The sequence below is a fragment of the Ursus americanus genome, chromosome 21 (genome assembly GCF_024610735.1).
Source record: "Ursus americanus isolate L20-20 chromosome 21, mUrsAme1.1.p, whole genome shotgun sequence".
Classification (NCBI taxonomy): Eukaryota; Metazoa; Chordata; class Mammalia; order Carnivora; family Ursidae; genus Ursus; species Ursus americanus.
Window position 1 is genome coordinate 57,516,925 of NC_142147.1, and position 68,772 is coordinate 57,585,696.

A 68,772-nucleotide genomic window follows, 5' to 3' on the forward strand; every position below is an offset into this window, starting at 1 on the left:
TAAGGACAGCATGCACAAGAATTCGGCACTGGCTTCTTACTCTTCTGTTTTCTCTTTCATCTCTGGCATCTGAACCCAGCATTCCCCCCAAACTACCCTCAAATAGACCATCTTGAAGATTTTTTTTTTCCAGTTCATTCCACTTACACCGTGTAATCCTCCATGTTTCAGACACCCAAATCCTGATGCCTGCTCCCATTCTCTCACACACTCCAGTATCAGGCTGCTATTACTCTGGTCCCAGCCCAATTTTCCCCTTGTGTGATCAGTCACTTGTGATAGTATCAGGAGTTGGGCCTTGAGTCTGACCCTTCCTCTGTCTCTTCTCCAGACACCCCAATATCCTACGCCTATACAACTATTTCCATGATGCCCGCCGCGTGTACCTGATTCTGGAATATGCTCCAAGGGGTGAGCTCTACAAGAAGCTGCAGAAGAGCCACACATTGGATGAACAGCACACAGCCACGGTGAGCTGGGGGCCTGGTGGTTCTCGGGCCCATGAGTTTAGTGTGGACTGGTGGGGGGCAGGGTCACTGCTTGTGGCTGTCATTATTGTCCAGGTTCTTTTTTTTTTTTTATTTCTGAATTCTGTACCTTTTACATAATGACACATACAGCCCATAACTTCACAGTTTGATACCCTAGTTACCCCACAATATTAATAATTAGTGTGTATGAATTTTGATTCTTTAGTTATAAACAAGACAGTCTAATTCCACTACCTTATGCAGAGAAGCATGTTAAAAGCCTATGAAGTTCACTGAACAAGTGAGTAGACTGGCTTATAAGAAGCAAGAGATTTCTAGAGGGCTTCGGATGGGAAATCAGAGCAACAATTATCCCAGGGTCAGCTTGCTGTCAGAATGAGTGACCTTGCAATTTTCCTCCTGCTTTTGTGTCCTTTCTTCAAGCCTCAAGTCTTGTGGGAGATCATCTGTTTAGCTCAGCATAGGTCCTGTGTCGAGCTACTTGCTGTTCTAGGGCAAAAGGGCAGTTCTGTTTACTTCAGCATCCATCCTTCCTATAAGACCACATAAAATGGGGAGAGGAATCCCTCCCCCACCAAGAATTGTGGTGGCATTAAGGAAATAACAGGGTCGGTAAGCAAGAAATAAAAGATTCCACTACAACTATAAAATGCACGAGGAGTATTTTATCTCATATGAAATTGTGGCAGGCTTCATTTCCAGATGGCTTTTTCTTTGCTCACTCAGATAATGGAGGAATTGGCAGATGCTCTGACCTACTGCCACGAGAAAAAGGTGATTCACAGGGATATTAAGCCGGAGAACCTACTGCTGGGGTTCAGGGGTGAGGTGAAGATTGCAGACTTTGGCTGGTCTGTGCACACCCCATCTCTGAGGTAGGTCAGGTGGTGGTGGCGGCATGGGCCCTGAGTGCCACTTAGGAATGATCCAATTTAATTCATTCCACGTGTAAGACCCAGATACAAACTTGGTTTTGTATTTGAGTACTGACTTTTTCATATGCATATATTTAATGTGCATTTGTAGATTGAAAGAATGTGGCTCAATCTTACCTTTCATCTCTTGATCTCTGTTAACACGTAACTTTCCCAGTAAGTTTCCATGTAAGTAAGAATCATTGCTCCATAATTCCAGGTATTTTACTTGGTCCCTCTTGATGCACCATCAGTTTGTTCAAAATCTCTACTGATGCCCAAAATATTCTGAAAACATCCTGGATCATCAGCTACATAACTGTATGAATAATTCCAAAATACGGAATTGGTGGGTCCCAATATTTGCCTTCCCTAAACCTTGATCCTTATTAAAACTTAGTGTTTCCAAATTCCCATACTCAGGAGGGGACTGCTCAGGCTTTTTAGGGTCTCCCATCTCACTGGAATCTAGAAAAGGAGGGTTGCCCTTCTTCTGGGCCTCTGCACAGTGCTCCCTTCCCTGCTGTCATCTAGGAGAAAGACAATGTGCGGGACTCTGGACTACTTGCCCCCAGAAATGATTGAAAGGAGAATATACGATGAGAAGGTTGATCTGTGGTGCATTGGAGTGCTGTGCTATGAGCTGCTGGTGGGAAATCCACCCTTTGAGAGCCCTTCCCATAATGAGACCTACAGACGCATCCTCAAGGTAGGATGGTTACACTCCGGGCATTCGCTAGGGAGCCAGGGCTGCAGAGCCTGGGGTGCACACAAAGATTGTCTAGTAAGATCCAGAACAGTGCTTTGAAGGGTCTTAAGGAATGGAGAAAACAGAACAGAAATTAACCACATTCTCTTTTTTCTTCTCTGGACTCATCAGGTAGATGTAAGGTTTCCCTCATCATTACCTTTGGGGGCCCAGGACTTGATCTCCAGGCTTCTCAGATACCAGCCTTCCGAGCGGCTGCCCTTGGCCCAGATCCTAGAGCACCCCTGGGTCCGGGCCCACTCTCAGAGGGTGTTCCCTCCATCTGTTCAGATGGCTTCTTGAGCCCTGACTGCACCTGTTTTATTGTGTTTGTCTTGGGAGCTCTCCTGGCTCTACTATCTTATCTGTCTTTTGTTTCTTCTAAGATGCAAGATGCTAATTAATAAAAGTGGAATCATTTTGATGTGTGACTGGGTGGAATCTTTATTTCTTGTAGACACTCTTTCCCAAGAGAGTGTCTCAAGATGATGTCCCTCCTGGCCCTCAGGGATAGTGACTCAACTACCCTGAAAACTAGTTACTACTTTGTGCAGGTAACCACCCTGGTGGTATACAACCTACCACCTACCACATTTGCTTCTAGACTCCATGTACTGTTCCCCATGTTTTCAGGAGTATGCCATTTGTAAACCAGGACTCTGATCAACCCAGAGGTCCACCCTCTTTATACTGATACCCAGCATGCTACCATCTGTGTGACAAAATGTTTCACTGTTCATCAGTGCTACTCTCTCTGACTTATTTTGCTTAGGATAATACACTCTAGCTCCATCTATGTTGTTACAAATGGCAAAATTTCATTCTCGTGGCTCAGTAATGTTCCGTAAAATTAAATCTCTTGGCATTTCTGCATAGTTTCCATTTGCATAACCATATGTATTCTCAATTCATTAGAAGTGAGATTTTATTCTCTCACTTTCATAGTCATGAGAAGAAAAAAGAAGTCACTGATGGTGACTTATAAGATTTTGCCTAATATAATTCTGAAAGGATTATTAGAATTCCTGACATGATTTTGTTGGTTTCTTGTTTGCAACTTCTTAACGGCGGGTTGGTTCAGGGTTCGCCCCTGTCTATTCCATTCTCCACCTAGTCTCACTCTTGTGGACACTTGAGATAGAGGCATCTGCTAACAACTCCCGAATTTCTGTGTCCACGCACGACCCCTCTGCCGGCCCTCAGACACAGATCGATGTGCCCACGGGAAACAGGCACTTGAAACTGCCCTTGCTCCGGACTGGAGTCCCGACCTCCCCCCAGCCTCGCTCACGTGCGGCCTCCCCGCCTCGGGGGCTCGCACACCGCTCCTCAGGCTCCTGGGGCCCACTCCGCGCGTCAAGGCCCGGCAGCCCATGGCGCTGGCGCTGGCCCAGAGGAGGCCCAGGAGGGACGGGGCGGGGCGCGTTCGCCACGTGGGAGGGGGCTTCCGACATCCTGGTCTCCGCGGTCACTTTACCGCTAGAGCAGCTGTCTTCCCTCCAGTAGGATCTCCAGGAGGTGAGGCGCACGGGGCAAGTCACCAGCCGAGCCAAAGGCCTGGTTACGAGAACTGGCACGTGTCCTGACCCCGGGCGGAGGTCCCCGCCTCCTGAGCCTCGACTTCCCCGGGCATGAGAGGGACGGCCTCGACCTTTCTCTTCGATTCTCCCCCCGCCCCCCTCCCGCGTTGTGTTCGCTGTGAAGAGGCGGGACTCACAGCGAGCTCTGGGCCTGATAAGTCTTTTAGGACGAGGAAAACCACTCCAGAACACGATCTCCCGCGGCTCGTTTGTAGAGCAAAAACTACATTGCCCAGAAGGATGTGCACCGGGCGTCCGCCCAGGTGGGGGCGGGGCTTCCGGTCTCCTGGAGGCGTACGTCATTCGTGTGCGACGGTTCCGTCCACGCCAGCTATGGGGAGGGGATCGCTGTTCCGTGGCCGCCTCCGGTGAAGCTCTGAAAAAGAGCAGAAAGAAGGCTACCACTCACCTCCGCGCCTTTGAAAGAGCCGTGAGCCTCCCGGTGACCGGCGAGTGCGACAGTCATCCGAGGTCACCCCTCCCGGGGCAGGGGAGGGGTGGCGGTCGGCCGAGCCTGCGGGACCCGCCTGTGTCGCCGCCTCTCCGGGCCCCGCTCTGTGCATAGGGTCCCATGATGGCGGCGGCGTGGATGGACCCTGCGCGGGTGAGTGGACGATGTTTTGGGCGTTGCTGCCTCTCTGCTGCGGAGAGGGCTCCTGGGCAGGCTGGAAGTCGAGAGACGTACTTGATTTCTCTCCGAGTTGCGTTTGTGTAAGACGAGTGGAGAAGGCTTGTCACTTTCTTGATCTTCAGTCGTAGAACAAAATATACAGAGAGAGACTGAATATGCAGATGATCTGACAATTGGCAGACCGTATATAAAAGTAGAACTCTGACCCAAAACTTGAAGCTACCTGCCCAGGAAACTAATCCTTTATCTACCGTTAGCAACCCAGGAAACCAGTCCGCTCTGTCATACTTGGCTGGAAGCCAGATTACTAGCTCTAGTGACAGTCCAGGAAGCTAAACAATGACTTCTGTAAGAGTCGGCCCCAAATAGCCAGGATTTGATTAATAATTGATTCTCCTAATTTTTCCCCCATTTTCAACTTAGGACGTATCAGAAAAACCCATATCTGCACCCCTAACTAATCATATACGATGCTTGGTGAGTGCATGTCAGGGAGTTTTCATAATTTAGACATTCTGGTAGTCCATGTGGACGCCCTAGATGACTTTTCTTTGTTTATATCTATCTGCCAAAAATGGGCTCGGTGGTGTGAGTTTATCCAGCGCCAGAACTGAGTAATATTGCAGGGTTCCTATGTATGAACCAGTTAGTTTATTAGGAATTTCCAGGTGTTTAGTTGAATATTAATTCAAGAGCACTGATAGGACGAAGCTAGAAAGGACAGAGATGTGGGCACTGAAAGTGCACATGAAAAACCACGAGCCGGTGGCTTGGAGCATTTAAATGACAGATCTACAGTAGTGGGGCTGTCCATCTGAGAGTGGACTACCTGAGTTACTTATATTTAACTTGTGGGTCTGGTCACATGCAGGATGTGGTCCTGCATGTGTTAGACATTCCACATTGAGGAAACTGTAGAAAATGGTGAAGGGAGTAACATTAACAAGGCAAACTCCATATGAAGTGTTTTTAAGTCAAAAGACAACACTAGTGGAAACTCAAGATGCCTTAAGAACTGGGGACTTGTAGTCCCTTTAACGAGGACGTGAAGCCCTCAGCATGGGGCAGGCAGCTAGCAGGACCAGTGAGGCTCAGGTACTGCTGTTGTTACTGATACTGTTATTATCACATTCACTCATTCCTCTGACGTCCTAGAGCCCTTGCTGTCTGCATCTCCCGGTCCTCGCGTCATTTCCATTGTCTTGTGTGACCTTCCAGTTGCTCCCACAGAGGAGGCTTCTTTCTCCCTTACGCTGCCGTAGTACATCCAAAGCATTGCCCAAGCCCAGCACAGAGCTTGGCCCTCGGGAGGTACGAGGTGATTCGAGCCTTGATCACTCTGCATCTTTACCAGGGATGTAGGGATGAGCTCTGATCCCATCCAGCAGCCCCAAGGCCAACGCTACTACCTCTGTTTGACTTTCCAGATATCTGTGACCTTCGATGATGTGGCCGTGACTTTTACCCAGGAGGAATGGGGGCAGCTGGACCCGGCCCAGAGGACCCTGTACCAGGAGGTGATGCTGGAAAACTGTGGACTTCTGGTGTCTCTGGGTAAGTCCTCCCCACTCCACCATGGGGAGACCTGCCACCTCCTTGTCAGAGCACCCTGTGGCTCCGGCCTGGCTGGTCAAGAAGGCCTCTGGAGCCCTCCTCCTCTCCCTCATCCCTGCAGCTTCAGTCATTTTCTACATGAATCTCTTTGGGCCTGCTCTCCTGTGTCTGGGCAAGCAGCAGTTCCTCTTTGGCTCCTAGAAAGTAATGGAAGGAAAGGGGGGTGTTCTGCAGAACCGAAAGGGAGGATTTCCAGCTGGGTCCTGTGAGGGACTGATAGAGGTACTGGGAATGACCACGATTATGCCCTGGCTTCTGGTCTGTCGTCCTGGCTTCTCTTTCTGGCTCTCTCTGCTCATGTCACTGTATGCAGAAAGGTTTTTTTTCTGTCTCATCAAAGTGTGACATGACTAGCCACCCAGTCTCTGCCCTCTCTGGCCCCCAGATTCCTCGTCTCTGCGTCTTTGCGTGTTTATATTGTTCCTCTTTCTCTGTCTGCTGCTGGGCTGTGTGGGTTGTCCTTGAGGCAGGAATGGCCACCCGAGCCGGTACTTCTCTGGACCTCTCACCCCAGTGCCCAGCACAGACTGGCCTCCATCCGAGGTTCTTATTTCACATTCCAGAGAGGGAGCTGACTGCATGAGCCTGATTGGCTCAGGTGTCCTTAGCAGGGTTGTGAGTGATGGGATGATCTCCAAGAAGAGGGTGAGTCAGGCAGGCCCCCGGGAGGCCTTTGCCTTCCGTGCCAACAGGTATTGTTCCAAACGACGTGATCTCGGTTATGGGGCTTCTTTGTGTTCGTGTGCCTTCGTGATTGTCACTTGTTTCAAGGGCCGACATCCTCTGCCAGTACAAGAGAGAGAAGTTAGAGTAAACTTCTCAGCGGTTGTGCCCCCAGGAGACATTTGGCAATGTTTGCAGCCACTTTGGGTTGTCCCGCCTTGGGTGAGGGTGGTACTGGCATCTAGTGGTTAGAGTCCAAAGGTGCTGTGAACGTCCTTCGCTGGACAAGACGGCCCTCCTCAGTGAAGAATCATCAATTATCCCACCTGCAGCATCCAGAGTGGCACGGTTGAGAAATACCAGCTTAGATGTTTCTGTGTTTGAGGCGAGTCACCTCAAGGCCATTCAATTTGAGGGAAAGGAGGGCTATAAATCAGAGCTTAGGATGAGACATGCCTATTCTTGGAGAACTGGAATTGTCTGTCAGTGAGAAGAGAAAAAGCAAAATTAGAAAAGTTGGATAGATTAAATATTTCACAACAAAATGTTTCCAAATAAAAAGTCCACTCTCTTTTCCTGCTGACCTCCTCCCTCACCTTCAGTGCTTTCCCTGAGCTCACTGTGCTCGGCTGTGCTGGGCGTCTAGTGATTTCCCCACGGCCAGACCTGCCTCGGGCCTCTGCTTGCTGTTGTGTCTGCCTGGTGAGTGTTCTTGGGCATTTCAGCCTCTCACACGGTCACCCCTTCTGTGCATAATCACCACCTCGCCGCTGTGTCCTGACCAGTGGATCTCCTGGAGGCCCCTCCCCCATCCCTCTCACTTCTCTCATCCTCCTGGTTATAACCTCTATGCCAGTGGTTCTCATCGAGGGATGATATCATCTCCCCGGGGACACTGGGCAGTGTCTGGAGACATTTTTGGTTGTCACAGGTAGGATAGGGGTGGCACAGGGACCTAGTGGGTGGAGACCTGGAATGCTGCCAGACATTCTTAAGCATAGGACAGTTTCCTCCCTGCCTTCCCAACAAAGAATTAGCTTGACCTAAATGTCAGTTGTATGGAGGTTGAGAAACCCTGTTTCAGGGCGCGCATGGACACTTCATCAGCTGGCATGAAGGGATACCCTGACATCATCATTGCATTATTTGTGCGCTTTCTTGTCTCCTGATTGTTGCTGAGGAAAAATCTGGGTTTAGTGCTGAATCTTAACACCTCACCCCTTAACTGTTGCTAATATCCCCTTTGAACAGAGTGAGCATGCAGCCCTGAGTAGGCAGCATGAGCTCACTGGGAATTAAGAAGATTGTTTTGATTTTATTGCTCTGTCTTCAGGGTGACCTGCCATCAAGGCCAGTGACTCCAGTTTCCCACTTACTAGAGTGATACAGATTCCCTTGCTGAAGGAATCTAGGAAAAATAAAAAGTGGGTCAGTTTTAGGAAAAGTGACTAATAATAGTCAAAGCCTGCTCAGGTCCTTGGAGTTCTGTCCCAGGCCCTCTTCCTGCTCCACCCGTATAATCTCGTGGCGTCCCATTGCTCAGGAAATCAGGAAGTTTCGGCCACTGTAGTGAGTCCCCCGTACAGCTTAATTTACTCAGTATGGAACGTACTTCATTTTATGAAGCTGTCCTCTTTTTTTTTTCTTGTAGTAAAAATCTGTTTTATGTTTAATGTTGTTGACTATGTACAATATTTGATGTGTCTGTAAATGTCCGTATGTGACCATATCACTGTGTAGGATTCTCAGTTTTATTATTTCTTAGTAGTTATGAAATTCTGTAGTCTAGAGTCCCCAAGTCTGTCCCTCCCCGGCCCCTGTTCTCTGAGGGTGAATCTTCATGCTCATGTCCCTACCTCACCACCACCTTCCACTTGGTTTGAGGCTGCTCGCCACACACAAGGGTGTTCGCTGTCTCCTCCTTAGTGTCGTGTTTAGAAGACGAAGGTCCAGAGCCAGACCCCCGATGTTCAGTCCTAGCTCTGCTCCTTAAAAACTGTGGCTACAGGCAAGTTACCGAACCTGTCTATGCCTGGGTGTGCTCATTGGTAAATTGGGATAATACATACTTTAGTATATACTTCCTGGGACTGTACCAAGAGTAAATGGGTAACTTATGAACAGGATTCAGAACAGTGCATGGTGTGACCAGGACATGTGCGGGTTAGCAGTTGACAGTCTTGCTGCCCCATTGTTGTTTCTCTCATCATGGTCTTCATCATCCTTCTTGCCTGGACTCAGCACCTCTGGAACGGGGATGTGCGGCTTTGTGGTAAAACCGCACAGACAGCAGATATGGCTAGACCTGGCTTTCCGTTTTGGCTCAGTCATTCACCAGTTCTGTGCTCTTTGGCAAATCACACGACCTGCCTAAGCCTTGGTATCTTCATGTACAAAGTGGTGCTGATTGTAGTATGCACTTGCTGAGGATGCTGTGAGGAAATCCTAAGATAGAATCCTCATTTTGTCCATGGCCTGTAGGAAGAACAATACAAAACTATGCTTAGGATCTAGAAAAAGAGCTAGATCGATGAAGACAAATACCTTGTTTTGAATGAATAAGCCAATATTTTAAATATGTAAGTTGTTTAAATTACTCCATAAATTTATTTCATTTTCGAAATGATATAATGAATTTAAGTTGCTTGACACAGTTCCTTGAATTATGTTTATTTTTTATTACAGTTTGTATTTATATTATGATATTTATGACTATACTCTATATATTGGTTTTTGACTTACTGTGAGGAAAAAAACTCCCTGGCAGTGTGGCATGCCTTTCGTTCCCCGGTTTGTATGTAAGCATTTTGTATGGAGGGGAACAGTTTTTATTCCAAGGTCTTTTTCACGGACTAGATTGAGGGATTTTATTTCTTTATACAAAATCCCTACTGTCTTCTTTCTTTTTCTGTGAACAGGGTGTCCTGTTCCTAGACCTGAGCTGATCTACCAGCTGGAGCACGGGCGGGAGCTGTGGACGGTGAAGAGAGACCTGTCTCAAAGCGCCTATCCAGGTAGGAGCCAAGATGTGGGCACGTGGGAGACCCTGCAGGCTTGAGACCAGGGGGAGGCCACTGGTCCTGGTTCCCTGGGGAAGCTTCTTGTTCTGGCCTCTCTGGTAGTTTGGAAGCCCCGGAGCCCTTTGACCCGAAGTCAGCGTGCCTGGCAGGGGACCCAGAATGTTGCTCACTCCTTCCACCTGCCAAGCTTCAGTGAATGGTCCTGCCACCCAAGCAGGTTGGAGACGGGATACAGCCTCAGAGGATTCCTCACACCTCCACCTCCCCCACATCCAGCTGTCCCCCAGTCCTGTCCATTTCACATCTTGTACGTCTCCTGAATCCATCACTTGCCTCACCTCCCTCAGACCCGTCCCCACACTCAGTACACGCTACCATCATCTTTTCTCTGGGGGATGCTGCTCGTCTCCTAACCGGCCTCTGCATCTGCTGGGGCCTCTAGTCAGCTCTGCGTCCTGCGTGAGCTACCCCGGTGCTCAGACTTTGTTCCGGATGGTTACCACTTCCCCAGCCGCAGATGTCTGAGCATATGACCCCTGAGGGGTCTTTGCGTTGAAAGTCAAGTGCGCCTCCTCCATTGCTTGATCCTGGATCCTCCCGCACTCATTTGGGCTCCGGTGTCTGCACCTTCCCCTTCCATCTGGCGGGCGAGGTCTTGGCCCGGCCCTGGCCGGTTCCTGACCCAGAGTCTAGAGCACACCTTTTCAGGAAATTGTTTTCTTCATTCATATTCTGTTTGTTGTATAATGTAACTTCATCCTTTCTCTACTCAACATAAAAATAGGCTCAAATTCCTTACAGTCGAAGAGAATCAGTAAAAAAGTTCCTGTCTCACATCGTCTTCATCCACTCTCTGCGCGTTCAGTTACTCACGTGTTTTGACTCTCATACACGGTGCTGCCAGGAGCCATCCCGTATCGGTCGTCTTGCACATGATTACGGTGTCTCTGCTGTTTCTTGGAGTGAAATTGTTGGATTATAGGCTATGCAAGCTTCCAAGTTTACTGGATAATTGCCATTGTGTTCTAAAGGACGTGTACCAATTTACACTTTCCCCAGTAAAGCGTGGAGGTTCCTTCGACCCTGTACTTTGTCCACTACTTGATACTCCGAGGCTCCTCAATCGTTGACAAAATTCTGCCCTATACTTGATATTCTCAATTCAGTGTCGATACATGTTGACAAAACTGTATCTCATGTGGTCTTGGTTTGCTTTGCCTTCATTGCTGAGGAGCTTTAGCACCTGATCATATGATTGGTGGTCAGTCTGTATTTTCTCGCTTAAAATGTCATTTCATGATAAATACCTATTTTTCTATTAACTTGTTTGCATTTTCTTTTTGATTTGTAGGGATTCTTTGTATATTCCTTCTGGGTTTTTTTGCATGTGTTAAAATATTCATAGCATAAAACTTAACATTTTATCCATTTTTAAGTATACAGTTGAGTGATACTGAGTACGATCATAATCCCGTGCAGCTATCACCACCATCCATCTCCAGAGCTCTTCATTGTGTAAAACTGAGATTCTATACCCATTATGCAGTAACCCCCCAATCTCTCTGCCCCAGGCCCTGGCAACCACAATTTTACTTTCCATGTCTATGATTTTGACTACTCTAAGTACTTCATATTAGTGGAATGATGCAGTATTTGTGTGTGTGTCTTTATGACTGGCTCATTTCACTTAGCATAATGTCCACAAGTTTCATCCATGTTGTAGCATGTGCCAAAATTTCCTTTCTTTTTAAGGCTCGATAATATTCCATATACCACACTTTGCTGTCCATTCATCCCTCAATGGACACTTCGGTTGCTTCCATGTTTTTTACCTATTGTGAATGATACTGCTTGAACATGGGTGTACAAACATCTTTGAGAACCCGATTTCAATTTTTCTGGGTGTATGACAAGAAATTAAATTGCTGGATCATCTCGCAATTCCATTTTTAACTTTTTGAGGAGCTGCCATACTGTTTCAACAGAGACTATATCATTTTGCATTCCCACTGACAGTGTGCGAGAGTTCCCACTGCTCTTGATCCTCCAGTATTTGTTACTTTCTGATTTTTTGATAGCCATCCTAATGGATGTGAAAGGGTATTCATTGTAGTTTTGATTTGCATTTCCCTAATGATAAGTGATGTTGAACACCTTGTGCTTATTGCCGATTTGTATGTCATCTTTGGTGAAATGTCTGTTGAAGTCTTTTGCCCATTTCTGTATTGTGATTTTTTTGTTGTTGAGTTTTAGTTCTCTATATATTCTGGATATTAATCCCTTATCAGATAAATGATTTGCAAATATGTTCTCCCATTCTTTGGGTTATTCCCTTGCTCTGTTGATAGTATCTTGATGCACAGTTTTTTAATTTTTATGACTCCGGTTTATTTTTTCTTTTGTTGCTTATGGCTTTGTTGTCATATCTAAGAAAGTCATTGCCAAATCCAGTGCCATAGAGGTTTTGCTCCATGTTTTCTAAGAATTTTGTATGTTAAGTCTTACATTTGAGTCTTTGATCCATTTTGAGTTCTTTTTGGCATATGATGTTAGATAAGGGTTAAATTTCATTCTTTGGCATGTAGATACCTAGTTTTCCCAGCACCATTTGTTGTACACACTGTCTTTTTCTCCGTTGAATGGTCTTGGCACCCTTGTCAAAAATGATATGATGATATATGTTAGAGGTCATTGCTGGGTTCTCCATTATATACCCTTGGTCTGTATGACTTATCTTTATGCTAGTACCACATATTTTGATTTCTGTAGTTTTGTTTTGTTTTGGTTTTTGAGTACTGTAGTTTTGTAGTAAGTTTTGAAATCAGGAATTTTGAGTCCTCCAGGTTTGTTCTTTTTCAAGATTTTTTTTTTTTTTTTTTTTTTTTTTTGGTTATTTATGGTCCGTTCTGATACCATATGGATGTTACCATGGTTTTTTATATTTCTGCAAAAAAGTCTTTGGGATTTTCATAGGGATTGCATTGAATCTGTAGATCACTTTAGGTAGTATCAATATCTTAACAATATTAAGACTTTCAATACAAGATCATGGGATGTGTTTCCATTTATTTACATCTTTATTTTAGCAACGTTTTATAGTTTTCATTGTCTAAGTGTTTTACCTTGTTGTTTAGGTTTAACTCCTTTATTCTTTTTGATGCTGTTGTGAGTGGACCTGTTTTTGTAATTTCATTTTCAGGTTGTTTATTATTAGTGTATTAAAATGCAACTGAGTTGTCTGTGTTGACTTTGTATCCTGCTACTTTGTTGAACTCAGTTATTCTAACAGTTACTTTGTGTGGCATCTTTACATTTTTCTACATAAAAGATGATATTATCTGCAAATAAAGATAATTTTACCCTTTCCTTTCCAATTTCAGTGCCTTTTATTTCTCTTTCTAGGCTAATTCCTCTGCCTAGAACTTCCAGTGTTATGTTGCATAGAAGTGGCGATAGTGTACATCCTTGCCTTGTTCTCTATCTTAGAGGAAAAGCTTTCAGTCTTTCACCATTGAATATCATGTTTGCTGTGAGTTTTCTATATACGGCTTTTATTGTATTGAGAAAGTTTCCTTCTATTCCTAGTTTTTTGAGTGTTTTTGTCATGAAAGGATGTTGACTTTCAAAGGCTTTTTCAGTGTCAATTGAGATAATTATGTGGGCTTTTCCCTTCATTCTAGTAACGTGGTGTATTACATTTATCAGTTTTTGTATGTCAAACCACTCTTGAATTACAGCAGTAAACCCCACTTGGTCACAGTGTATGATCCTTTTAACATGCTGCAGAATTTGCTGATATTTTGTTGAGGATTTTTTACATCAATGTTTGGTAAGGTGCATTAGTCTATAATTTTCTTGTAGTGTCTTTGGCTTTGGTATCAGGGTAGTAATGGCCTTAATGATTTAAGAAGTGTTTCCTCCTCTTCAATATTTTGGAAAAGTTTAGGATTGGTATTCTTTTAAAACCTTTGGTAGAATTCATAAATGTAGCTATCAGGGCCAGGGTTTTTCTTTGTTAGGAGGTATCTTTACTACTAATTCAGTCTCCTTACTAGGCAGAGGTCTATTCAGATTTTATATTTCTTACTGATTTAGTCTTCATGGCTTTTGTGTTTCTAGGAAGTTGTCCATTTTATCTCGGTTACCCAATTTGTTGGTGTACAGTTGTTCATAGTACTCTCTTATAATCTTATTTTTATTCCTACAGAATTGGTAGTAATGTCCCCACTTCCATTTCTGATTTCGTTATTTGAATCTCTTTTTTTCTTAGTTCATCTAGCTAAAGGTTTGCCAATTTTTTTTATCTTTTCAAAGAACCACTTTTTGTTTCATTGATTTTTTTCTATTTTCGTATTCTCTATATCATTTCTTTTTAATCTTTACTATTTCCCTCCTTCCCGTCACTGTGGTTTTAGTGTGTTCTTTTCCTACGTCCTTAAGTTGTTGTAAAGTTTGTTGATTTAAGATCTCTTTTGTTATTTGACATAAGCATTTATAGCTATAAATGTCCCTGTTAATACTGCTTTCATTGCATCCTTTAAGTTTTAATATCTTAAGTTTTCATTTTCATTAGAAGTGAGTCATATTTTATATGATATCTTTTTAAATGTGTTGAGACTTAATTTGTGGCCCAACGTGATCTATCCTGGAAAATGTTCCATGTACACTTAAGAAGAACGTATTTACTGTTGTTGGGTAGAATACTCTGTATATGTGTGTTGTGAGAAGTTGGTTTTTTATGTTAAGTCCTCTGTTTCCTTACTTATATTTCGTCCGGTTGTGCTATCCATTATTGAGAATGGGGTATTGGAGTATCCATCTATTACCATAGGATTGCTCTGTCTTCCTTCATTGTGATACTTTTTGCTTCATATATTTTGATGGTCTGTCATTAAGTACATGTTTATAATTGTTATAGTTTCTTGCTGTATTATATGTTTTATTAAAATATAGTGTTTTTCATTGTCTTTTGTAATCTTTTCTGATTTAAAGTCTGTTTTTTCTGATATTAATATGGCCACCCCTGCTCTCTTTTGGTTAGTATTTGCCTTGAGTATCCTTTTCATTTTTTTCACTTTTAATCTGTTTGTGTCTTTGGATTTAAAGTGAATCTCTTATAGATGCACATGGTTGGATCATGTGATTTATGGATTATGCCAGTCTCTGTTTTTTGAGTTTAATCCGTTTATATTTAACATAATTATTGATAGGGAGAGACTTCTGTCATTTTGATACTTGCTTTCTATATGCATTTTAGATTTTTTGTTTCTCATTTCCTGCATTACTATCTTCTCTTGTGTTTAGCTGACTTATTTTTAAAGATTTTATTTATTTATTTGAGGGAGAGCATGAGAGGGGGAGGGGCAGACGGAGAGGGAGAAGGAGACTCCCTGCTGAGCAGGGAGCCCAACTCATGGCTCAATCCCAGGACCCTGGGATCATGACCTGAGCTGAAGGCAAATGTGTAACCAACTGAGCCACCCAGGTGCCCTTTAATTGACTTTTTGTAGTGAAATGTTTAAATTACTTTCTCATTTCCTTTTGTGTACATTCTATAGCTATTTTTTTGTGGTTACCGTGGGAATTGTATTTAGTACCTTAAATTTATAGCATTAATCTAATTTTATACTAACCTTCCTTCAATAACATAAAAAAACTCTCCTTTACAGCTCTGTTCTCAACTCTTTTAGTTGTTCATGTCACAAAAGTATATTTTTATATATTGCATACTCCCAAACTTAAAACTAATAACTCTTTTAAATGCATTAGTCTTTTGAATTATGTAGAAACTATATGTGGAGTTATAACCTGAAGTTACAGTAACACTAGCTTTTAGATTAGTGTAGTTTTTTTTAGTCTCCTAAATCATGTAAAAAACAAAAAGTAGAATTATAAACCATTGTTAAAATAATAATTTTATAGTTGTTCGTATATTTACTTTTATTGGGTTTTTTTAAATACGGCTTTGAATTACTGTCTAGTGTCCTTTCATTTCACCCTGCAGGATTTCCTTGAGAATTTTTGCAAGGCAGGTCTAGTGATAACAGACTTCCTCAGGTTTTACATATAGGACTGTCTTAATTTCTGCCTCTTAAAGGACACTTTTGCCAGATATAGGATTCTTGGTTGACAGGTTTTTTTTCTTTTACCCTCAAATATATTGACCCACTGTTTTCCGGCCTCCCAAGTTTCTGATGAGAGCTCTGCACACAGTCTTATTGAGAATTTCTTGTATGTGACAAGTTGCCTCAAGCTTGCTATCAAGATACTCTGTTTATCTTTGGGTTTCAGAAGTTTGATTTTAAGTTTTGTTGTGAATCTATTTAAGTTCATTTTTCTTGGAGTGCACTGATCTCTTTGGGTATTTATTATTGATGTCTTTCATCAAATTTGGGATATTTTCAGCTGCTATCTTCTTTTACCATTTCTCTTTCTGATTAATCCCACGGTGAGTTATATTGGTTCTGTTAGTGGCATATCACAAGTCCATTAGGGTATGTTTACTTTTCTTAAATCTTTTATTTTTTCCCTGTTCTTTGGACATAATTTTCATTTCCTATATTTAAGTATGCTGATTCTTTCTTCATCCTACTGAAATCTTCCTTTGAATCCATGCAGTGAATTTTTCCTTTATTATACTTTTCTTTCGGTTTCTTTTTAGGTTTCCTTTGTTTATACATAGTTTTCTTGACTTTTCTATATCTTACTTTAGCGCTTTGAGCTTCTTTAACATGGTTGTTGTAAAGTCATGTCCCGTGTGTCTGCATCAGGTGTTTTTTAGGAACAGCTTTTGGAGGGGTTCCATACATGACCTACCATATCCTCAGGGACTTGTTACCCTTTGGCATTGATGTATAGCAATACATGCATGAAGTATTGGCAACCTAGGAATTTCACCTGGCTGGAGGGTCCAGAGTTTTAGTGACTGTCATTACATAAGCAAGATTGAGTCCTTCCCTACATGACTCTGTCCAGAGCTCTTATAGCTCAGAGCACCAACCCTCTAATTACCTGTGGTCAGGCATTGCCTTCAGTCATCTTTTAAGCATGAACTATCAGGGGCCCAAATGAGTTACCGATTCGCATAAATATCCAGTCTGGAATTGACTGTGTCTCCTCTCCTGCACTTTATCTTCTAACCCAGCCTCTTCCCTGGGTCTCCCTTTCATGGTATCAGTAGTCCTAGGACCAGGAAAGAAAGACATTGCTATCCTGGGATTCAGAGGTAGTAGCAAGACAAAGAGACACTATTTTGTTCTTCATTTTCTTTTTCTTCATTTCACTGAAATGCTCATTTTTTTCAATGTTGGGATTACCAACAGACCTTTCTGTGTATTGGATTTCTTTCAGGTGACAAAGGAAAACCCAAGATCACAGAATCTACCGCTAGTGAGCCAGCTCTGTCCGAGGGAGTCTCCCTCCAGGAACAACTAACACAAGGATTTCAAGGGAACTCCCAGGTGCACCAAACTAAGCATCAGGATGGGTCATTGGAAATGCAAGAAGGACACTTGAGACCAGAGATAGACCTCCAGAAGGAGAAGCTCCCTGGGAAATCAAGCTCCGAACATGGCCACATAGGGACAGCTCGTAATGCATGTTCAAGGATTGTACAGGAGCCAGTCCCTCTGGAAAGTGCTGTCCATGACCATGACTCATGTGGATCAGGTAAAGATCCTGTGATTCAGGAAGAAGAAAATATCTTTAAATGCAATGAATGTGGGAAAGTCTTTAACAAGAAACGCCTCCTTGCTCGACATGAGAGGATTCACTCTGGAGTGAAGCCCTATGAATGCACTGAGTGTGGGAAAACATTTAGTAAAAGCACTTATCTCCTTCAACACCACATGGTCCACACAGGGGAGAAGCCCTATAAGTGTATGGAGTGTGGGAAGGCCTTCAACCGTAAGTCACACCTTACACAGCACCAGCGGATTCACAGTGGAGAGAAGCCTTATAAGTGCAATGAGTGTGGGAAGGCCTTCACTCATCGCTCCACTTTTGTCTTGCACAACAGGAGCCACACTGGAGAAAAACCCTTTGTGTGCAAAGAATGTGGAAAAGCCTTCCGAGATAGGCCGGGTTTCATTCGTCACTACATCATCCACAGTGGCGAGAATCCCTATGAATGCTTTGAGTGTGGCAAGGTATTTAAACACAGGTCATACCTCATGTGGCACCAGCAGACTCACACTGGGGAGAAGCCCTATGAGTGCAGTGAGTGTGGGAAAGCCTTCTGTGAGAGTGCAGCCCTCATTCACCACTATGTCATCCACACTGGGGAGAAGCCCTTTGAGTGCCTGGAGTGTGGGAAGGCCTTCAACCACAGGTCATACCTCAAGAGGCACCAGAGGATTCACACTGGGGAGAAACCCTATGTGTGCAGCGAGTGTGGAAAGGCCTTCACCCACTGCTCTACTTTCATCTTGCATAAAAGGGCCCACACTGGAGAAAAACCTTTTGAGTGCAAAGAATGTGGGAAAGCCTTTAGCAATCGTGCAGACCTCATTCGACATTTCAGCATCCACACTGGAGAGAAGCCCTATGAGTGCATGGAGTGTGGGAAGGCCTTCAACCGCCGGTCAGGGCTCACAAGGCACCAGCGGATTCACAGTGGAGAGAAGCCCTATGAATGCGTTGAGTGTGGGAAAACCTTCTGTTGGAGCACAAACCTCATTCGGCACTCTATCATCCACACTGGAGAGAAGCCTTATGAGTGCAGTGAGTGTGGAAAAGCCTTCAGTCGCAGCTCATCCCTCACTCAGCATCAGAGGATTCATACTGGGAGAAACTCTGTCAGTGTAACGGAAGTGGGAAGACCCTTCACGAGTGGGCAGTCCTCAGTCAACCTCCAAGAGCTCCTATTGGGGAAAGACTTCTTGGATGTAACCACTGAGGAAACATCTTACTCAGAATCTGATCATTCATACCAAAGAGAAACCCCTCAGTTTCCTTCCCTATGAGAAACCCTTCTGTTGCAGGATATCATTTGTCATCTAAGGAGTCAGACTGGAAATTGACCCAGTCTAGAGCCTTATTCTACATCTGAGAATTCATCCAGGGAGAGATCCAGTGGTTATATGCATGTAGGAAAATCTCCAGCTACATCTTTTTAATTTATACTGCAGTATTATCTCAGGAATTTTTTTTTCTTTTCTTTTCTTTTTTTTTTTTTTTCTTTTTTTCTTTTTAAAGAAATAGAGACTTAGAAGAGAAAATGAACTGCAAACACAAACACATTTTCTTTCAGACTTCTTTGCCAACCCTTTGGCACTCTGTCATGGATTCTCCAGTTTACTTGGCAGGAGGAGGGTTTTGTTTTAGAGGTAAAGGACCTAGACTTTTATGTGTCTTGTATATACATTCATTGCTGTCCACTGTCAAGAGAGTTCATTGAGAGCAGGTTTGGAAACTTCCTGAACATCTTCTTTGTTGTAAAACATTGTCTCTGTTCTTAAGGAGCTTAATTTTTGTGAGAAATACAAAGGCTGGAGCCATCGAACACCTTTATATCGAGGAGATAAGAGTACACATATGAATGGGCACATTTTATTGCACCAGTTAAAATTGTTTAAGGCTTTGATTTTTTTTTTTTTTTAAATGAACTTTCATGTGGTTTTAAGGAGCTGATACTTAGACTTTTTCTTGGTCCTGTAGTATTGGTTTACTTGATTGCTGTAATTAGATGGTAAATCTTCTAGTTTGTGTAAAATGATTTCTCTCTCCTTATTCTTTTTATTTAAAACTGATTTAGCACTCCTCATTACTTTGAATTTCCACATAAACTTTTGGAGAAGCTTGTCTATTTTATGAAAAAATCTATTGAATTTCAATAGAAATTGAGTTAAATTGTCAGATCAATTTGTTGAGATTTGACATCTTTACCGTGTTGAGTCTTCAATTTACGAACACAGTATGTCTCTATGTTTAAGTATTGCTTGATTTACTTCATCACTGTTTTATAAATTTCAATAATAGGTCCTGTATGATTTTTATAAGGTTTATATCTAGGGTTTTTTTTTTTCTTTTATTATAAGTGGCGTTGATTTTTAAACTTTCAATTTCCACACAAGTTTTGGTAGTATGCAGAAACGTAATTAAAATTTGAATGTCATTTTGGTATCCTGCAACCCTGCTGAACTGTAGGCGTTTATTTGTTTTGATAGAATGCTTTGGGGTTAGAAAACATAGAAGTATTATCTACAAAAGAGACAGTTTTACTTCTTCCTTACCATCTGTATACCTAGTATTTTCTTTTCTCGTCTGCTGTACTAGCTAGGATTTCCAGTATGTTGTTGAACAGTAGTAGTAAGAATGGATATCCTTGTCTGGTTTCTGATATTAGAGGGAAAACATTCAGTTTTTCATCAAGTCTGATGTTAGTGTAAGGGTTTTTTTATAGAAGTTTCTTATCAAGTTAGAAATTTTCCCATATTCCTAATTTGCTATGTGTTTTTTTCCTTGTTATTGTGAATGTTGAATTTTATCATACGCTTTTTCTCTACCAATTGATATAATTTTGTGTTTTTTCATCTGTAGCTTGTTGATATGATGTATTACATTAATTTGAGTTTTGAATGTGGAATCAGCTTTATGTTCTTGAAATAAGCCCTACTTAGTTTAGAGTATAATTATTTTTGTATATTACATTACAGTATTCAGTATGCTAGTGTGTTGTTGAGGAAGTTTTCCTCTAATTTCATGAGTGGTAATAATACTAGTTCATTCTTTCATTCATTTTTGTTTGTTTTTTGTCTTTCGTTTGTTTCATACTGCCATTGGTTTTGGTGTCTAGGTGATAGTGGCCTCCCAATATGTATTGGGAGTATTCTTTTATTATGTGGAAGATAGTATATAGAATTGGTTTTATTTTTAATGTTTGGTAGCATTCTCCAGTGAACCATTTATGCCTGGAGATTTTTCTCTGGATGCTTTTTAATTATGTATTTATTTTATTTAATATGTATAGAACTGTTCAGAATATCTGTTTCATATTGGATGAATTTTCATAGTTGTCCTTTTTTAGGAATTGTTCCATTTCATCTAAATTTTCTTATTTGTTTCAAGTATTCCTTTATTATATTGTTTATGGTGGAAGAATCTACTCATACCTCCTGTTAAATTCCTGATATTGGAAATGTGTCAACTCTCTTTTTTATCTTTGTTAATCTTCTTAGATACTTACCATTTTTTGAGTCTTTTTAAAGAAGCAGCACTTTATACCACTGTTTTTTCTCTCTTTTTGTTCCTGATCTCACTGATACTTGTATTGACCTTTATTATTCTTCCATCTGCTTTGCTGGTATTTTCCTTCATCATTTCTTGGGATAGATGCTTAGATTACTGATTTGGGCTTTTCTAATATAAGCATTACATTCTATAAATTTTCCTCAGCACTTTCCTCACAAGTTGTAATACATTTTAATTACATTTCATTTGGTTCTAAGAATTTCTTTATTCAAGACTTCCTCTCTAACCTATAAATTATTTAGAAGTACATTGTTTAATTTCCTAGTGTTTGGAGTATTTCATGCTTTTTGATAATGACTTCTCATTTGTTTTATATTTGATCTGGTTGTTTAAATTTGTTGAGATTGCTTTATGACCCAAAATATGGTCTATCTTGATGAATGTTTATAAGGTTGCTTGAAAAGAATGTGTATTCTACTGTCATGGGATGGAGTTTGTATAAATGCCCACGTGATCCTGTTGGTTGATGATGTTATTCAGATTTTCTCTATCTTTGATGATTTTCTGTTTAGTATTGCTCTCAATAGCTGCGAGAGGGATTTTGAAGTCCTGCAGTATAATCTGGAATTGTCTGTTTCTCCTTTTAAGTTCTATCAGTTTTTGCTTTGAGTATTTCAAAGCTCTGTTGTAGGTGCATACACATTTAGGATTGCTCTGTCATCTTGGTGTGTTGACTTTTATGTCATTGTGTAATGTCCCTTTTTGCCCCTGTAAATTTTCTTTGGAGTATACTTTATCTGATATTAATATAGTCACTGTTGCATTTTTGGGGTAATATTGTGCACTTTTTGGTTTATATTGTTCCATAATTTTATTTTCAGCCTTATGTATATGATTTGAAGTGAGTCCCCGGGAATAGCACATATTCAGGCCATGCTTTGTTTTTATCTATTTTGCGGATTTCTTTTTTTCAGTTGCTGTATTTAGACCATTTAAGTTTAAAGTAATTACTGATATGTTAGGGCTTAAGTTTGCCACTTTTTGATTTGGTTTTTCTTTGTTCCCTGTTTATTTTTCCTCTGTTGTTTTGGGTTTTTTTGTTTGTTTTTTATCTTTTGTTTTGCCTTCCTGTGGGTTACTTTAATTTTTAGAATTCCATTTGATATATCTATGATGTTTTTGAGTATATCTCTTTGTATTTTAGTAGTTATTTTAGGTATTGTTTTATACACATATAATTTATCACAGCCAATGGTGTCAATACCTTAGCACTTTGATATGTAGAAATCTTACTTTCATTGGTTCCTTTCCATTCCCCACTCTTTAGTGTAATTGTGTTAAGTACTTCCTCTTTATACACTGAGCATCATAGTGGATGATGTTTTTTGCTTCAACTATCAAACAATTTTTGCAAAACCCATGAGAAGTGTAGTCTGTTTACCTCTACTTTTATCCATTCCATTATTCTTTCTTCTTAAAATCTCAAGATTTTTTTTTTTTTTTGGTTAGCATTTCCTTTCTTTTTTGCAAACTCCTATACAGATCTTCCTTCACTTGTGATGGAGTTACACGTCAATAAACCCTTTTTAAGTTGAAAATACCGCAGTCAAAAATGCATGTAGTACACCTAACGTACTGACCATCATAGTTTAACTAGCCTGTGTTGCGCATACTCAGAACACGTACATTAGTTTACAGTTGGGCAGAGTCATGTGACACAAAACTTGTTTTATAATAAAGTGTTGAATATCTCTTGTAATATACTGACTACTATACCGAAAGTGAAAAACTATGATTGTATGGGTACTTATTAACATACACAGCTGGGCCTAAAGAATGTTTGAAGTGGTGAACTAAAATTAATTGCTGGATAATGGGGATGCTACAGTGACAAGATCACCAATTTCTCTTCCTTGTGATGAGGCTGAGGAATGGCTGGTAGACGGCACTAGGACATCAACACTTGTTGATGGTTTAGCCAGTATAGTGTTCTTTGGGAAGATACCAAGTTTTGACTGTGCAGTTTGTTTCTTTTTATTATTTATTTTTCTGTAGCAAGCAAGAGCATCCTGTATCTGCCCATCAGCTCTTGTGAATGTCTTGTGCCTGACATCCATGTCTTCTAACTTCCAAATGCCACTGCTGATAGTAGCAGAGTCCTCTGTCAGTTTGTGACCTTTCTTGTTGCTTCATGTGTAACAGTTTCTACGTCAACTTCTTTATTTCTTTGTCCTTCCAGTTTGATCAGCTCCTCAATAGAAAGCTTTTCAGCCTCAGTGCCAACAAGCTCAGGAATATCCTCATTATTAATGTCCAACCCTGGCTGTTTCCCAAGCACTAGTATCTTGTTACTTACTATTCATCAACACCAGAATCTTTGCTAAATCCTCTGAGTGTGTTCACATATATCTTCTATCGTGCATTGCTACATGACTTCTCATTCAAAGAATGTGAAAATCTTTCTAAAACTTGGAGCATTTGGCTAGATTCAGTCACTTCAGCAGCCTATACAAATCGCATAAGTAGTATGCTTTGAACATACCTGTTGCACCTTGGTCCATTGATTGAGTGTAGTTGTCTTTGTTGGCAAATGTACATTGACATCAGGGTGTATGTCCCTGAAATGCTGTGGATGCCCTGAAGCATTATCTCAGATAAGAAGAATCTTGAATGGGATGTTGTCTTGCCTACAGTAGTCTCTTGCCTGTGGAATAAAACAGTTTGAAAACGAGTCTTTAAACAGTGCTAATGTCATCCAGGTTTTCTTGTTATGGTGATAATAAATGGGAAGCACATACTTGCTCACGTTCTTGAATACTCTAGGGTTCTCTGAGTAAAAAAGTCTTTCATTTGAACTCTGAAACATTTCCACCCAAAAGCAGCATTATATGTTTTTCAGTGCTTTGAATCCTGGCACTGTCTTGGACTCGACAAATGTATGAATGCCCCAGCATAACCCTTCCAGAACAAGTTTGTTTTATTGTCATTGAGTATTTGTTCTGGCAAGTATTTCTCATCCACAGTTACGCTATGCAGCTCTTCCTTAAAAGCTTCAGCACCTTCAGTATGGGCACTTTCTGCCTCACTGCTAACCTTCACATTATGAAAATTATGGTGCCTTATGAAGCACTGGAATCGCTTAAGACTTTCTATAAACATTTGTGTATCTGTGGGGTCATCAGCATGCTTTTTAGTATATTGAAAAGACTTCTTCCCTTAGGTTGGATTGTCAGTGGGCTAAATAGTATGTGCTATTGTATTTGGTCTTCTGTCCATGTGCCAAGTAATTTCTCAAGGTCGTCAATCGGCCCATCTCTTTTCTTCTTGATGACAGTGGATTTAAACCAATACTGACCATTAATATGATTGTTGGTTAAGAAAGTCCTAACTCACATGTGATGGCCATTACTAGCTTGCCACCTTCATGCTAGGTAATTATCTTGAGTTTTTTCTCAAGAGTAATTGCCTTTCTCTTCTCACCAGAGGCGGGAGGCACAGATGGGTGTTTTGTAGAAATGATGGGATGGGAAAACACAAGACACGATACCCAGAAATGCTGGCAGCATAGTACACTGTAGAGTATCAGTACTCTACCCTTGTGATTGCAGGGCTGACTGGGAGATGTGCTGCCCTAGCGTCACAAGCGAGTATCACATTGCATGTTCCTAGTCTGAGAAAAAAAATCAAAGTTCAGATTTTGAAGTACAGTTTCTGCTACATGTATATCACTTTCACAGTATCATAAGGTAAAAGAAATCTTAAAACCATTCTAGGTCATCTGTAGTCTTTCTTATGGGGAAGGTCTTCTAGTAATAAATGTTTTTGTTTTTCTTTATCTACAAATATAAGTCTCCTTCATTCTAGTAGGATATTTTTGTGGGCTACAGTATTTGGGGTCAGCAGTTCTTTCCTTTTCCTTGAAAAGCATGTCATTTCCTTCTATTCTCCTTGGTTCCAGATGAGAAGTCTGCCATTTGACCCATTGTTTTTCTATCTGTAATGCTCTTTCTGCCAGGCTGTTTTCATTGTGGTTTTTTATTGTATATAGAGTTAAAAAGTGTGATTATATACTGGCATGAAATTTTGGGGGTTTATCCTGTTTGATGATTGCTTAGCTTTTTGAATCTGTTGCCAATTTGGAAGATTTTTAGATATTCTTCAAATATTTTTTCAGTCCCACCGTTTCTCCTCTCATTCAGGACTCTAGTAATGTGAGTGGTAGATCTTTTGTTCTTGTCCCAGAGGGTCCTTGGACTCCCAGTCCCTCCCTGTTCCCCAGTCTGTTTTCTCTTCGTTGCTTAGAGTGATTTATTTCCATTGATTTCTCTTTGAGCTCACTGAATCTTTTCTTTCTCGTATTTAATCTATTGAACTCATCCAGCAAGTTTTCATTTTGGTTTTTGATTTTCTCAGTTGTTTAATTTCTGTTTGTATCCTTTATACATCTTCTGTTTCTCTGCCTAGTTTGTTGTGCCAAAGAAAGACTCTGAGAAAGCATGCAGTACTGTGTAGTCCAAAGTCCTATTTTCTGGTGGTTTATCTTGACGTTGGAATAGAAATCCTAGATTATAGGGAGGAATGGAAGGCCTGCAGTCTTCTGTGTTGGTATCCATGTATATTTCTAAGAACAGACTTGAGAATTGAGAGTGATATTCAGAATGTTTAGAGTTTTGTTCTCCAGGAAAGGTTTCTGTGTAAAAGTCCCCAGGTCTCTATAACCGCCCCCCACCCTCGCTACTGGAAAGTAGAGCATTTCTATGAAACCTTTTCTAAGCTGAAATGGCATTAGGAAAGAAGCAGTTACCATTAATTTATGTGAAAAAAATTTTTTAGCATTCCCAGACTCAAAAAATAACCTCTCTTAGGGTTTTCTGATACTTTAGGACATCTTGGTAACAAATGCACAAAATAAATCAAGATAAAGCCCAGATGCTCACAGACACAGTTCAAAGCTATGGTGGCTCGATGCTGAGATTCTGAGTAGTTCCTGGGGAAGGAGCTTCGTGGTTCCAGTCTTGCTGCTTGGGGTGTGCACTGCCTCTGGAACACCTTGCTACAAAACAAATTGCTGAATTCTGTTTTCACTTTTCAACTTTTTTGATACGTGAGAAAATCCTTCTCAGATTTCTTCTGGTTAGTGAAAGCAAGTACTAATGTAGGTCTTCTGTAAAAGCAAAGTGGCGTAAGCAAACTTTTGAAAAACAGTACCTGTGTAGCCTCAAAGGAGAAAGAGGTCCCTCCTCTTCAAGGACCACTTCCTCTTTGTGGTTGGACACATATCCCCAATCCCTGATTTGTCTCTTATATACCCCCACTGCTTGGTCCTTAACTTCTCTCTCTTAATCCCCTTCTGTCCTCTTAATCTATACCTGTGTTCAAGTCTGTAGTCTCACCCCCAGGCACCTTCTGCCCCACATGCCCAGTGAGCTCTGTCCTTCTCTTCTCTCATAGGCACACCCTATGTAAATGTTCTGTCCACTGTCCCCACCCACTCATGTCCCTTTACCCTACTGACAACTAAACAGTGATCTCCACCACTGTCACCTGACTTAAGCAAGTCTCACAAAGTTCCCTCTTGTCCTCCCACCCTTCTCCACCCCCCTCAACACAAACAGTCTGTTATTGGACCTTTTTACTGCTGTCCACCTCTTTGACTTGAAGGTACTTTCCTGGTTTCTGTGAGTTTCTGCCCTACTCTTTCAGAGGATCTGTGTCTTCTTCCATCTGTTAAACAGTGCGCTTCTCAGAATCTGTCTGTCGCCCTTGCTTTCTCATCTGCGAGGTGTTTCATGAGTGAGTTAATTCCCCCCTCGAGGTATTTTATGCTCAGTGATCTACAGAGTTCCCCAAATCCTTGTCTCCAGGTTGAATGTTTCTGGTCATCCTTCCACGCCTTGGCAGTATTCATACGTACTGAGCCTGTCTGCATGTGTCATGTGGTCATGGCCATCACCATGAGGGTGCACCCGTACCAATCATAAGAGCAAGCAGATACGGTGTGTTACTATGTGTCAGTCGTTGTTTTGAATGTTTTACACACACCAACTCTTCATCTTTGTGATAACTCTGTGTGATAGATGATGTTATCTCCATTTTACAGATCAGAAAACTGAGGAACAGAAAGGCTAAGGGATTTACCCAGAGTTGTACATTTAAACAAAAAGTATGAGACTAGGGTTTTGAGGCCAGCTAGGGTAGCTGCAGGATTCATGTCCATATCCTTTCCTATATTCCGTTTCATAGGATAAGTCTGTCTTTCTTATTAAAATGGGTCAAATTATGCTCATTTAGCTTTAATCCCTTTTCTCATTTGACTGTACACCTTGGCCATTCCTTCAGGTTGAGTGAGATAAACCAGACTTTTTAATGGCTGCATAATCTGTTGTAACGTAGAAATTTACAGAAAATTTCTGGGTTTCAAGTGGTAGGGAGGTAGAAGAGGGTTACAGGAGGCATTTGATTTTACACATCATGTTTGAGGTGCCTGAGAAACATCTCAGTGAATCCCACTATGTTCTGTCTTGTTGCCAACCTGGACACCTTGCACCCATTTTTCTTTCATCATCCCCACATCCAGCCAGTGTCTCATTCTATTGTCCTTAGCTTTTTATTTTCTTTGGTAGACACTTGATGTATATGTGTCTTAGTAAATGGCCACACACAGCAGTGTATTTTTATTATAATGTTTGCCCTCCCCCGAATGTTTACACAAAGCTGTGTATATAGTTGGCACAGTCTATAGCATATGTTGACCTCAGAGAGAAACCACTACGGCTCTTATGGCAGATCTCTTAAGACTTGAAAAGTCATAATGGTGGTAGAGGCGTTGGCGTATAGCTCAGTGGTAGAGCATTTGCATAATGAATGGTGGTATTGGAAATCCTCAAGACTACCCCTGGTTTAATGATTTGCTAGGAAGACTCAGAGGACTCAGCATATACTCAACTGATTTATTTATTACAGCAAAAGGATACAAAGCAAACTCAGCCAAGGGAGAAGGCAGAAGTACTGAAGTTCTTCAGGAGTTCTGAGTGCTTAAGTTCCATCAGTGAGTAATGACAGCATCTGTGAAATGTCTACTAGGGAAGCACATTAGAAACCATGCCCATGGGGTGCCTGGGTGGCTCAGTCGGTTAAGTGTCTGCCTTCAGCTAAGGTCATGATGCCAGGGTCCTGGGATTGGGCCCCACATCAGGCTCCTTGCTCAGCAGGGAGCCTACTTTCTCCTCTGCCCCTGCCCTGCTTGTGCCCTCTCTCTGTCTCTGACAAAGAAATAAATAAAAATCCTTTAAAAAAGAAGGAAGGAAGGGAGGGAAGGAAGGAAGGAAAGAAAAAGAAGGAAAGAAGAAAGAAAAGAAAGAAAGAAAAAAGAAAGACGCCATGCCCAGGGTTTTTATTGGGCACTCTTTCTCTAAAATATAATCAAAATTCTAGACCTCCAGAAGGATAGCAGGTCACCAGCATAAGCCATATTGCTGACACAAACAATAGGCACACTGAGCCATTTGTCATTTCTGGGAATTATGGGAAACCTCCTGAAATAAAGTTCCCAAACGCCACCCAAGGGCAAACTTTGAAGCTCAAAGGATAAAAGTTTTGGGCCTGTGATGTCAGCTCTTCTTCACAGTGACTTGAATGGTACTACAAGGTTGAGTATACTCACGTATCTTTTCCAAGCCTTAAATATAGTTTGCTGCAATGAAAAACTCCTAGCTTTGAGGAGACGGCTTATATACATGTAAACCATTGTAACTAAATCAAGGTACAGTGGGTATTCTTTAAAAGTAGGGTTTAATTTAATGGTGACAAAGTACGGAGACTGGTGAGACAGGCTTTTGCCTCTCTTTATACAGATACGACTTCGGGTGATTTGATTTGCAAATATTCCCTCTTTTGCCTTTATTTCTACAAAGATAAAATGGCCAGGTCAGTGCTGTTATTTGCATTGCACGTGTGTCAGTAATTTCTCATTTACTCTTTGTTCCCGCTCCAAAAAGAAAAATATGTGGTCATAATGATTTCTGCATCATTAAATGTGCATAACTTGAGATTAAAGAATGTGGTGTTGCGGGCTTCGTCAGGCTGACGGATCTGTCAGAGTGAGTGACTGGGAGGGAGTGGGAGCGTTGGGCTCCAGCTGGGAGGGCCCTCTACATAGAGACGTGATGCTGGAGGCCTGTGGGACTCTGGCCTCTGGGAGTATACGCAGCTCCCTCTGGTCTCACAGTTGTGCGATGCAGGGATGCCTCTGGAATGCTCGATGATGTCATCCTTGAATTCTGATGGTTAACGACGACCTGTAATCTGCTCGCTCACAGGTAGGTCACACATCTCACAAGTGAATGGTGGGAGCTAAATTGTAAATGGGCAACTGGGTTTTCGCCTTCCTTGGAGCAGTGGAGTGTCAAGAGCGTGGGCCCTCTAGTCAGACTGCCCGGTTCCACTTCCTGGCCTTGTTCTTAGCTGCTGGATGTTGTTGTTGTTGTTGTTAAGTCCCTGTTTATTCTGCTTGTGTGTGTGTCTGTGTCAAGCAGGTGTTGTCATTGTGAAGTTTCCCATGTGGGACCTTGCTACTGTGCAATCCACTGCCCCCTCCGTGGTCCATCCAAGCATCATCTGACACCAGCTTCTGCTTTACCTTCCGCTTTTACCGTCCAGTCGATTCTCCAAACTGAAGCTGGAGATACGGCTCCGATTTGATCATGGAGGGCTCCCCCCCCCGCCCCCTTTCCCTAAAATGTTTCATGACTTCCTTTTTTATCTTGGGATCAAAACCAAATCCTTAACATGGCCCATCCATGGACCTTAACCTGGTGTGGGATGTGCCTAATTTACTACCTTTTCTCTTGCACAACTCTGGTCTCTCTTCACTTCCGGTTTCCCTTTCCTCCACTTTCCCACCTGCTATGGTCTCTTCCCTCCCCACGCTGCCCATTTAGGGCATGCTTAGCCCTCCCATCTCATCTCACATAGCACTTCCTCAGGGAACCTGTCCAGCACACCCATCTAGATCATAACCCTGTATACATGGGTTCTTTGCTCCCCAAAGCCACCTTCCTGCTTGATGGTTTGCTAAGAGGATTCGCTCGACTCAGAACTGCTGTTGTACTCACAGTTACTGTCTGTGACAGCACAAGGACACAGGGTCACCAAAGGGCAAAGGCACACAGGGTAAAAAGTCCAGTGGAAACTAAGCCCAGCTAAGCTTCCAGGTGTTCCCTCCAGTGCGGTCGCACAGGGGCTGGCTTAACTCTCGGCACAGATGTGTGACAGTATGTTCACGTATCGCCAATGTGGGAAAGTCACCCAGGCTTCAGTGTCCAGGGTTTCTTCCTGAGGCATGCAGTCCCTTCGTGACTGACCACGGATACTCGGTGGGGTCGCACAAGGCAAAGATACAGTGTGGCTCAGAGCCTCGGGCATACAAAACCCACCATTCTCTGTGAGTCACACTGTTGGCATAAATTACCCGGTCAGACTGATGCAGCGGGGCCTGCAGATACAGGCCTAACGTCACTCTTACCAGGCCAGATGTTCAGGGACTCAGGTTGTCTTCTTAGAGCAGGTCAGGGCCCAGTCCTCTGGGATGCGCAGCGTTTGAGCAGCCAAAGCCTGTTCAGTGAACACTTTGCTGCACAGTCCCCCGTGCTGGCCCTTGGCTTAGGCTCTGTGACAGCAGAACAGTGATCTGTGCCTGAGCGTCTCTCTGCAGTAAAGCACTGCTGTGAGGGTGCGCTGTAGTATCGGCGGAAATCTGCTTACCATGTGAAGGAGGCAGTGTGGGGCAGGGGAAGATTACAATAACAACAATCCGCACTGTGAAACCATTACATTCATGTCCACATTACTAATTTGATAACCTGTCGCTTCTGGTCAACTGTTTGTACTTGGTGATAAACCATCTCCCCTGTCACTACCTTAATTTAAGTCAGTGTCCTCACCCATCTGGAATGCAGTCAGAACTTTCTAACAGACCTTCCCCCTCTCATGCCCCTTCCATAATCTAACTTCCATCTAGCACCCAGAGTAATCTTTTTGAAATATGAATCCGGTGACATCACCACTTTACTTAAAACCCTGCCATACCTACCCATGTCACAGTGTATTAACTGTATTTTCTTTTTTTTTTTTTAAGATTTTATTTATTTATTTGACAGAGATAGAAACAGCCAGTGAGAGAGGGAACACAAGCAGGGGGAGTGGGAGAGGAAGAAGCAGCCTCCTTGGGGAGGAGCCTGATGTGGGGCTCGATCCCATAACGCCGGGATCACGTCCTGAGCCAAAGGCAGACGCTTAAGCGCTGTGCCACCCAGGCGCCCCTTAACTGTATTTTCTTATCTGTATTCTTGATGCTCTGAACTTGGGGCCTTGCTCTCTGCAGTGAGGCTGCCCGTTCCTGGATAACCAGTTCTTAGAGATAGCAAACTACTGATAGGGGACTTGCCTTTCATATGCGGATTAGACAATCCAAAGACCCTAATGGGAGCCACCCCCTTCTTCCTGGCTTTCCCACTTCAGGAGATAATATTCTGTGCTGATAGTCCCAGGTCCTGGTACCAGACAAATAGGGACCCCCCCCCCAAGCCTGCCAATAGTATTCAAAATAGCCAGTCCTAAGCCGTCTCCCCTGCCGTGCCTCGCCTTTCCTGTGTTAAATGCAAAAGTTCTGGACCATTTTTTGTCCTCCACTTTTGCCTCCTGACCCATCCTGGTTTTCGCACGGCCCTGCATCCTGAGTCTAGGGATTTGTAGGAATAAACTTCTTCCTTTATGATAATCATTTCCCTCCTCAAAATCTGCTCAGATAATGAGTCACCCAGTGGCTAGCTAAGGGAACAGTGTTTCACACAGAAAACACCTAGGACAAGGAAACAAGTGGGAGAGCGGTGGGTACCTGAAGAAGGGCAAGAAGGCTAGTGTGGCCAGAGCTGCACCTATAAGGGTTCAAGCGGGACAAGATGAATCAGAGAGATAAATGGAGACCTCGTGTAGTGCCTTGTAGGCCATCAACAGGAGGCTGGAATGTTGCCTATATGCTCTAAAATGTACCCAGGGGAAAATAAATAAATAAAATGTACCCAGGAATTGGTTGATCTGGTATGACTCATTAGACTTGTCCCAGCCATGTTACTTGGTACTGCAAAACTGCTTTCATTCTACTCTCCCACTCTTGCTCATCTGTTCTATTTCCTATCTCCACAGCACTCCCTCCTTTCAACCTATATTGTATAGTGTTTTCATTGTTCTTCTTTTTAAATTATTGGTTGTTAGGATGAAAGATCCTCTACAGCAGGAATGCATTCTTTTTTGGTATATATGTGTCCCCATTGTTTAGTGGAGCCCTGTCAAAAAACTGGCACTCAATAAATATTGATCAAATAAATTATCTATAAATATATTTTTAAATCATTATGAATGACAAAAGAGAAATAGAAGAGTGATAGTGGAGGATTACTTTAAAATTGAGAGATATGGAGAGACCCCTATGAGGAAGGAATGGTTGACATGAGGAGTCTCATCACCCTGGACCACTTGTCTACAATCTAGGTATGAATGACTCAACACTATATCCTTCACAGCACTTTGCAAAGTGCCTTCCCTCAGCTCCTCTAGGAAATATTTGTAGAGTGAATGTAGAGTGGATTTTACCATAAGGCTCCTAAATGCTCCCATTGTTCGGACTATTGGTTGTTGATCTACTAGTTCCCTGTCTCTGCTCCCAGAAACTAGCGTGTAACTCCATGGGGAACTACAGTCCGTGGGTGACAGTCATTGTTTGGGATTAGGATATGTTTGTGCTCCTGGTTCAATGAGAACAAGAGAGATTCTACAAGGATTGGAAGGAAGAGCTGACTGGAGCTGTCACCTGTTTGAGGGTGATTCCCCACTAAGTGACAGGGGCTGAACACAAAGATTACAGAACTCCAGGGTCGTGACCCATTTAATACATTCCTGTCCAGAGAGAATTTGGGAGTTGGTGAGTTTTTCCACCTACAGAGAACTAGAGAACATTCATGGGGTTTGAGGAGAGAGTTCCAGAATTATATTGCTTTCAACAAAGTTCTGAGGCAAATTGCTCCATAGCCTGAACCAAAAATATTCAAGGTTCTTGGGGTCCTGTGGTGTTTGATATTTGTTCTGCCCCAGGCAAGGTACTCCCAGGTTTGTCTTTCCAGGTTCTCTGGTTCCCCCAAGCAAAATTACTGAGCCAGTGCTCTTGACCTGGGAGTGGGGACCATGGCCCACTTCTCTCTGACACCCCCATTTGGAGAGCTGAAGGATCAGTGGGGTGGGTGGGAAGTAGCTTCAAGTCTTTTAGGCTGCCCTCTCCTAGTGTGGAAATACTTCTTTTCAGCGGGGGTGAAAATGATAGCGTACCAGTATTCTCAGCAGCATGGTGCCCAACGTGGAGCCTCCAACCCAGAAGTGGTGACTTGGTGGAAGAGACTTCTGGAACCATGTTGGCTAGGAATTTAACCTTAGCAACAACTAGCTAGGAGCAGGATGAGAAATGCAGACTTCCTGCCCCTCCTGGGAAGGTGACTCTCCAACTGGGAGTTGGGAGTGAGGGATCCTTGTGCTCTCATCTGCACCACTGTATAGTGGATTTTCTATCTGGCTAAATTGGGAATGTTGAAGGACAATGAATGTCTCAGTTCAAATACCACAGACTCTCACTGCTTTTACAGAATTATAGATCATCTTGAATAAATGTTCTTCATTTGTTGTATATCCTTAGGAACATTTTCCATAGACATTAAATCTTGTTTTGTTTTTGCTTGTTTTAAAACTTTCACCAGTTTCACTGGGGAATGAGTCCACGTAATTACTCATCTTGTCAAGCTAGAAGTCCCTCTATGCTTTTTAAAATTAAACAATTTTAGATTAAGTGTAAAGTGGCAAATATAGAGTTCCCATGTAACTTCCACCCAGTTTCACCTCATATTTTTAGGATGTATGGTACATTTGTCAAAGCTAAGAAATTAACATTGATACAACACTGTTTACCTTACAATTTGGATTTTACTAAATTATTTTCCCCACTAATGTACTTGTGTTGCAGGATCCCATTCCAGGACATCAAGTTGCATTTAATCATTTTATGTTTAGTTTTCTCTCATCTCTGACAACTGCTCTGTCATCTTTTGTTTTTCATGATCCAAACACTTTTGATGAGGATTCATCAGGTATTTTATACGATGCTCCTCAATTTGCATTTATTTATTTTTAAATGAGTGAAGTTGGGGGTTTTGGGGAAGGACATCATAGAACAGCTTTTTGCATTGTACTATGTGGTACATTGTGTCAACATGACATTACTAATGATGCTAGCCTTGATCAGGTGGTAAGGGTGGTGTCTGCCATTTTCCTCTGCTGTCAAGTTACCATTTTTGTCTTTCCATACTTAGTCACTAAGTCCAGTCAACTGAAGGGAATCAAGCTCCATCACCTGAAGTAAGAGTATCTATATGTATTACTTGGAATTCTTTAGGAAGATTTCTCTTATCTCCCTCTATTCATTTACATGAGAGCACTATTCTTGTTTTTTAAAAAAATTGATAAATACAAGTACTTACAAGAAATATGCATGTTGTGATGTTGTGATTCCCATTTTAGACACATGGGGAGAAAAGAAAGGGGAGGTCTACTCCTTCGTGATGTGTTTAGTAATTGTGACAGGACAGCAGGGTCAAACACACACCCTGTTTCCATTTTTATAACTGTATGTATGCTCAATTCATTGGAAGCTGCACTTTTCTCACCTTGGCCTGAGAGAAAACAGAACAAAACTAAAGAAGTAACCGATGATAACTTCTAAGAAATTTTGTAATACATTCTTGAAGGACTGTCAGAATTCCTAACATGATTTTGTTGGTTTCTTGTTTGCAATTACTTAACGCCGGGTTGGTTCAGGGTTCACCCCTGTCCATTCCTTTCTCCACCTAGTCTCACTCTTGTGGACCCTTGAGATAGCAGCATCTGCTAACAACTCCCGAATTTCTGTGTCCACGCACGACCCTCTGCCGGCCCTCAGACACAGGTCGATGTGCCCACGGGAAACAGACACTCGAAACTGCCCTTGCTCCAGACTGGAGTCCCGACGTCCCCCCAGCCTCGCTCGCGTGCGGCGTCCCCTCCTCAGGGGCTCGCACACCGCTCCTCGGGCTCCCGGGGCCCACTCCCCGTGTCAAGGCCCCGCAGCACGTGGCGCTGGCCCAGAGGCGCCGCGTCGAAGGGGGCTTCCGGCGTCCTCGTCTCCGCCGTCACCTTACCGCTCGAGCAGCCGTCTTCCCTCCAGGAGGATCGCCGGGAGGTGAGGCGCACGGCGGAAGTTACAAGCCGAGCCAAGGCGGGACCCTGCACGTGCCCTGACCCCGGGCGGAGGTCCCCGCCTCCTGGGCCTCGACTTCCCCGGGCAGGAGAGGGACGGCCTCGCCCCCGCCCCTTGATCCCACTCTGAAGAAGAGGGTCTGAGGCGGCTCCCTGGACCTCGCATACTCCTCCGGAGAAGACACGCTTGGAAAATGCCCCCACCGCCCATTTTCGGTAAGGAAAAAACCGCATTACCCAGAAGGTTGTGCTCCGCGTGTCTGCGCGAGCGCTGGGCCAATGACTGCCCAGGCCAGGGGCATTTCCTTCAGCCCGGGCCGGCTGGGCGGGACTTCCGGTCCCAATAAGGCGTACATCATCCGCCTGTGCCGGGCAGGTCTTCTCCCGACTGTGGGGCTTTGAGCGGTGGGCCGGGCACCTTTCCGAGGCCCGAGCGGAGAAAGTGGCGTGGACCGTAGGTCCCACCTCCGTATCTTTGTACGATCCTGGCACCCGTCCCTCATCCTCTGTAACAGGGTGTCACGTGAGCCCCCTGGGGCGCGGGTCGCTGTCCCCGCAGCCGAAAAACTACGCCCTGGGCCTCGGACGCATTTCACACTGAGGAAACTGAGGCTCGGAGTACGACAGTCAGTCGAGGTCACCCCGCTCTGGGCAGCGAAACGGTGGCAGTCGGCTGAATCCCGCAGGCCCCTCGGCCGCTGCCCCTCCGGGTCCTGCTCTGTGCACAGGGTCCCATGATGGCGGCGACGTGGATGGACCCTGCGCAGGTGAGTGGACGATGCGCTTAGCATTGCTGCCTCTCTGCTGCGGAGGGGCCCCTGGGCAGCCTGAAGGCCAAGAATGCCTTTCGATTTCCTTTTCTCCTTGTCGTTTGTTTACAGCAAGTGGCATTGGCTTGTCACTTTATCCGTAGTCTTACATCTGTGGCGGGTCTCTGACAGGTGTTCGCTCAGTGCAGGAAGGATGAAAGGTGCATACTTCCAAGGGCTTCCGTCACTTATAAATCCAGCCCGCTGCCATGACCTGTAGGTTCCTACCGGGTTCTCCCGCCGACCTCCTCTGATCTTGCCTTCTTTCCCGATGCACCAGCCTAACCATGCTAAGTTCTCTTTCATCCCCCCAACCTTTGTCCTAGCACTGGCTTTTGCCTGGGATGCTGCCCCTGTGACTTTGCAGGGCCTCCCTCTCACATCCTTCTGGCCTCTGCTCAGATGTCACTCGCTTGGAGAGCACTTTCCTAACAGTTCTGGCTAAAATGGCCCCTTCCCAGCTTGCCCATCATCTGGCTTTTTTTTTTTTTTTTTTTGACAGAGAGGGAGCACAAGTAGGGGGAGCAGCAGCAGACGAAGAGGGAGAAGAAGGCTCGCTGCTGGGCAGGGAGAAGGATGCGTGGCTGGATCCCAGGACTCTGGGATCATGACCTGAGCCGAAGGCAGACACTTAACGACTGAGCCACCCAGGCGGCCCTCATCTGGCATTTTTGTGTAGGGAACCATAGGTGTTCATGGTTGAATTTGTCTAGGATGTTGTGGGAGCAAAGAGAAAGCAGTAACAGAAGAACCATGATGGCCGGCCTTAAGTGGTTCTTGCTGTGGCTGACAGGCAGACATAACATATCACCTCATTTAATCCTCAGCTCCTCTGAGTTGGGTTGTGTTATTATCGCTGTTTTGCATGAGAACAACTTGAGCCTCGGAGAGGTTTAGTGCCCCAAATCACTGCCCCAAATCACTGCAGCTCTTAATAACCAGTGTGTTGACCACCACAGCCTGTATTTTTACCCCTTTCTGTACAAAAAGCAGATAATAATGCCTGGAGGAAACACGTGAAGTCAACTTTGTAAGCCAAGCAGGCTTCCTTACAGGCCTTGGGCATGAGATGGGGATATGGCATTTTAGCAAGTGGAAGTGTGTGGACAAGAAAAGGCAGATTGATTGTTTAAGGAGTCCGCAGAGTACCTGTGTGATTTCCATGGTCCTCCTGTCCCCATCTGCTGAGATGTACCCTGGGAAGGCCAGACTGTGTGGTCATTTGCTGAGTGTTCCATCATACTCTCAGCCGTGACAGACACTGTGACAAGTCAAAGGCTGTTCTCATGGCCACAGCCTGCATTGTCCTCAATAACTTCTATTTTCTGGGCCTGAAGTATTCTTTGCTCAGGCATACGTGCTGTTGAGACTCAGTGGGTGAGTTGGAATTTCCTCAGAGTTGCCAAGGTGGGGGGGGGTACTCAGGCAAGAAAAAGAAACAGTGACTCAGTGTGGATTCTTCTTGGTAGTCTCTGAGGAGCAGAAGGTGATGGGACCCAGTCCAGGCCCTGCCACTTCCCAAGCAGGTGCCACCACCTCAGGTGATCGTCCTGTGAGGTGGGTGATGATGAGTTCGTTTCTCTGCCCATGTCCACAGAATTATGTTCAATGGTGGCTGAAATGAATGTTGCTAGGAAATTTATTTGAAATGCTTCACATCTTCATTAACTCCTTTGCTATTGGATGAGTGTCAAGATTATGCCATTAGACCCTAGACCAGAGGGACCTCAGTTCAAATCCTGCCTCTGCTCATACCACATGTAAACTGTGGGTGAACTATTAGAGCACCCTGGACCTCAGGGCCCTGACTGGCACAAACATGATAATGATATTGACCTCACAGGCTGTGGCCAGTCACCCCAGTGTTTCTTTTACGAAGATTTTTTCTTTAATTCTCATAACTATTACTGCCGAGTGAGAATTATTGTATTGATCCAGAAATTGAGGCTCAGAGAAACAAAGTGAGGCTCCCGAGTTCACACGGCAGGCAAGTGTTGATTTTAAGACTTTGGATTCAAACCTCAGGAGTACGGCTTCAGAGCTGGGGACTTTCATTCACATGAGCAAGACAGGTAGAGCATCAGCACGAGTCAGGCATGCAGTGAAGATCAGTGAGTCTCGGCTGCTGTTGCTGTAATTATTATTGGTACTGTTTTCATTATCTTTGTTACTCTCTCCCATTCTTGTGGCATCTTAAAGCCCTTACCATTCTGTGCCTCACAGTCCACGCAGGAAGGTCCTGACCTCTTGCCATTCTTCATTGGCTCCCACATAGGAGGCTCTGTCTCTTATGCTGCTGTAATCAGGGCAAACCAGCATCTCTGCCTCCTTGAGTCCAGCACAGAGCTCAGCCCTCAGGGGGTGTTTGGTCACTCTGCTCCCTTGCCATTGAGAGAGATGGGCTCTGATTCCCATTAATAGCTGCAAGACCAAAACACTGCCTCTCTTTGACTTTGCAGATGCCTGTGACCTTTGATGATGTGGCTGTGACTTTTACCCAGGAGGAGTGGGGGCAGCTGGACCCAGCCCAGAGGACCCTGTACCGGGAGGTGATGCTGGAGACCTGTGGGCTCCTGGTCTCTCTGGGTAAGGCCTCCCTAACTTTGTGGTGTGGGAGACCTGTCATCTCCTTCACTCGACTCTCTGGCTCCAGGCCTGGCTGCTTGAGAAGGCCTCTGTAGCCTTCCTGTCTTCCTCCCCACTTCAGTCATTTTCTAGACTCCTCTCTTCCTGCATACTCTCCTGTGTCTCAGGGAGGGTTAAGCAAGAAACATAGTTTCTTGGAGAAGGGTATGTTGGGAGGAAATGGGGGTGTCTCAGAAAACCTAAAGGCTGGAATTCCAGCTGGGCCCCTTGAGGGACTAATACAGGAACTTAGAGAAACACAATTAATCCCTGGCTTCTGGGGCTTTTGTCCTGGCTTCTCTCTGTGGGTCTGCTTGTGCCTCTGTCTTTTCACAATGATTTTTTTCTGCCACAGTTATTTTGTAGCAGGAAGTGGCCCCCAGTCCTTGCTGTGTGAGGCCCCATGTTCCTTGTCTCTACTTCTTTCTGTATGCTGATACTGTTCCTCTTCACTCATTAAATTCTCCCAACATGCCATCCTTGGCAAATAAGGAAAATAGGGCCACTGCAGCGAATCCCTCATAAAGCCTAATCTGTTCAATTTAAAAGACACATCTTCATTGTGAAAAGCTCTCCTCTGCGTTTTTTTGGTGGTCACAAGTCCTTTCTTTTGTGAAATGTTGGCCAGAATAGATGGTATTTTGTATTTATGCATGTGTCTCTATTTGACTAAATTACTGAGTGCAGTTCCCAGTTTTTTGTTCTCAGTGGTTCATGAAATGGTGTCTAGCATCACCAGGTCTGCCTCTGTCCCGGACCCCTGTTTCTTGAGGATTGAATCCTCCTGCTCACATCCCCTTTCCCCTCCCCCTCTTACTGCTTCAGCCTTCTTGGACTCGGGTTGCTGGCCCCACACAGGAGTGTTTGCTGTTTCCTTTTTACTGTAGCGCTTAGGAGACCAGGGTCTTTTGTTTGTCCATATAAACTTGAGAATCAGTTTGTTGATATCCACAAAACGACTTGCTGAGAGTTTGACTGGGTTTGCATTGAATCTACAGATCAAGTTGGGAAGAATTGAGCCTTTCTATCCATGAACATGAAATGTCATTCCATTTATTTTGTTCTTTGATTTTGTTTATTGGAGTTTTGTAGCTTTCCTCATACAGCTCCTATATATATTTTGTTAGATTTATACCTAAGTATTTCATTTGGGGAGTACTAATGTAAACGGTAATGTGTTTTTAATTTTAATTGCTGGTACATCCGGAGGCATTTTGTATGTTACGCTTGTGTCCTGCAGGCTTGCTATAATTGCTTATTAGTTCCAGAGGTCTTTTGTCGATCCTGTTGGATTTTCCACATAGGTGACCATGTTATCTACAAATAAAGAATTTTATTTCTTCCTTCTCAGTCTGTATACCTTTTTCTTCTCTTATTACATTAGCTGTTTTTTTCAGGATAATGTTGAAAAATGGTTAGAGAGGATATCCTGCCTTGTTCCTGATCTTAGTGGGAAAGCTTCAAGTTTCTCACTTTAATGTGGATTGTGAGCTGTAGGTGTTTTTGTAGATGTTCTTTATCAAGTTGAGGAAGTTTCCCTCTATTCCTATTTTGCTAAGCATTCTTTTTTTTTTTTTTTAATGAATGGATGTTGTATTTTATCGATGCTTTTCTGCATCTATCAGTATAATTGTGTGATTTTTCTTTAGCCTGTTGATGTGATAGATTATATTAATTGATTTTTAAATTTTTATCCGGGTTTGTATCTCTGGGATAAATCCCACTGGCTGTGGTATGTAATCTTTTTATACATTGTTGGGTTTGATTTGTTAATATTTTGTGGGGAATTTTTTTACATCTATATTCACGAGAGATACTGTGTATACTTTTCTGTAATGTTTGGTTTTGATATTAGGGTAACGCTGACTTTATAGATTGAGTTAGAAAATATCCCATCTGCCTCTATCTCTGGGAGAGAATGTAGGGACTTGGTATAATGTCTTCTTTCAGTGTTTGGTAAAGTCACCAGTTAACCCATCTGGGCCTGGTGCTTTGTTTGTCTTGGAAGGTTGTGAACAGTTGGTTCAATTTCTGTAATAGATATAGGCCTATGCAGATTGTTTCTTCTTTTTTTTTTTTTTTTTAAAGATTTTTTATTTACTTATTCGACAGAGATAGAGACAGCCAGCGAGAGAGGGAACACAAGCAGGGGGAGTGGGAGAGGAAGAAGCAGGCTCACAGGGAGGAGCCTGATGTGGGGCTCGATCCCATAACGCCAGGATCACGCCCTGAGCCGAAGGCAGACGCTTAACCGCTGTGCCACCCAGGCGCTCCCAGATTGTTTCTTCTTGTGTGAGTTTTTAGCAGATTGTGTCTTCAGGTAATTGGTGCCTTCATCTCAGTTATCAAATTTGTGAGCATAGAATTGTTAATAGTATTCCATTAATATCCTTTTAATGTCCATGGGATCTGAAGTGATGTCATCTGTTCTATTTCTGATATTAGTAATTTGTGTCATTTTTCGTATTTTCTGGCCTGGCTAGAAGCTTATCAATTTTATTGATCTTTCTAGAGAACCAGATTTTGGTTTTGTTGATTTTCTCTATTTTCTGTTTTCAATTTCACTGATTTCTGCTCTAATTCTTATTTCTTTTGTAGTATTTATTTTGCATTTAATTTACTCTTCTTCTAGTTGCCTAAGGTGGAAATATAATTCAGATCTTTCTTTTAAAAAATACGCATTCTGGGGCGCCTAGGTGGCGCAGTCCTTAAGCGTCTGCCTTCAACTCAGGGCGTGATCCCAGCATTCTGGGATCGAGCCCCACATCAGGCTCCTCTGCTAGGAGCCTGCTTCTTCCTCTCCCACTCCCCCTGCTTGTGTTCCTTCTCTTGCCAGCTGTCTCTCTCTCTGTCAAATAAATAAATAAATAATCTTTTAAAAAATAAATAAATAAAAATAAAAAAATAAAAAATACTCATTCTGTGTTATAAATTTCCTGCTAAGCACTGCTTTGCTCTATCCCACAAATTTTGTTAAGTTGTATTTTTGGTTTTTTAGTTTGTTTAAAGTTTATTTATTTATTTATTTAGTAATCTCTACACCAACGTGGGGCTCAAACTCATGACCCCAAGATCAAGAGTCACATGCTCTTCCAACTGAGTTAGCCACGCACCCTGTATTTTTGTTTTCATTTAGTTCAAAATATTTTTTACTTCTTTGAGATTGCTTCTTAGACCCATATGTTATTTAAAAGTGTGTTGTTTAATCTGCCTGTTTGGGGATTTTCCAGTTATCTTTCTGTTATTAATTTCTAGTTAATTACTTTATGGTCTGAAAGCAGACTTTTTATGATTTCTATTCTTTTTAAAATTTGTTAAAGTTTTTTTTTTTTTTTTTAAATGATTTTTTATTATATTATGTTAGTCACCATACAGTACATCCCCGGTTTCCGATGTAAGGCTCGATGATTCATTAGTTGTGTATAACACCCAGTGCACCATGCAATACGTGCCCTCCTTACTACACATCACTGGTCTATCCCATTCCCCACCCCCCTCCCCTCTGAAGTCCTCAGTTTGTTTCTCATAGTCCATAGTCTCTCATGTTTCATTCCCCCTTCTGATTACCCCCCCTTTCTTTATCCCTTTCTTCCCCTACCGATCATCCTAGTTCTTATGTTCCATAGATGAGAGAAATCATATGATAGTTGTCTTTCTCTGCTTGACTTATTTCACTTAGCATTATCTCCTCCAGTGCTGTCCATGTTGTAGCAAATGTTGAGAACTCGTTCTTTCTGATAGCTGAGTAATATTCCATTGTATATATGGACCACAACTTCTTAATCCAGTCATCTGTTGAAGGGCATCTCGGCTCCTTCCACAATTTAGCTATTGTGGACATTGCTGCTATGAACATTGGGGTGCATATGGCCCTTCTCTTCACTACGTCTGTATCTTTGGGGTAAATACCCAGTAGTGCAATGGCTGGGTCATAGGGTAGCTCAATTTTTAACTTTTTAAGGGACCTCCACACTGTTTTCCAGAGTGGCTGTACCAACTTGCATTCCCACCAACAATGTAGGAGGGATCCCCTTTCTCCACATCCTCTCCAACAATTGTTGTTTCTTGCCTTGTCTATTTTTGCCATTCTAACTGGCGTAAGGTGGTATCTCAGTGTGGTTTTGATTTGAATTTCCTTGATGGCTAATGATTTTGAACATTTTTTCATGTGTCTGTTAGCCATTTGTATGTCTTCATTGGAAAAGTGTCTGTTCATATCTTCTGCCCATTTTTTGATTTGTTTATTTGTTTCTCGTGTATTGAGTTTGAGAAGTTCTTTGTAGATCTTGGATACCAGTCCTTTATCTGTAGTGTCATTTGCAAATATATTCTCCCATTCCGTGGGCTGCCTCTTAGTTTTTCTGACTGTTTCCTTGGCTGTGCAGAAACTTTTAATCTTGATGAAGTCCCATAAATTCATTTTATCTTTTGTTTCTCTTGCCTTTGGGGATGTGTCATGAAAAAGTTTGCTTTGGCCGATGTCGTAGAGGTTGTTGCCTATGTTCTCCTCTAGAATTTTGATGGATTCCTGTCTCACATCGAGGTCTTTCATCCATTTGGAGTTTATTTTTGTGTATGGTGTGAGATAGTGGTCAAGTTTCATTCTTTTGCATGTAGCTGTCCAATTTTCCCAGCACCATTTATTGAAGAGACTGTCTTTTTCCCACTGGATGTTTTTTCCTGCTTTATCAAATATTAGTTGCCCAAAGAGCCGAGGGTCCATTTCTGGGCTCTCTATTCTGTTCCATTGGTCTATGTGTCTGTTTTTGTGCCAGTACCATGCTGTCTTTGTGATCACAGCTTTGTAGTACAGCTCGAAATCCGGCATTGTGATGCCCCCCGCTTTGTTTTTCCTTTTCAACAGTTCCTTGGAGATTCGGGGCCTTTTCTGTTTCCATACAAATTTAAGGACTGTTTGTTCCAGTTCTTTGAAAAATGTCCTTGGTATTTTGATCGGGATAGCATTGAAAGTGTAGATTGCTCTGGGTAGCATGGACATTTTAACTATGTTAATTCTTCCGATCCATGAGCATGGAATATCTTTCCATCTTTTTATGTCTTCCTCAATGTCTTTTAAGAGTGATTTATAGTTTCTAGAATATAGGTCCTTTACGTCTCTGGTTAAGTTAATTCCAAGGTAACGTATGGTTTTTGGTGCTATTGTAAATGGGATGGATTCCCTAATTTCTCTTTCTTCGGTCTCGTTATTCGTGTATAGAAATGCAACTGATTTCTGAGCATTTATTTTGTATCCCGCCACGTTACTGAATTGCTCTATAACTTCTAATAGTTTGGGAGTGGCTTCTTTTGGGTTTTCCATATAGAGTATCATGTCATCTGCAAAGAGAGACATTTTGACTTCTTCTTTGCCAATTTGAATACCTTTGATCCCTTTTTGTCGTCTGATTGCTGTTGCAAGGACTTCTAGTACTATGTTGAATAATAGTGGCGAGAGTGGGCATCCTTGTCGAGTTCCTGATCTTAAGGGAAAGGCTTCCAGCTTTTCCCCATTGAGAATAATATTTGCAGTAGGCTTTTCATAGATGGCTTTTATGAGATTGAGAAATGTACCTTCTATTCCTACACTCTGAAGGGTTTTAATCAGGAAAGGATGCTGTATTTTGTCAAATGCTTTTTCGGCATCGATTGAGAGGATCATATGGTTCCTGAGTCTTTTCTTGTTGATATGATGTATCACGCTGATTGATTTGCGAATATTGAACCACGCTTGCATCCCAGGTATGAATCCCACTTGATCGTGATGGATAATCCTTTTAATGTACTGTTGGATTCTATTAGCAAGTATCTTGTTGAGGATTTTGGCGTCCATATTCATTAGGGAAATCGGTCTGTAATTCTCCTTTTTGAGGGGGTCTTTGCCTGGTTTGGGGATCAAGGTAATATTGGCCTCATAGAATGAGTTTGGTAGCTTTCCTTCTGTTTCTATTTTTTGAAATAGCTTTAGGAGAATAGGTATTATTTCTTCTTTGAATGTTTGGTAGAATTCCCCAGGAAAACCGTCCGGGCCTGGAGTTTTGTTATTTGGAAGGTTGTTTATCACTGACTCAATTTCTTCATAATTAATTGGCCTGTTTAAGGAATCAATTTCTTCCTGTTTCAATCTTGGTAGTTTATAGGTTTCCAGGAAGGATTCCATCTCTTCCAGATTGCTTAGTTTATTGGCATATAGCTGTTGATAAAAATTTCTAATAATCCTTCCAATTTCAATGGTGCTCGTCGTGACCTCTCCTTTTTCATTCATAATTTTAATAATCTGGGTCCTTTCTCTTTTCTTTTGGATAAGTCTTGCCAGTGGTCTGTCAATTTTATTGATTCTCTCAAAGAACCAGCTTCTAGTCCTGTTGATCTGCTCTACTGTACTTCTGGTTTCTGCTTGATTGATTTCAGCTCTAATTTTGGTCAACTGCTTCCTCGTGCGTGGATTAGGCCTGTCCCTCTGTTGCTGTTCCAGCTTCTTGAGGTGAGAATATAAAAACTGCATTTTAGATTTTTCTATTCTTTTGAGTGAGGCTTGGATGGCTATGTATTTCCCCCTTAGGACTGCCTTTGCAGTATCCCATAGGTTTTGGACTGTTGTATTTTCATTCTCATTGGTCTCCATAAATTGTTTAATTTGATTTTTGATTTCCTGGTTTATCGAGTCATTCCTGAGCAGGATGGTTCTTAGTCTCCAAGTGTTTGAGTTTCTTCCAAATTTTTCCTTGTGGTTGAGTTCCAATTTCAGAGCGTTGTGGTCTGAGAATATGCAGGGGATAATTTCAATCTTTTGGTATCAGTTGAGACCTGTTTTGTGTCCCGGAACATGGTCTATTCTTGAGAATGTTCCATGGGCATTAGAATAGAATGAGTATTCTTTGGTTCTGGGGTGTAGTGTTCTATATATATCTATGAGGTCCAACTCGTCGAGTATGGCATTCAAAGCCTTTGATTCTTTGCTTAGTTTTTGCCAGGGTGTTCTGTCTATTTCTGATAGTGGAGTGTTGAGGTCCCCTACTATTAATGTATTTTTATTTATATGTCTCTTTATTCTGGTTAAGAGTTGGCTTGTGTATCTTGCTGCTCCCCTGTTGGGGGCATATATATTTATAATTGTCATATCCACTTGTTGAATACTTCCCTTAAGAATAATATAGTGCCCTTCTGCATCTCTAACTATAGTCTGTAGTTTAAAATCCAATTTATCTGATATGAGAATTGCTACCCCAGCTTTCTTTTGAGGTCCATTTGCGTGAAAGATGGTACTCCATCCCCTTACTCTCAGTCTGAATGCATCTTTGGGTTTGAAATGAGTCTCTTGTAGACAGCAAATGGATGGGTCATTTCTTTTTATCCAATCTGCAACCCTGTGGCGTTTTATGGGATGGTTCAAACCATTTACATTAAGACTCATTACTGAGAGATATGATTTTAATGTTGCCATGTTGCCAGTAAAGTCTTTGTTTGTATTGGCTGTGACTTTCTGTTCTGTATCACTCTTGGGGCCTTTTTACTTTTATAGAACCCCCCGTAATATCTCCTGTAGGGCTGGTTTCGTGGTTACAAAATTGGTTAGTGACTGGCGATTCTGAAATGTCTTTATTTCTCCATCAATTCTGAATGACAGCCTTGCTGGGTAAAGGATCCTTGGCTGCATGTTTTTCTCTGAAAGAGCTTTAAATATGCTCCCCCAACCCTTTCTCTCATTCCAGGTCTGTGTAGACAGGTCTGACGTAATTCTGATGCTTTTGCCTTGGTACGTGAGAAATTTCTTTGCCCTGGCCGCTTTCAATACTGTATCCTTGCATCTAATATTTGCGAATTGCACTATGACGTGACGTGGCGTAGGTTTGTCATGGTTGAGCTTGGGAGGGGTCCTCTCTGCCTCTTGGACACGAATGTTTGTTTCCCTTGCTAGATTAGGGAAGTTTTCAGCTACAATTTGTTCAAATATCTCTTCTAGACCTCTGTTTTTCTCCACCCCCTCGGGGATGCCGATGATTCTAACATTGGATCGTTTCATTGAGTCAGTAATCTCCCGTAACCTACATTCGTGGGCGTGGATTTTTTTAAGACCATCTTCTATTTTCATTTTTTCCTCTATTAACCCATCCTCTAATTCACTAACCCGTTCCTCTGCTTCTGCGACCCTGGCCATCAGAGCCTCTAGTTTTGCCTGCATTTGGCTCATAGAATTTTTAATTTCTGTCAGATTCGCTCTCATTTCTGTTCTTAGGGATTCTATATTCTCAGTAACCTTTTTGTTAATAGTTTTTTCAATTCTACTCATCATTTTGACCATCGTTACTCTGAATTCCATTTCTGATAATTTGGTTACATCCATATCCATTATTTCTGTGGCAGAGGCCACAGACTCACTGTCTTTTCTTTGCTGGGGGGGGCTTCTCCTTCTTGTCATTCTGATGAAGAGAGGTTGCGGGGTTTCCAGAGCCCAAATTATTGACTGGGTCCCAGGCCGTGCCCCTTGTTTTATAGGGATCTTAGGGATGTGGGCTTCTTCTTTAAAGATTTTATTTATTTATTTATGTGGCAGCCAACCAGCGAGAGAGGGAACAGAAGCAGGGGAGTGGGAGAGGAAGAAGCAGGCTCCCAGCGGAGGAGCCCGATGAGGGACTCCTTTCCAGAACGCCGGGATCACGCCCTAAGCCGGAGACAGGCGCTCAATGACTGCGCCACCCAGGCGCCCGGGTTGTGGGCTTCTTGATTTTTCAGCCTGCCTTCTGTGTTCTGGGGGAGGGGCCTGCCGCGCCGATACTCAGGCAGCCCTGTTTGGGTAGAGTCTCGGCGTCCCCTGCGAGGGGGGATGGGGATGGGCACTCCCTGAGCCGGTATTTCCAGGCTTTTGTTCTCTGGCGGCTTTCCCTGGCGGTTTGCTGTGCCTCTTCTGAGAGTCAGAGCAGCAGCGGCCAAATTTCAGCCTCTGTCACAGAACAGAGGGATTGCGGCCCGTTCTCTACTAATGTTCTGGCCACTTTAACTCTGTTTCTGTTGGTGCTGCTCAACCCTGCAGCGTCCGGGATGTGCGCCCCACACCCGGCGTCCCAGCCCTCACTTCCAGGGCCGGCTCGTCTCTGTCCTTTGTGTTTCTAACGCCGCCAGCCGCCAGCCGCCCCGCGCGCGCTCCCGGATCTCCCGGTCTCAGTCTGGATCCGGTGAGCACACCGGGATTCCGGTGTTCTGCGAGATGCCTGGTGGCGCGCGCACCCGGCTCACGGTCTCAGTCTGCTGTTTTGCGGGTGCCGTCCGCGAGCCCCGCCCGCTCTCCCGTGCAAGTGGCTACCGCTTCCCGGCGCCCGAACGCGGCGGCTCCCTCCCCCTTCCGTTTATCTTCCGATATCTGTGCACAGTTTCATGGCTCCCCGCTTCGTACCTCAATACTCAGCGCTGGAGATGTTCGTTTGTAGAGATCCAGATGCGTCTTCCTGCGTCTCAGGCTGGTTCCGTGGTTGTTTAGGCTGGTCTGGTACCTATCCAGCTCGACTCGGAGGACCGGCTGAAAACGGTGTCTCCTACTCCTCCGCCATCTTAACTCCCTAAAGTTTTTTTTTTTAATGGCCCAGAATATAATCTATCATGGTGAATGTTCCATGTGAGTTTGAGAAGAATGTGTATTGTTTTCAAATGAATTAGTCTGTAGATGTCCGTTATATCCAGTTATTATCATATTGATGATAGTGTTGAGTTCAACTTTGTCATTACTAGTTTTCTGCCTGTTGGATCTGTCCATTTCTGATAGAAGGGTGGTGTGGTCTCCAACGGTGATAGTGGATTCATCTGTTTCTTCTTGTCATTCTATGAGTTTTTGCCTCATATAGTTTGACGCTGTGTTGCCAGACATACAGATTAAGGATTTTTATGTCTTCTTTGCAAATTATCCTGTTTATCATTACATAATGCCTTCTTTATCCCTGGTAACTTTCCTTGCTGTGAAGTCTCCTCTGTCTGAAATTAACATAGGTATGCTTGCTTTCTATTGATTAGTATTAGCATGTTTTATTAACATATTAGTATATTTTTCTCCATTTACTTTCAACATGTATATGTCTTTATATTTACAGTGGGTTTCTTATAGACCTATAGTTGGGTTTTGTTTTGTCTTTGTTTTTGTTTTTTTAAGATTTATTCACTTATTTTAGAGAGAGAGAAAGCACAAGCGGGAGGGGCAGAGGGAGAGAGAATTTCAGTTATTCGGGGAACCTGACATGGGGCTCAGTGTCACAACCCTGAGATCACTACCTGAGCCAAAACCAAGAGTCAGACACTTAACTGACTGCACCAACCAGGCACCCCTGGGTTTTGTTTTTTGAGCCACTCTGACAAACTGTTTTATAATGGGAGCATTTAGAAAAACATTGATGTTCCAAGCGATATTAATATAGTGGGATTAATATTTACCATGTTTGTCACTGTTTCCTATTTGTTGTTCTTGTTCCTGTTTTTGTCTTCCAGTCTTTCTGCCTGAAATAAACCCTTCTCTTTACTCAGAGTACCCAGCCGCTCTGCTTACCTCAGACTACTGATAATCAGGGATGCCATTTGTGAAATGATGGAAACCGAGGTTTTTTAACCTACCAGGCTGGGTGCCATCACCTGAGGAGTGTTTAAAATCTGATGGCTAGGCTTCACCTCAGAGCTTTTGTGTAAATTAGTCTGTGGTGGCATTCAGGCTCACCAGCTATGGCTAATGCACAGGGAGGTCGAGGCCCCTGACTGGATTAATTAGAAAGTACATTCAGGAGATAGGTCTGAAAAGCGTTGGGATTCTACAGGAAGGAGATCAAAGGGAATTGGTGCTGTCTCTGGAGCCAACACTAATGGCTAGTCTTTGGGACCCAATAATCATGTTTCATGCATTGGTTTCCAGGTCATATCTTTTTGTTTGCATGGATGGGAGCAGCTTCATTCTGAGGCATTCTCCAAATTCTGAAATCCCAATCTAGACTTAGAGATTTCTTTCTTCTCACCACAATTTCCACATCCTTTTTCTTTCTCCTTGAACAGGGTGTCCTTTGCCCAAACCAGAGCTGATCTATGCATTGGATCACAGCCCAGAGTTACAGACATTGAAGAGAGGCCTCTCCCTTAACTCCTGCCCAGGTAGGTGCCAACAGCTGGCCAGGTCAGGGTCATGGCAGCTTGCAGACAGCACAGTGATCACTGCCTCTGGAATTTGTGGAAGTTTTGTTGTTGTGGCCTCTCTGGAGGCTTAGGATCCATGAAGCCTTTTAACCCATGGTCCTTCTGCCCACCGCTCCAGCCCTATCACAATCTCCAGTGCTCTTGTGGAGGTGTGAGGCCTACTGGGTCATAAGTTCAGGCTCTCAGCTCCAGCTGCTTGGGCTTAAAAACTAGCTGGGACCCACAGCAGCCTCGTGCCCCTGGGGAAGATGCATGATCTCACTGTGCCTTTATATATAGGTTCGGCCAATGTAAATCTAGCTGCTCTGAAAGGCATATTCCAGACTCTTGGTGACTCAGCATATGAAAAGTACTTTTATCACCCAAGGACCATGGGGGTCAGTGTGGAGCTTGGTACCCCGCAGTTATTCAGGGACCCAGGTACCTCCTGTCATCAACATGAGACTTTGCACGTTGTTCTGGCATCTTCCAGCTGGCAGAGGGGAAACGGGAGAAGAAAGGAAGATGTCATACCCACTTCCCCACACACTGTTTCTCCTCACTTTCCACTGACAAGACATCTGGCCACACTTAGGCACTGGGGCTGGGAAACGAGGCTGAGCCGTGTGTCCAAGGAGAGGAATAAATGGTTCGGTGAGTGTGGTCTGCTACACTCAGTCTGTTCCCGAGTCATTGGTTGTTTGAGGATGTACCAGATTGTGCATCAGAGTGGCTCACACTGGCCCTGACCCATAGTGAGTGAATGGCTCAGCAAAAGTAAGCTGTTAGTGTGTTCACATCATGTTAGTCCTAATGAATAATGATAGTATCTCCCATTTCCCTCTGCACTGCAAGGAAACAAGCTATACTCTGCATCCCACCCTTTCTCACCTTCTCCATCCACCCCTTGTCCAGGTGCCAGTCAGACACTCACAAGCACTCCCTTACTCCATGTCTTCATACCCCTCCTGTTCGCTTAACCTTCAAGGTAACATTTTGCCTTCTATTCCCCAAATCTGGGCTGCTGAGGCCCTGGGGATGTCAGGTGTGGTGAGTGGTGCCACTGCAGAGCCATGCTGTCTCCCCTCTGGGCTTTCGTCCCAAGTGTGTGTCTGATCGGCCCCTCAGAGTCTGTTCCAAATCTTCAGCCTTGTCAGCAGTCTCACGTCTGTGAATGTGGAAAAGACACTTCACGCTCAGCATGCCTACGAGGGAGCTCATGATTTTGCCTGCCCCTCCCACCTCCCCCGCATGTCAGAAGGCCAGACGCAACTCCAGATAACTCCTGAACACCTCCGTCTGTGCCAGCCCCACACTCAGACATCCTGTCCGTTTCACATGAGCATCTTCACCACCTCCCCTCCTCCCTAGAACCATCCCTACACTCCTGAGTCCAGGTTTTCAACTTTTGCCTGGGTTATAGCTGGTCTCCCCACATCTCTTGTGTGCCTCTGAGCTGTCCTGTCTCCCGCACTGGCTCCCCCAACCACTGAGAGCTTGTTTCAGACCTTCACCATACCCCCCAGCCACCGATGTCTTAGCATATTTTTATGTTGAAAATAGTCTGTGTTCTTGCGTTGCTTGATTTCCAACCATTACACATTGATCTGAATCTCTCATATGTGTGGCTTCCCTTCTCACCCCCACCATGAGGAGGCCTTGCCCCCAACCGTGGCAAATTCCCACACTAGAGGCCAGATCACACCTTTTCAGGGAACTGGCTTCTTGCTTCACTGCTGTTCTGCCTCTTCTGTAACTATCCAGTCTCATAAAAATATGCTTGGTTGCATCATACTAGGGGAAAGTAAATGAAAAAGGCTTATGGCTCTCCAGTGTCTTCACACTGGTATCAACTCTGCTTTCCCTGTTATAACCCGTCTTCTTGGAAAAGTTGTCTCATTCTTTTTTTTTTTTTTTAAGATTTTATTCATTTGAGAGAGAGAGTGAGAGAGAAAGAGAGAGCAGGAGCAGGGGGAAAGGGAGAAGCAGACTCCCCACTGAGCAGGGAGCCCGATGCAGGGCCTAATCTTGGGACTCCAGGATCATGACCTGAGCCGAAGGCAGACGCTTAACTGACCAAGCCACCCACGCACCCCAAGTTGTCTCATTCTCGCAAGAGATGTCTACACTCATGTTCCACTCTCCCATTTGTTATTATTTTCTTGCACTTTTTTTTGTTTATTTTTAAAATTTTTATTTATTTATTTGTTAGAGAGAGAGCACAAGCAGGGAGAGCAGCAGGCAGAGGGAAAAGCAGGCTCCCTGCTGAGCAAGGAGTCCGATGTGGGACTCGATCCCAGGACCCTGAGATCATGACCTGAGCTGAAGGCAGACACTTAACCGACAGAGCCACCCAGGCGCCCCTTCTTGCACTTTTTGAATGAGCTGTAACTCATATGCTTTGTTGTACAAAAATCTTAAGAGGTCATCTTGATGAATCTTTGTGTACATATAAACCCATAGAACCACCACCTATGTTAATATTTAATATACACCACGGTGCCCCCTTATCTGTGGTTTTGCTTTCCGTGGTTTTAGTCACCCACAGTCAATTACAGTCCAGAAGCAGATGATCATACTTCTGATGTATCATTAGAAGGACACCAGTATGTCACATACCTGTGTCATTCACCTCACTTCATTTCATCGTGTGGGCATTTTATCATCTCACAGCATCACAAGAAGAAGGGTGAGTGCTGTATAATAAAATATTTTAAGAGAGAGACTACGTTTGTGAAACTTTTATTATAGTATTTGTTATAATTGTCTATTTTACCATTAGTTACTTTTGTTAATCTCTTATGTACCAAATTTATAAATTAAACTTTACGATAGGTGTGTGTGTATGTAAGTGTGTGTGTGTGTGTGTGTGTGTGTGTGTGTATAAACATACTATGTATAGGGTTGGTACTACGCACAATTTCAGGGACCCACTGGGGGTCTTGGAACAAATCCCCCGCAGATAAAAGGGACTACTGTACAACATTTCCAGCCCCTCGTCAGGGTCTCATGCCTTCAGTAGCCCCTTTTGCTGGGTAATCCCTACTGAGACCATCAGCATGAATTTGTTTTGACTATAGAACCGCACCGCGTGCTATCTGTATGTCTGTCTCCTTTTGACCATCATTATGTCTGTGGGATTCTTTTCACGTGGTTGCGTATAGTTGGAGTTTGTTCACTCTCAATCTAATGTAATATCTCGTTGTGTGAAAAACTGCCATTCGTTTATCCATTCCCCTCTTGGTGGGCATTCCTGCTCTTTTCAACATAACGCTGCCAAGAATATTCTTGTTACGTGTTTTGGTACAGATAAGCACTGATTTCTGTTAGGAACAGATTCTGGTATGTTTCCATGTCAGGTTTTCTTTATTGGAAAATGCCAAGCAGTTCTGAAGAAGGCTACACCCTTTCACCTTACCACCATTCACATGTGAAAGTGGTAACATCGTCCTCTTTGTGCTTTGAGGCCCCATGAGGGGGTTCCTCTGTACCACAGCACTGAAAATGTTCCTTATACAGTCACGTTTTTGCTCCTAATTTTCCAGTACAGCAGCAACCGTAGTGATAATGGGTAGTGGCCCACAATTTACCAAATGATCCTCCAGTGGCTGGCACTGCTGACCACTTTATAGGCATTTTGTCATTTAACCCTCAGGACAGCCTGTGAGGCAGAAACTGAGAGTCTTCAGTTTTTCAGACGAGGAGATTGAGATGGGAACAGCTAAGTAATTTGTGCCAAGTGTTCTGGCTTCAGAGCCAACATTCTAAACTCCGTGCTGTGTGAATTCATAATGCACCAAACTTTTCAGATTGTGTCGTGAGCATCTGATCCTCTTGGAATCTCTGCCCCCAACCTCCCAGGACCTTCCTTGTCTTCTTATTCTGGTGACGTTAATGTTAACTCATCAGGCATCTCGTGGACCATTCTTTTTACTCTTCAATACTCTTCGAGGTTAATCTACACATTCTGACACGGCCAATTTATATGCTTCCTAAGTAGGTCTCAGATGTATATTATTTGACTAACCCATAATAAAAAAATAGAGCTAACCTGTAGTTATGTTTTGCTCAGTGTCTGGCCTCATACTGAACCTGGTTTACACAGTGAATGTGGTAAATGCAGGATTTCACTTCATCCTCACAGAGCCCTACAGGGCAGGCTCTATTGGTAGCTTACTTTTTTGGAAGACAAAATGAGGGCTTATGAAATTTGAGTGCCTTGCCAGAGACCGTGGAGCTAATACGGAGTTCTTGTGGGACTTGGGCCTCGGGTTTTTGTGGTCAGAGACCATGATCTTAACCATAATCCTGCTGTGACCTCTAACTTTGGTTTAGTGGGCCTCAGGTACAAATTCCGATTAATCATAAATCTTGGTTTATGACACATTGTCATTACTGAGTCAGAATGACCTTGATTAATTGATATATTAACTAAGTTATTTGCCCATTCATTTCTTTTTGAAAATAATACACTTAACATCACTGACTTCAAGAATGAGAATATTACTCATACCAACTGTCTAGTCAGTCTGGACTGCTGTAATGAGAATGCCAGAGACTGGAGTTCGGTTAAACAGCAGATGTTTATTTTCCACAGTTCTGCAGGCCAGAAGTTTCAGATCCAGGAGCTGGCAGATCTGGTGTCTGGTGAGGGCCCTCTTCCTGGTTTGCAGATAGGAGTCTCCTCTTCCATCCTCATGTGGCGCTGAGAAGACGCAAATGCACTAGTGTTTCTTCTTGTGAGGACACCAGTCCTGTGTCAGGGGCTACACCCTTACCAGCCCCATCCTTTGGTGCACTGCAGGTTCCCTGAGTCTTGGAAGACTCTACCTTTGGTCATTCCATTAGCAAAGGCTAAAATGGCTTTCCTGTTTTCTCTCTATGGCAGTTTCTCGCATTCCCTGTGTGGGAACCCTCCCCGACCTCGTCCTGGCTGCTGTGGAGGCTGTGTCAGGTGCCCTTTCGCTGGCCTCTTGTAGCATCTGGAGATGTTCTTGCTTTGAGCAAACCCAGCACATACAGTGTCATTACTCTGTGTACTTGGCCCTCATTGCCAGACACTCTGTCCCCCATCTATTCTCTCCCTCTTGGTTTCTGCTCAAAGGTTTCAAGAATTCAAGGTCGAAAAGAAATTGCAAACTGGATTTCAGAGATTTGAAAACATGACAGGCTCAGAGCCACTGTTTTCATCTTCTTATTCCCACTGAAATGGCAATTTTCTTTTTCTGTGTTGCCATCTCTAATGAGCCCTTCTGTATATTGTATTCCCTTCAGGTGACAGTACAAAGCCCAAGACCACAGAGCTTTCCCTTTCTCACCTTGCCTTGTCTGAGGAAATCTCACCACAGGAACAACTGACTCAGCACGCTCTGGGGGACTCCCAGCTGGGGCAAGGCAAGAATCAGGATAGGCCATCAGAAATGCTAGAAGGCTCATTGAAACCAGGGGTAGACCCCCAAACGGAGAAGCTCCCTGGGAACATGAAGCCTGAACATGATGGTTTAGGGACAGATGATGGTCTACACTCAAGGACTATACGGGAGCTAATCCCTCCAGGACATGTTCTCCATGAATATGACTCACGAGGACTACTGAAAGATCCCTTGATTCAGGAAGGGAAACGTCCCTATCAGTGTGAGGAATGCGGGAAAGTGTTTGCCAAGAATTGCTTTCTTGTTCGACACGAGCAGATTCACACTGGAGCGAAGCCCTATGAATGCACCGAGTGTGGGAAAACTTTTAGCAAGAGCACACACCTCCTCCAGCACCACATGATCCACACGGGGGAGCGGCCCTACGAGTGCATGGAGTGTGGGAAGGCCTTCAACCGCAGGTCACACCTCACAAGGCACCAGCGGATTCACACTGGAGAGAAGCCTTATAAGTGCAGCGAATGTGGGAAGGCCTTCACCCACCGGTCCAATTTAGTCTTGCATAACAGAAGCCACACCGGAGAAAAACCCTTTGTGTGTAAAGAATGTGGGAAAGCCTTCCGTGATAAGACAGGTTTCCTTCGACACTATATCATCCACACGGGAGAGAAGCCCTTTGAGTGCATGGAGTGTGGGAAGGCCTTCAACCGCCGGTCACACCTCACATGGCACCAGCAGATTCACGCTGGGGTGAGACCCTTTGAATGCAATGAATGTGGGAAAGCCTTTTGCGACAGCACGGACCTCATTCAGCACTATGTCATCCACACAGGAGAGAAGCCATACAAGTGCCTCGAGTGTGGGAAGGCCTTCTACCGCCGGTCACATCTCAAGCAGCACCAGCGGAGTCACACTGGGGAGAAGCCCTATGTGTGCAGCGAGTGTGGAAAGGCCTTCACCCACTGCTCGACTTTCATCTTGCACAAAAGGGCCCACACTGGAGAAAAACCCTATGAGTGCAAAGAATGTGGGAAAGCCTTTAGCAATCGATCAGACCTCATCCGACACTTCAGCATCCACACTGAGGAGAAGCCTTATGAGTGCTCAGAGTGTGGGAAGGCCTTCAATCGCCGGTCATACCTCACAAGGCACCAGCGGATTCACAGTGGAGAGAAGCCCTATGAATGCATGGAGTGTGGCAAAGCCTTTTGCCAGAGGGCAAACCTCATTCGACATGCCATTATCCACACTGGGGAGAAACCCTATGAGTGCAGTGAGTGTGGAAAGGCCTTTACCTACTGCTACACTTTTATCTTGCATAAAAGGGCTCACATTGGAGAAAAACCTTTTGAGTGCAAAGAATGTGGGAAAGCCTTTAGCACTAGGAAAGACCTCATTCGACACATCAGCATCCACGCTGGAGAGAAGCCCTATGAGTGCATGGAGTGTGGGAAGGCCTTCAACCGCCGGTCAGGGCTCACAAGGCACCAGCGGATTCACAGTGGAGAGAAGCCCTATGAATGCGTTGAGTGTGGGAAAACCTTCTGTTGGAGCACAAGTCTCATCCGACACTCCGTTATCCACAGTGGAGAGAAGCCTTATGAGTGCAGTGAGTGTGGAAAAGCCTTCAGTCGCAGCTCATCCCTCACTCAGCATCAGAGGATTCATACTGGGAGAAACTCTGTCAGTGTAACAGAAGTGGGAAGACCCTTCACGAGTGGGCAGTCCTCAGTCACCCTCTAAGAGCTCCTATTGGGGAAAGACTTCTTGGATGTAACCACTGAGGAAACATCTTACTCAGAATCTGATCTTTCATACCAAAGAGAAACCCCTCAGTTTCCTTCCCTATGAGAAACCCTTCTGTTGCAGGATATCATTTGTCATCTAAGGAGTCAGACTGGAAATTGACCCAGTCTAGAGCCTTATTCTACATCTGAGAATTCATCCAGGAGTGTGATCCAGTCATTCTCATGCACTGAGTATAACCATCAGCCACATCTTTCTCCTTAGTTTACACTGAAAAATTATCTCAGGGATATTTAAACAAAGGAGGAGAAGACATAAAGGAGAAAGAAATGCAAGCATGGTTGCTTTCAGAGTTCTGTGACAAGCCTATGGCAGTTTGTTGTTCCACATCTTATATGGGGAAGGGGGATGTTGTTTCAGAGATCAGAAAGCCTTGTCCCCTTTATCTTACGTATACTTCCACTGCTGTCCATTGTCAGGACAGTTGGACATTTAGGGTGTGTCTGAAAACATTTATTGAAAGCCTTTGTTCTACAGCTTCGTCTCTATCCTTGAGCAGCATAAGTCTTAATGAGGAATATGAAGGCTTGGTTATGAAATACTGTTATATTTCAGGAGATAAAGATGTATGTATGAATGAGCCCACTGTACAACACTCTTAAGACTTTGATTTGTTTTTTTCATATATATTTAACAACCCACTTGCTCTTGATCTACTTGTTTATTGTTTTTTCTGTGTGATGAGGATGGCAGTGTAGCTAGGTGACCTTCCCAGATGAATCCGAATTCTTCCCTCTGAGTGCGGTTCCTAAGCTTCTCCAGTCCTCCTCAGAGAGGCTTCTCCCAAGTCCACATCAGTTGTTTTCTAGGGGTTGAATTAGAGCCAAAACAAAATAAAACACATAGCTAAATTAGCTTAAAAAAACAACCCCATAAACTCAGGAAAGCAGAGAAGGAATCTCATTTTTAGTCTTTACAAAAGATTGTGTGAAGATTCCCTATTGAGGAAATTGACTAGAATTTTTAACGACGAAATTGGTATGTGCACATGCAGGTCTCTGTTACACAGTTGTTACCATGGCCTTAGTCCTGGTACAATAAGTAATGACTAGTACCTTTTATCAGGGTCTTTTGGAATTCCTTCTTTGTTTTTTTGTTTGTTTGTTTTGTTTTGTTTGTTTTTTTGAGCTGCACGTGATAGCATTACCTCACATTAAGAAATATGCTGTGGGGGCGCCTGGGTGGCACAGCGGTTAAGCGTCTGCCTTCGGCTCAGGGCGTGATCCCGGCGTTATGGGATCGAGCCCCACATCAGGCTCTTCTGCTATGAGCCTGCTTCTTCCTCTCCCACTCCCCCTGCTTGTGTTCCCTCTCTCGCTGGCTGTCTCTGTCAAATAAATAAATAAAATCTTAAAAAAAAAATGCTGTGAAGAAAGATGTAAAAATAATCACGCATTCACATCGAACCCTCCCCAGGGCCTTTTAAATCATCACATGTGTACTTTTGTATTGCTATCCTAGGCCAAGCCATTTTTGTTATATTGATTCATGACATTATTATGAATTATTATGATGATTATTATCTTAATCCTTTTCATGTCATGTGTAAGAGGTCTTAATCAAGCTCTCTGTCCTGAATATTTTCTCTTAAAGTTTTATAGTTTTACCTTTTACATTTAAATCTCTGATCCATGTTGCATTCACTTTTGTATTACCATGTGTGGTTTAGGTTGAGTTTCTTTCTTGTATTTTTGCCTAAGGATGTTTAGTTGACCAGCACCATTACTTGAAAGCTAGGCTACAGTGTTATGCCTCCATTGAATTATGTTTACTCCTCAGTCAGAAATCAGCTGGGCATGTTTCTGTTGGTCTATTTCTGAGTTCTCTATATTATCCCATTGATTCGTATGTCTAAACCTCTGCCAGTACCACACTATCTTGATTACTGTAGCTTTCAGTAAATCTTAAAATTGGGTAAAGTGATTACTCCCCCTATATTTTAAAAATTGATTTAGCCTTCCATATTAATTTTTCCCCTTGGCTTTCTATATACACTTTATTGTGCTTTTCTGTATTTACAGAACGTCTTGCGGGGATTTTGATAGACATTACATTAGTCTGTGGATCATTTTGGTGAGATTTGGCATCTATTATGTTGACTCTTTCGGTCTATGAATGTGGTATGTCTTTTCACTTATTTAGATCCGTTTTTATTTCATTAGTGTTTTATAATTTTCCACTTGTAGATCCTGATCATGTTTTGTTGGATTTTTATCCAGGCACTTTTTGGGGGGGTCATTATATATCATATTGAGTTTTTAACGTCAGTTTGCACATGATCATTACTGTGACAAAGAAATATGATTAGTTTCGATATGTTGACCTTGTCTCCTGCAACCTTGCTGAATTCACTTATTCCAGCAGATTTTTTGTGTGGATTCCTGAGGGTTTTCTTCATAAACAATAATGTTATCAGCAAATAGCAAACATCTTTTGTCTTCTTCCCAATCTGTATCTCTTTCATTCCCCTTTGCTGTTTTTATTGTACTAGCTAGAATTTGCAGTGCAATGTTGAATAGAAGTGGTGAAAGAGGACATACTTGCTTTGTTCATAATGTTAAAGAGAAAGCATTCAGTGTTGACCATTAAATATGATGATAGCTGCAGTGTTTTTGTTTTACTTTTTTTTTTTTAATTTTAACTCATGTCGTTAACACACATTATATTAGTTTCAGGTGTACAATATAGTGACTCAGCAGTTCCATACATTACTCATTGGTCATCAAGATAAGTGTACTGTTGGGGCGCCTGGGTGGCTCAGTCAGTTAGGCGACTGCCTTCAGCTTGGGTCATGATCCCAGGGTCCTGGGATTGAGCCCCACCTTGGGCTCACATCAGGCTCTCTGCTCAGTGGGGAGCCTGCTTCTCCCTCTCCCACTCCCCCTGCTGTGCTGTCTCTGTCAAATAAATAAATAAAATCTTTAAAAAAAAAAAAGATAAGTGTATTCTTAATTCCCTTCACCTAATTCACCCATCCCCCCCAGTCACCTCCCCTCTGGTAACCATCTGTTTGTTCTCTATAGTTAAGGGTCTGTTTTTTGGTTTGTCTCTCTATATATAGATGTTCTTTATCTACTTTGGGAAGTCACCCCCATAATTTGCTGAGTTTTCATTATGAATGGGTATTGAATTTTGCCAAATGCTTTTTCTTCTTTGGTTGATGTGATCGTGTGATTTTTTTCCTGTAGCCTGTTGATATTATGGATTCCTTTGACTGGATTTGAATGCTGAACTGGCCTTGCCTCCCTGCAATAAACTGCACCAGGTCATGGAATATTCTTATAATATAGCAGCATTCTATTTGCTAGTATTTTGCTGAGGAATTTTGTGCCTAAAATCATGAGCATATTGGTGTATAGTTTAATTTTTTTTTGTACTGGTATTGGTGTCTGAGCACTACTTGCTTCCCAAAATGAACTGCAAAGTGTTGCTCTTTTCTTTCTTCCTTTCTTTTCCTCTTTTTTCCCCCAGATGAGATTTTGTAGAATTGGTGTTATTTCTTATTTAAATATTTGGTAGAATTCTCCAGTGAAATCATTTAGGCCTGGAGATTCCTCTTTGGGATACTTTTAATCACATATTGATTCAACTTAATTGGTATAAGACTGTTCAGAGTATCTATTTTATATTGGGTGGGTTTTGATAGAATGCCCTTCTGGAGAAGTTGTTCCATTTCATCTAAGTCTTCTAATTAAATTGTGGAATTGTTTGAAGTATCGCTTTATTATTCTTTTCATGACAGGAAGATCTGTGTTTATATCTCCTGTTTTATTCCTGATATTGGAAATGCATATCTACTCTTTATTAATCTTCTTAAATTTTTATCAATTTTATTGACTATTTCAAAGAACTAGCTTTTTATAAAATCATTGATTTTCTCTATTTCTATTCTCAATTTCTTCTCTGATCTTTATTATTTCTTTTGCTCTCTCTGGTTTATTTAGTGCTGTGTAGTTTACTGAGATAGTAGATAGATCATTAACTTGAGGGTTTTTTTTTTCTTTTGCAATATACGAAGCATTTGGTTCTATGAATTTCCTTTTCAGCACTGTTGAAGTTCCATCCCACAAACTTTCATTTGTTTTGAATTCATTTTCATTCAGTTTATTGATTGCATCTGAGGCTCCCTCTCTGACCCATGGATTATTTAGAAGTGTGCTTCTTGGTTTTTAAGTGTTTGGAATATTTTGTTATTTTTCTGTTATTTTTAGTTTCGCGTGTGGTCTGAGTACATGCTCTGTGCAATTTCAAAACATTTACATTTGTTGGTTTGTTTCATGATCCACCAACAGGTGAGCCATAAGCAGCATTCTTATTGAATGTTCCATGGATGCTTGAAAAAGATATATATTCTGCTGTTGTTGGATGGAGTGTTCTATAAATGTGAGATTCTGCTGGTTATTGGTGTTGTTCAGATTTTCTGTATCCTTGCTGATTTTGTGCGTAGTGTTTCTATCAGTCACTGAACAAGAAGTGTCAAAATCCACAGCTAGAATTGTGGAATTGTCTCTTTCTTTCTGTTCTATTAACTTTTGCTTTGTGTGTTTGAATATTTTCTTGTTTGATGCATATACATTTATGATTGCTATATCTTTTTGGTGTATTGACCCTTTTATCATTATGTAACTAATATCCCACTTTGTCCCTGTTAATTTTCATGGCTCTGAAGTATACTTTATCTGATATTGATATAGCCACTGCTGGATTTTTATTATTATTTATATGGTTTATCTTTATCCATCTCTTTTATTTTAGCCTACCTATATTGTTATATTTGAGGTAAATTTTTTGTGGGTAGAATACAGAGGGGTACTGCTTTTTTCCCTTACATCTGACAGTGTGTCTTTTAATTGGTATATTAGACCATTTATATTTGAAGTAGTTATTGACATGTTGGGACTAAATAATGTCATTTTTCTTCTTTGATTTTTAATTTTTCCTCTTTCTTGTTCCTGTTTTTCTGTTTTGGCTTTTGTGGGGCGGGGGTGGGGTGGGGAAGAGGGTTTCCTTGCCTTCTTTTAGGACCTTGGACATTTTTTAGAATTCAGTTTTGATTCATGTATAGGGTTTTGGGGGTATATTTTTTCCTTTCTTTTTAAGTGACTACTCTAGGTATTAAAATGTACATGTGCAGTTTATCACAGTCTCCTGTCAACAGTATTTTAGCAATTTAAGCAGTGTAGAAACCTTACTTCTATTAGGTCCCTTTACATTCAATATTCTTTTTTTTTTTTTTAAGATTTTATTTATTTATTTGACAGAGATAGAGACAGCCAGCGAGAGAGGGAACACAAGCAGGGGGAGTGGGAGAGGAAGAAGCAGGCTCATAGCAGAGGAGCCTGACGTGGGGCTCGATCCCATAATGCCGGGACCACGCCCTGAGCCGAAGGCAGACGCTTAACCGCTGTGCCACCCAGGCGCCCCTCAATATTCTTTTAATACAATTGTCTTGGGTATTTACTCTTCATATTTTGAGGACCGTATCAAATGATGTTATTTTGTTTCAGTTGTCAAACATTTTTGTTTCAGTTGTCAAGCTCATGAGAAGGGTAGTCAAGTTACCTCTGTTTCTTAACCCTTTTCACTTAAATTTCAAGCCTTTTTTTGCTATCATTTCCTTTCTGTTGGAGAACTTCCTGTAGCCATTCTTTCTGGGTAGGTGTCCTGGTGACAAATGTTCTTTGTTTTCTTTCATCTGAGAATGGCTTTATTTCCTCATCCTTGAAGGAAATTTTGATGCAGTATAGCATTCATGGTTGGCAGTTCTGTCTTGGTACTTGCAAAATGTTATGTCACTTCTGTCAGGCCTCCGTAGTTTCGGGTGAGAAATTTGCCATTCAAACCATTGTTCCCCTAGATAATATGTCATTTCCCTCTAGGTGCTTTTAAAATGTTTGTTTCTCTTTGGTTTTCAGAAATTTGATTATTCTGAGTCCTGGCGTAGAATTGTTTTGTTTATCCTGTTTGGGATTTGTTTAGGTTTTTGAAACTGCAGATGTATGCCTTTAGCAGTTTGGGGAGATTTTCAACTTTTATTTCTTCCAGTATTATTTTTAGATCCACCCTCTTTCTCCTTCCTTTCTGGGACTTGGATAACATGTTAGATCTTTTTTTTAATTGTCCCACAGGTCCCTGAGGCTCTGTTCTTTTTACAGTTTTTTTCCAGTCTGTTCTATGTCTGTGCAGATTGAGTAATTTCTATCGGCCTGTCTTTGCAGAGGGGTCAGGGAGTGGAGTGCCAACTACCCTCATTGCTTCTAGATGTGGTTGAAAGATTAGCTCCTCCCCTGAGCCTTCGCAACACGATCCTGGAAGTGAAAGTAGAATACTGCCTTGGATCACCTCCTGCCTTGGTACTAGGTGAGGGTGGGCATTTAGCTCTCCCACCTGTACAAAGGAAAGGAGCATGTGGGGTTTTTTATCAGGTTGTCTGAATGTGGGGCAGAAGGGGGAGGTGAGATTGAAAGTGGGCAACAACCAGACCTCAAAGTGGAATCAGACTCTTGTCCTTTTGGTTTGCTGGTTGACTAGGAAAAACCCAGGCCTTCGTTACAGATGGAGCACCTTACTTTTTGCAGGGTAGGCTGCAAATGAACTGATGATACATCACATCTCACGTAGAGTGCCCCTGAAGGACACTGGTGTGGAGAAACCCTCTCTGTGGCCAGATCTTGGACGAGTACAATTGGGCATCACTTTTTTATTAGGAGAGGTGGCCCGATGTAAACATATATGTGTACTTTTGTGGCAAATGGCTTGTCCGGTTGTTCAGAAGCACCGAAGAATCAAGATGGCAGATCAGTGACAAGTTTACATGGAACAGGAGCATGCAGTTACTAGAGGGAGTACCAAGTGAATGGATATGTGTGTCCCCCATTAGTGCCTACAGGCACCCAGTGCAGAGGAGAAGGGAGGGAAGCAGAGTAGTTGAGGTTAGCCAGGCCCAGTCTGGGGCCTTCCCAGTCTTTGTACTCTAGAGCTATAGGTAATACTAGCTTTGGTCGCAGAAATGGAGGTTTGAGGTGAGCCCTACAGCATGGCATCCCTCTTCCCCCAGTTGAAATAGCCACTTCACTTACTGAGTGTCTAACGTGCCAGTTACAAAGACCAACACTAAGATCGTGATGCAGTACATTCTACAGAAGACCAAACTGCCACTTGGTGGCAGATTGTTTATATCCGAGCTGTTCCCTTCTGGAGGGGAAATGATTCATCCTTACTGGGATTGATACTCTTTCTGGATATGGTATTAACTTCCCTGCCAACAGGGCCTCTGCAGACACCGCTGCAACACAGCATATTGATGACTTGATCTGGCAGCACTAGCTGGCCATGACACTGAAGGTGCAATCACAGTGTAGACAAATGGACTGAGGTCTTGCCAGGCAATTTCTGTAGCCAGTACTGTTGATATCCCGTGCTCTGTATTACCCACTTTCCCACAGTCTTATCAGAGGGTCCCCAGCAAGATGGAGCCAGACTTGCCCATGATGTCAGCCTGCTCACTGATGGGAATTGTAGTGCCTTCCCCATCTCCCTGCCTGCTCTCACTCCTGTGCGTCCTAAGTTCATTTCTCAGATAAACTCCCCAGGCCCCAGGAATCATCTCACAGTTTTCTGCCATGAAATATCTGAAGTAAGAAGTTCTGTTTTCACATTTTCTTTCCATTCATCAGCTGCCCCTAGTTCTCATTTTCGCACTCTCACTTGTAGATATTACTTCATGCTCCTCTGAAAGCTCCCCTTTCGGTTCCGTTTTGTGGCACTTGCCACATGTGGCCCTAAACCAAGAGTATTCACAAGCTCTACATTTTCTGAGCTGATTCAGGCTATGGGGGAATTCTGGAGAAAGCTGGACCCCCATCTCCACCACCCCACAAACCTCTGCCTACCCTTCATTTCCAAGTGTGTTCATATTTTTCGGCATCATTTTAGCCTTCTCTCAGGGTTCCAATTTTTATATTTACTGCTTGACCATACCTGCCCTTATTTATCATCATGTTTCCTGATCCATTTTCTTCAAGCAGCTCTTCTCTACACAGGTGAAATCTTAGATGTTCATAAAGTAAACTAAAATATCTGAAGACTTCAGCTACTCAGATGAACAGTATTTTCTGACTTCGTTATCACCATTTCCAGAACTCCGCCGCTCCTCACTGATTAAAGGAACTTCAAATGAAGTTTTATATGGTACTCTTCCAAAATCACGGCAACCCCAGTGTGCATTTCCCCATGAGTTGTACACTGCCCACCCACTGTGGCTCTCTACAGCTTTTCCCTTATGATGTTAATATTTTCAGCCTATAAAATGATTGATATGCTAGATATTCTCTTTTCTAAGTCTTTCTCTCAAAATTTTCACCCAGTGTAAAACAAATTCAAAAATTTTATTGCTTTGTGCATATTTTCTTTACATTCCTTCTTCTTTTGGACAACTCTGGGGAAGTATTTGAAATGCATCAAATTATCTTAAACTGTATTTAAAAGACTATTGAAGCAAAAAAATGTATCTAAGTGTAATTTCCATTCAGTAATCTCACTTTTAAGAATATATCTTGATTAATTTTGAAAAATATCTATACAATTTTGTGACCACTATCACCCTCAAGATGTGAAATATTTGCATCACCCCAAAATATTCCTTCATGCACATGTCCTCTCCCAAACCCCAGCCTTAGGAACCACTGACTTATTTTTTTAGAATGTCAAATGAATGGAATCGTTTAATATGTGGCCTTTCTTTTTTTCAGAGATTTTAACTTGCATAATGATTTTGAGATTCAGTCATGTTCCTCATCTCTTCCTTCTATATAAGGCCAAGTAGTATTTTGTTTTCTGTGTGTGCTACAATTTGTTCATCCATTAACCATTTCACGGCAGCATTTCTAAGTTTTTGGCTATTGTGCATTAAACTGCCCTGAATATTTCAACAGATATTTCGAAGGAGACATTTTAACTTGTGTAAATATGGAGGAGGAGATTGCTGTGTCCTATAGCACGTGTATATTTACCTATACAGGAAGCTGTCACACTGCTTTCTAGAGTGGCTGTGCCAGTGTGCACTCTCTCCAGCAGTGCGGGGGAGTTCCAGTTGTTACGCATGCTCATCAGTGCTTTTTATTGTCAGTCTTTTTAATTTTAGCAATTCTAGCAGGTGTATAGTTATTGTATTGTAGTTTCAAGTGGCATTGCCAGAATGACTAATGATACCGAGCATCTTTTCATCTGTTCATTGGTCATTCATAGATCTTTGGTTAGTTCATCAAATCCTTTGCCCATTTAAAATTTTTTTCCTAACATGATTTGTAAGGATTTGTTTAGTTAATATTCTGGATGCTAGTCCTCTATCAGATGTGTTTTGGAAATAGTTTCTCTCAATCAGTGGCTTATGTCTTTATTATTTTAGTAGTTTGTTTTGAAGAACAGATGTTTTTAATCTTGATGTAATCCAAAATTCAGTTTTTTCTTTTATGTGTTCTGTGTACTCTCTAATTGGAGTTTGTCCAACCCAAGGTTGCAAAGCTTTGAATTATGCTTTCTTCTAGACATTTTATGGTCTAGACCCATTTTTGAGTTAATACTTATATATGGTCTGAGGTAAAGATTTTATATTACTTCTAAACATTTTAAAACCAAGCTAATCACTTTGGGGGCATACCCATTAGGAATGAGTGCTTTTTACACTAACATAAATATACACCAAAGTTGTTAATAATTTCATAATAACCACGAACTGGAAATAATTCAGATGACAATCATCTATAAGGTGCTTAATTTCTACCTTTCATTCAGTGGAAGAAAACACAGAGATTAAGACTGTTCATTTCATGCAACAACACTTTTGAGGGGCGGTGTACACTGGACACAAAGTAGTAAATTCTGCAGAATTCTATAGATAGGTTGATAACCAGGAAAACCTAATACATGGTGATTAAGAACATAATAATGGTCATGTTTGCATAGTATTAACTGAGGGGAGGCAAATATGTGGCTGAGAAGCTATTGGGAATGTTCTCTCTGTACAGCTAGGGGTTGCATGGGATATACAGTCTCCAAGCTATACTTTTATGATTTGTCCATTTAATCTCATTGAATTAGACATGTGTGAAAAAGAGGAAAAAAGATAAATGTAATAAATTAATACAAATGCATCCCCTCTCCCCAGTAAAAAATGGAACATGGCAATCTTACCATGCTATGGATGAGCCTGTGAGATTGCAAATTCTATCCTTCACTTCAGAGAACACCATCCAGAATTTTGCTTTACTCATTTTCTTACTTTTCTTCATAGTTTGACACCTTAAATGTCTATTACTAATAGTGGTTACTATCTTTTTGTTGAATTTTGAAAATTATATGAATGGGATAATGCTTTACAGATTATTTTTCGTATTACCTGTTATTATTATTGTTATTTTAAAAGATTTTTGAGATGAATGTATACCTGTCTCATTATTATCTTTTCTTATATATATTAAATGGTATTCCTCTTAATGGAATTCATTAATTGCATCTCATGAGACTATGTAGGAATATCATTGTTTTTGGTACATTGTAAACCAAAGCTTCAAGTTGAATATTCTGTAAGAATTGTAAAACAAAAGTATGTTTTCAGTAATAGAGATTGAGCACTTTAAAGAACCATGGACATCGCTTCAATGTAATAAGAAAATTGTGCAGAGAAGTCCAGTGACGAACCCAGGCCCATACTCAAATGCTCATCTATTTCTCCTAACTTGTCTGAATACTGTCCATTATGCTCTTTGTAAAAGGCCTGCCATGTTGGCATTGGGGATGTCATTATTTTCAAAAAACATAGTTCAATATTGATTATCTTCCCTTTCTTTAGGCATGGGTTATTTAGTATTTCAGAACCCAATTTTTTCAAGCTTATCTTTAGTTTTTTTCAGATATTTTCTGTTACTAATCTCTATCCTGATTGCATTCTTTATTTCTTTCTATGCAGTTAAAGAGAGTTTTTTTTTAAAAAAGATTTATTTGTTTATTTATTTAAGAGACAGAGCATGAGCAGGGGGGAGGGGCAGAGTGAGAGTGAGAGAATCTCAAGTCAGACGCTCGAGCAACTGAGCCACCCAGGCGCCCCTAAAGAGTTTTTTTTTCCCCATGGTTCTATAGATTGTCAGTTTTACACATACTCAGTTTGTGCTAAAAAGCAAACCTCCTATAGTCAGTGTCTACAGTTCTGTATGTATCCTTCAGGTCAGATTTGTCCATCTTGGTGTGTGAATCTAATGGAACCTTACCAATATTATGCCTGCCTTTTAAAAATCATAGTAAAATATCCCATATTTAACTCTTTATTCTTATAGTAAAATTGTTTTTTATGTATCTTAAATTGATGTTAAGAACTGTATACAAATTTAAGGGGCACCTGTGTAGCTCAGTCAGTTAAGCATCTGACTTCAGCTCAGGTCACGATCTCACGGTCCTGGGGTTGAGCCCTGTGTCTGGCTCCATGCTCAGCATGGAGTCTGCTTGTCTGTCTCCCTTTCCCTCTCCCCCTACTGTGCTCTCTCTCTCAAATAAATAAATAAAATCTTTAAAAAAAAAAGAATTGTATATAAATTTTAAAGTATGTCTTCCAGGGGCGCCTGGGTGGCTCAGTCATTAAGCATCTGCCTTTGGCTCAGGGCATGATCCCGGCATTATGGGATCGAGCCCCACATCAGGCTCCTCCGCTGGGAGCCTGCTTCTTCCTCTCCCACTCCCCCTGCTTGTGTTCCCTCTCTCCCTGGCTGTCTCTCTCTCTGTCAAATAAATAAAATCTTAAAAAAAAAAAAAGTATGTCTTCCAGCTGTTTTCTTCCTTAGATCTATTTTTC

At 42.6% G+C, this 68,772-nt stretch overlaps 3 protein-coding genes across 3 annotated transcripts in view; all 3 read left to right on the forward strand.

The window, feature by feature from the left end:
- The window catches only part of AURKC (aurora kinase C), a 3,401-nt gene extending 824 nt beyond the window's left edge, over positions 1 to 2,577 (forward strand). Inside the window, exons 3-6 of the mRNA XM_045773816.2 lie at positions 332 to 470; positions 1,218 to 1,366; positions 1,940 to 2,114; positions 2,286 to 2,577. Coding sequence (XP_045629772.1) covers positions 332 to 470; positions 1,218 to 1,366; positions 1,940 to 2,114; positions 2,286 to 2,456 — 634 coding nt within the window. The 3' untranslated portion in view covers positions 2,457 to 2,577. The remainder of the gene's footprint in view (positions 1 to 331; positions 471 to 1,217; positions 1,367 to 1,939; positions 2,115 to 2,285) is intronic.
- Positions 2,578 to 4,050: 1,473 nt separating this feature from the next.
- ZNF805 (zinc finger protein 805) lies at positions 4,051 to 22,354 on the forward strand. The gene is made up of 4 exons (XM_087853284.1): positions 4,051 to 4,337; positions 5,792 to 5,918; positions 9,560 to 9,655; positions 17,012 to 22,354. Exons 1-4 carry the CDS (start codon positions 4,305 to 4,307, stop codon positions 18,622 to 18,624), a joined length of 1,869 nt encoding a protein of 622 aa, XP_087709410.1. The 5' UTR covers positions 4,051 to 4,304; the 3' UTR covers positions 18,625 to 22,354.
- A 13,175-nt stretch (positions 22,355 to 35,529) lies between these two features.
- LOC123777281 (uncharacterized) lies at positions 35,530 to 59,536 on the forward strand. Its single transcript, XM_045773829.2, has 4 exons — positions 35,530 to 35,949; positions 38,451 to 38,577; positions 49,636 to 49,731; positions 55,027 to 59,536. The coding sequence occupies exons 1-4, from the start codon at positions 35,917 to 35,919 to the stop codon at positions 56,865 to 56,867; spliced, it is 2,097 nt and encodes a 698-aa protein (XP_045629785.2). The 5' UTR covers positions 35,530 to 35,916; the 3' UTR covers positions 56,868 to 59,536.
- Positions 59,537 to 68,772: the final 9,236 nt, after the last annotated feature.

Excerpts from the sequence above, each read along its gene's own strand:
- ZNF805 (XM_087853284.1), top strand. The coding sequence starts at position 4,305 with ATGATGGCGGCGGCGTGGATGGACCCTGCGCGG. Across the intron at positions 4,338-5,791 it reads CGTGGATGGACCCTGCGCGG|ATATCTGTGACCTTCGATGA; the intron begins GTGAGTGGACGA and ends TTGACTTTCCAG. Across the intron at positions 5,919-9,559 it reads TGGACTTCTGGTGTCTCTGG|GGTGTCCTGTTCCTAGACCT; the intron begins GTAAGTCCTCCC and ends TTCTGTGAACAG.
- LOC123777281 (XM_045773829.2), top strand. The coding sequence starts at position 35,917 with ATGATGGCGGCGACGTGGATGGACCCTGCGCAG. Across the intron at positions 35,950-38,450 it reads CGTGGATGGACCCTGCGCAG|ATGCCTGTGACCTTTGATGA; the intron begins GTGAGTGGACGA and ends TTGACTTTGCAG. Across the intron at positions 38,578-49,635 it reads TGGGCTCCTGGTCTCTCTGG|GGTGTCCTTTGCCCAAACCA; the intron begins GTAAGGCCTCCC and ends CTCCTTGAACAG.